At 35.3% G+C, this 72,089-nt stretch overlaps 4 protein-coding genes across 4 annotated transcripts; 2 read left to right on the plus strand and 2 right to left on the minus strand.

Moving 5' to 3' along the window:
* The first annotated feature begins 12,895 nt into the window (after positions 1-12,895).
* LOC145615568 (phragmoplastin DRP1C-like) lies at positions 12,896-23,440 on the plus strand. The gene is made up of 16 exons (XM_081670642.1): positions 12,896-13,244; positions 13,357-13,420; positions 13,516-13,620; positions 14,245-14,346; positions 15,036-15,086; positions 15,217-15,278; positions 16,151-16,241; positions 16,361-16,425; positions 16,521-16,715; positions 16,828-16,947; positions 17,032-17,102; positions 18,977-19,202; positions 19,809-19,859; positions 21,500-21,731; positions 21,866-22,005; positions 22,883-23,440. The coding sequence occupies exons 1-16, from the start codon at positions 13,113-13,115 to the stop codon at positions 23,009-23,011; spliced, it is 1,836 nt and encodes a 611-aa protein (XP_081526768.1). The 5' UTR covers positions 12,896-13,112; the 3' UTR covers positions 23,012-23,440.
* Positions 23,441-23,707: 267 nt separating this feature from the next.
* LOC145615296 (uncharacterized) lies at positions 23,708-25,014 on the minus strand. Its single transcript, XM_081670360.1, has 2 exons — positions 24,561-25,014; positions 23,708-24,095 (listed from the first exon to the last, which is right to left on the minus strand). The coding sequence occupies exons 1-2, from the start codon at positions 24,924-24,926 to the stop codon at positions 23,904-23,906; spliced, it is 558 nt and encodes a 185-aa protein (XP_081526486.1). The 5' UTR covers positions 24,927-25,014; the 3' UTR covers positions 23,708-23,903.
* A 3,000-nt stretch (positions 25,015-28,014) lies between these two features.
* Positions 28,015-28,991, plus strand: LOC145613932 (protein FAR-RED IMPAIRED RESPONSE 1-like). Its single transcript, XM_081668966.1, has 2 exons — positions 28,015-28,174; positions 28,264-28,991. The coding sequence occupies exons 1-2, from the start codon at positions 28,015-28,017 to the stop codon at positions 28,989-28,991; spliced, it is 888 nt and encodes a 295-aa protein (XP_081525092.1).
* A 5,813-nt stretch (positions 28,992-34,804) lies between these two features.
* On the minus strand, positions 34,805-35,975 carry LOC145615492 (auxin-binding protein ABP19b-like). The gene has a single exon (XM_081670564.1). It carries the CDS (start codon positions 35,973-35,975, stop codon positions 35,340-35,342), a length of 636 nt encoding a protein of 211 aa, XP_081526690.1. The 3' UTR covers positions 34,805-35,339.
* Between the last annotated feature and the right edge of the window lie 36,114 nt (positions 35,976-72,089).

The raw sequence follows: 72,089 nt of genomic DNA on the forward strand, positions 1-72,089 counted from the left end.
AACAACAGTATTTGATAAACTAATTACAGTACCTTAATATAAAACAACAGTTTAGACAGATTATTACTATAATTCGATTTGATAATTTATATGATTTTTTTTTGTACTAGTTATCACTACTTTACTACTTATATCTTAAACAAATTAGCTTTTATATTTAATAGTCCACCATGCTTTGCAATATAAAATGTTTTACTTAGAGAGTTTTGACCAATACCTGAACTTAGTCGACAATGGAACTTCCGGCGTTCGGAGCTTCCGGCTTTACCAAGGTAGATAACCCCAACCTCGTCTTCCTTAGATCAGGCACAGCATAGATCTAGTTTGTTTCCTACCTTAGATCGTAGTCTCTACTAAAACAATCTTTATTGTATTTGTGATGGTACTTTTAAACATAAAATTAACTTAATTGTGACATAAGTTTTGAGAGGATAAACGCCACCTTTTTTAAAGAAAAATTTTATTTAGTTTGAAAAGATTACAACACTCATTTTCTTACAGAATTAAAAACGGAAAGTCTAAACAAACATGACAAAAAATAGAGTTTTTCTCTACTTTAAGAGAGATGGAAAACCAATCTGTCTCTTAAGGTGAGGATTTTCTCTAGAGAATTCTTTTGTTTTCAGAAATGCTCTACAAACTCACTTCAAGCCTGTCCTCACTTCTTTGCCTAATGCCCTTTATATAGGGGAAGGCTTACAAAGGTCACCGACACTTTTTATGGTTTACAAAAAACCATGACTTAGCAAGTGAATATAGTTCATTGCTTTCCTAAAGATTCTTTAAAACAAATAAAACGTGCTACAACAGTAAAAGTAGAATACATAATTTCTGGTGTGGGCTCAGGACTCCATCATATTTTGTAGACCACCTTCGTTGTCCTTACTCTCTTCATAATGGACATACATTTGGTTGTCTTCTTCTATTCTTGATAAGTGGTGAAATGGTAGGTCGTTGGGCTACCTCCCCCAATCAATCAAACAAAATTTATACACTCAACTAACCCCTATACGAGTATAGTAGCAATTTAAGAGTCGAACCCAAAGGAACGGTGATTGAAAGTCTATTATCTTGTGCTAAGCTATTTCGAAGTCGATAGTTGGGTTGTAAGCTAGAACTAAAGCTAAGGACACAAATAAACTCGTAGAAAATCAAGGATGATAAACACTAGGGCTAGGATCCACATGTATTCGTAATAGAGAAGGATAATTGGGAGGTCAAATCAACTAAGTCAATCGATGTGAGGGAAAATCAATCATGCAACCAAAAGAGCATATCAAGCTGTTCTCCTAGAGGTCTAACTAGCGTCAACTACGATAAACTCTAGCTAGGAAACATCACAAGACACCTCAATCGTGTAAATGCAAGTCACAAATCAAAGGTCCTTATCAATGTGAACTTACAATGCAATCTAGTGCAACAATCAAAGTTGGCCAATCTTCAATTAATCACACACATGCACATGATTCATCAACCAAGTTTAATCACATCATCAACTCCATTAATTATCCCCAATTAACACTAATCCATTACTCATACATGCTTCACCATTACCCTAGCAAGTAAACTACTCACTAATCATAGTAATTAAGATCAAAACACAACTAATCAACAATTTTATCATCAACATATTAGAAATCTAAAAATCAATACAAAAATCAATGAAACTTCAATCAAACTTCAATTAAACATCAAACAATCAACAATCATATAAAAAACAAATGAAATCAACTAAAATCAAACTTATATTGAAATCAAAGATAAGTAAACCTTACAAAACTTGATCAAAGATCAATTGCAATGAAGAAATCTTGAATCATCAACAATACACCATGAATTTCTCTCGCTTCAAACTTGATTTTCTCTCTCTACAAAATATGATCAAGCTCTAATTCTCTCTCTAAAAATCTAATCAAAATGAATTCTAATCAAACTTATCCAAAAATAGAAGGAAACAACTATATATACAAGGGAGAAAACGATTATGACGTCCAAAAATAGACCCACGCCGGTGCGGCCGCACATAGGGGAGAAGAGGAGGCGCACGAGCACAAACCCACAGGGGTGCGCCCGCACGCGCCTCCTATGCAGCCGCACAGGCCCCTTGTGCACCCGCACCTAGGAGGGTCTTCCTTCCCCTTCTTCAACCTTGATCATCTAGTGCACACGACTTTGGTGATGGTGATGAACATTGAAGTAGGCAGCAAGTTCATGGAGATTTTGGTGGGTTTGAGGCATAGATGATGCCCCCACCGCTTGCGTGCACCGATCTTGAAACTTGCCCTTCGAGTTCCTCTTGACTTGAAGCTCAAAATACTAGCACAAGGCATCAAAAGCAATGATAATTGTTGAAGGAAAACTCGGAAATCTTTGGATGATCGATCATAACCTACAATCAAAAGAAAACAAACAAGTAATAGAGAAAAACAACGAATAAACAAGAAAATGCACAAAATAAAGAAACTAACTACGAAAAGCACAAAGTGAAGAAATAAAGAGCAAAACTAAGGAAAACTAAAGAAAAGAGCTATAAAATGAAATGAAATTCATCCAAAAAAAGATCAAATGAGTGCCATAAATGTCACTCATCAATTCTGAGATCCATCAGACATTTGGCAGCATAGGATTCATCCCATATGACAAAGATCTCAAATAAGTGCTCTTTTCCCTCTAAGGATAAATATCTTCCAGCTTCAACTTGTTCAAGATAATCATACACTGATTCACCATGTAATATTCCTTCTTCAATTCTAAATAATTTTTTAACCATTCTGGTGCTACTATTGTAGTATTTCCCACATGTATTATGACCGGTGGCTTTTCCTTTATTACTATAAATTGGTTAAGATACTGAGCAATATAGAAAAATCCATACGCTCTAGCTTCTGTAGGATCCCTTATTCTCCTTTGCTGGATACAGATTGGATATTTGACTTTGCGATGAACATCTTCAAACATGATTAGGAAATGTGGAGAGCTAACTTTTCCTTCCACCATTTCTATGTTTGCACTTTGTACAAGGACTTGTTCAACTCTTCCTTTGTATCTTGTTGCATCATAAATTCTCCTAAATACATACTTCTTGAATTTCATGAGTTTCTCAAAGAACGTAGAATTATTATCAGGAAATGGCACAATACTATGAACCATCCCATAATCCCAAGCTCTGTAGTGCTCCGCTACATAAGGTGTCCTCCATTCAGGTGAATGTGGATGAATCAACACAGTACCCACTCTAGAATTAGTGTTAAACACTATTCTACTTTCCCATAGATCATAAACATCATACAATTTGTATGACCTTGATACAACTAAATTGTACCAGAATTTGAAATCGTTATCCTTTATTTTATTTAGTATTATATCTTGAACATCTAGAATGAGTCGTAGGATAATGACCATTACTTCGTACATTAGGAACCTTCGAACCGCTACATGACAACTCTTAATCAAACCATCTCAAGATATCTTTTTTGATGAAACAATCATGGCCTCCATCAAATCCCAAGTAGAGGGTGACACCCGCTCCATTGCTTTATTTGTTTCTTCATTAAGAGTTTTTCTCTCTGCCTCCATCTTTTCTAGTTGATGGGCAGGAGGTTTTTCTGAGGTCTTGTGCTTCTTTGCCATTGGCTAATTCTCTGGTCAAGCTATCTGCCAAAGAATTCTTTGATCCCTGTATATGTTCAACAGTAAAATAAAATTGGTTAAGCCATAATTGCCAACGCATGAGTCTCCCTTGCGCTTGCATATTTGACAAATTCTTTTTAACAAAACCAAGTATGCCTTTGCAATCTGTTCTTATTAAGAACTGTTTAGGGGCTAAGAAGATTAAGAACTTCTCGATCCCTCTAATAACTACAAGGATTTCCATTTGCATGGTAGGATAATTTAACTCAACTTTATTAAAACTTCCACTGCTATATCTACACAGTCTTTCTCCTTCTTTGACTTTTAATACAGCACTCAAATGCTCATTACTAGCATTTGTTTCAAGAATCAAATCATCTTCACTAGTAGGTAGTGTTAGTATAGGAAGATGTTTACACATAGCTTTTAAATTTTGAACAATTTTGGAATCATATTCCTTCCAGCTCAGTTCCAAGTGATTTCTTTCTTGAGTTTGTGTTGTAATGGTTTTCTTAATAGAGCAAGATTTTCTATAAAATCAGAAGCATAAGTTAAACATCCTAGAAATATTTCTAGTTGTCTTCTATCTCCAATCTTATCTGGGAATTTTTCAATCTTTTCTAGGATATGTTTTTGCAATATTATTTGTCCTGCTTTAATCTCTAATCCTAGAAACTCAATTTCTTGTTTAGCATATACACATTTATCTTTTCCAAGAACCATGCTCAGCACATTTTTGAGTTACCGCTTTTAGATCTTCTTATGCTGCGCTAACTCTTTTGAGAAGATTAAAATATCATCTATGTAAACCAAACAACAATGATTAAGTTTTCTAAAAATATTATCCATTCTTCTCTGAAATATTTGTGGAGCATTTTTTTAATCCAAAAGGCATTACTAACCATTCATAATGCCCTTGAGGGGCACTAAATGCAGTTAATGGAATACTTTCTTCTTCCATTTTAATTTGCCAATAGCCACTCTTACAATCCATCTTAGAAAACCATGTGGCTCCTTGAATTCTATTAAATAACACAGTTTTATTAGGAATGTAATAGCCATGAAAAACAGTATTGTCATTTAGTTATTTATAATTAATGACCATTCTAGCTTTACCTCTTTTTTCATCTGCATGGTTTCTAACCATGAATGTTGGACTATTATGAGGACTTTTGCTATTCCTAATTAACTTCTTATTCAACAATTCTTTTATTTGTTCATCAAATTCTAATATATCTTGGTGGGTATAAACTATTTGTCTTACTCTAATAATCTTATTAGGATTTGTTAAAGTTATCTTAGCAAATGCCTTATCCTTTTCCCAATGTTCTAATGGATTTGTTGAATATAGTTTTTCACATAATTTTTCTTGTTGCTTATTTATCTGATCTATTAATGATGAATCTCACTGAGAAATTCTAAGTGCAACCTCTCGTTGTGTAGGTGTAACCCTATCACCACGCTGGCTGCGCGCAAATTCCATAATTTGATGAGTATAGGCCTTTGTTATTTTTTGTATAGGAATAGAATGACCATTAATAGTAAATATTATTTGATCAATGGTTTGAGTGCATGGAGAGTATAACCTTTGAAAGTTATTTCCTATTATCATATCATGACTAGGTTGATCAGTAGCCCATAAAATAGGAATAACACATTGAACTCTTCTAATTTCTATTAGTAATTCTTCAATTATTTCTGTATTCATCATGACACTATTATTAGCAATTCTAACTTGCATAGGATTTTTAGCCTTTTTCCATAAGAATTATGGGAATAATTACCTTTTTCCAAAACATGTAGAACAACCACTATCAATACATGCACATAATTTGTATTTATTATAATCTTTAATGCATATATCAATTGGAATATAAATGCTGTTAGGATTAGTACTAGATATTTCATTACAGGCTTCCATTTGCATATTGACTTCATCTTCATAGGTTCACTCACAGTTTTGGTTTTATATCCAATAACCTTTCTTTTATTAATAATAGAATTATTTGGATCTTCACGCACTTCTAGATTAGAACATGAACCAATATCTATACTATGTCTTGCTGGTTGTTTTTAGGCCTTTTTAGCTTCATATTTTTCATTTAACTTTTTTATTAAAGCTAATATTTCTTCTTCATCTTCTTCGGGTTTCTCATTGACTTGTTTTTTCATTCTTATTATAGTTGAATTTTGTCTACTTAGACGTGGTGTTCTAAGACTCATACTTCTCTACATTTTAGGATTCGTAGTTATTCCGATATAGAGTAATCCTGATTCATCTATTAACATCTTACTTGACCTATTTTTTATTGTAGGATTCATGAAGAATTCTTCCCATGTTTTTTCAATTTCTATTTCATTAGGATTTACCTTTATAGGGCTAATTTTCTTTTTAGGAACTCCTCCTTGCTCATATTTCTGAGCGTCTACTATTTGTGTTCTTGAAAGATGAATCTATAGTGTTTACTAACTTATAGACTACCTTCCATCTTAGTTGTATAGGTCGAGTCCTTTTATGCATGTTTACTCCAAGAGTTAATAACTTGACCGCTAGAAACTTTGGAGCATATGAATCTTCCAAGCTCACATAATATCTTGGTTCACATATATAGCTTACCGTTCCTTGACTTAAGCTACAAGTGATGCCACTAATAATCTGATCATAAAACTCTTTATGTCTATCACACACAAAGCTTAAACATTTAACATTTTTACCAAAATCTTGTAAAGGAGTTATGTATACTTGCACTGCACCAATACAAATATAACTATAATTTCCTTTTTCTTTATGGTTTTTAATGCTTTTCCATTTTATGATATTGATTTCTGCTGCTTTCTTTTCACAATCTTCGATTACTATACTTCCTTCCTGTAGACACCCATTTGTGTCTCCTCAAAACCAAACCCAGTGATGAATGCCTTTCACGTCGAACCATAATCGAATGAGGTGAAAGTGTGGAAAAGTCAAGTGTTGCGGTTTAGTTTTATTTAAAATTCTCTTCTCTCTGTTTTCGAAAATAACTCTATTTATTTAAATAGCCAAACCAGTTTAGTTTGGTCCATAATTAAGATCCAATAATAGTGTAGTCGGATAGGGCTCGAAGAGACCTTTCCAACGATATATTATAAGCCCAATTCCGATGAATATTGAGGAAGTTATGAAAATTTTACACTACACCCCGGTGTAGCTTCTGCTACCTACACCCCCCCTCCCAAGTGACGTCATTTTGCACATATAATATTTTAAAACTGAACATATTTTATTAATAGTTGTAAATGAACATACAATTATTTATAATTGAACATTTAATTAAGGAGCATTATTATAGATGAAAAATGTATAAAATTTATAATTTTGTACTTGTTATTGAAAATTTTTGAAGGTAGCACACACTCCTTATTGTAATTGTAAGAATCATTTCCATGAAAACTACAACATAGCACACACTCTTATTGAAATTCCTTATTAAATTTGTTAAAATAACTAATTCATGATATAATTGGGTGCTTTAATTAGTAGTATAAAAATGAACTTTTAAGTATATGCACATATTCATTTTAAAATTAATGCATTTACTTGTTGATCATGAATAAGAACGAAAATGAACATTTATCAATACATAAATTAACATTTATATATAATGAAAATGAACATTTATCAATACGTAAATTAACATTTATCATCTATTAAAATGTGAATGACATTATACTAACATATAAATGAGCATTTAACAAAATGAAAATGAACATTCATAAAAATAAAAAAAAATTAAAGAAATAATAATAATAATAATAAAAATAACTACGAACTACAATCTTTGTTTCTCTTCTCTAAAACGGTTTCCTTCGCTCTGCAAACAAAACTGAAAAATGTACAAATATAATTTATTAGTTCTTCAATAAAAATTGCTAAGATTATAGTATAATACTTACATTGATTTACATTACTATATATGTAAATGAACATTATGAATTTCATATATGATCAAAAGATTTCATAGTATGCATAAGTCAGTTTCTCAACTCACATGAATGAATATTTATGCATTTCATAAATGTGCATAACGTATCATAAAAATGAGCATTTTTTATTTTGGCATATAAAGTCAAATATAAACTCAAATAGATTCAAATATACAAATGAACATTTATAATTCAGTATATGTTCATATATTACCTCAAAATTGTAGAAATGTTAACATCTATACCATAAGTTTTAATATCTTTTAAAAGTTCTTGATCTACAATAGGAGATTTTTAATGAATTGTTACTGTTTTAATTGATTTGTTAATTTTCAGTAAAATCTTACTACAATCGCAATAATATGAACAAAAATTAGGGTTCATACATAAAATTGAACAAAATTGATCAAAAATGAACAAAAATTAGGGTACATACATTTCTTCAGAATTTGTCACTGATTTACTCGTCTCTGAAGTGTTCTTCTCCAAAGTCATACTATAATTGCAAAAAATTGAACAAAAATTTGGTTTCACATATAAATTCGCTCTATAATTTTCATCGCAAGAAAATGAACAAAATTACTTACTCTTTGGACACATTTTGCTCCGTTTTTCCAGATTCATCTTGCATGTTCTTCTCTAAAGTGTTTTTTTCCAAAATCACTCTACAATCACAAGAAAATGAACCAAAATTAGGCTTCATACAAAAAATTGTACTAAAATCACAAGTAAATGAACAAAATTACTAACTCTTTATCAAAATGTTGCTGCAATTGTTTAATTTCATCTCGAATATCAGACATTTGAAGCAATTATGTAGTGTTTTGAAGCAATTTTGCAATAATTTGAAGCGAATTTCGTCTGATTCGACGGTGTGATGAGAGAGAAACTCTAGAGAAATGAAGAAGATGGTTTTTAGAGAGAGAAAATGATTTGAAATGGATTTTTTTTTAATATATATATATATATATATATGTGGGGTAGGGGAAGTTATTCCTAATTTACCGTAGTTACTGCGGTTTGTGGGGGTGAGTGGGGGCAGTTACTGTAGTTTGTGGGGGTAGGGGAAACACGCAAAACGGTGCCGTTTAGATGGGGGTGTAGGTTGTGGTACCTACACTAGGGTCTAGTGTATACCAATTAAGGAAGTTATGGCCAAAATACTAAACTGGACCCGGTTAATTATTTACATACGGCCCAATGATCTAGAGGAGGGCCCAATGTTAATTATTATTCCTAAAATTATTAGGATTAATTATAACTTTCTAGAAGTTTCTAGAAGGTTCCTTTTAATTCTAATGTTATTAGATTTAATAATTATTTATTTTAAGGTGGATTTTTATTTGGAATAAAATAATATTATTATTGTTTTAATATAATTATTATTATTATCTTTGAAAAACACGTTTTTATCCTCTGTACGGATTCCGTAGATCAAGTTGATTAAAGATCGGATTCCGCGTGGAAAAGTGCGTCTAAGTCAGACTGTCGCCAAACGACAAGGCTGTCGCCTCGCGATAGACCTTGTCGCCTCGCGACAGACCCTGTCGCATCGCGACAAAGTGAATTCCTGGCACAGCGTGTAGTTTTATTCCTTATCAAATTCCATACTTTTCGGGATTATTTCCTTATAAATAGGGTCTCAAACCTCCGTTTTTATTTATCAACTCTCATCAAGAATTACTTAATTCTTATTCTCTCTCTCTCTTTCTAAACCAACCTTTTTACAAACAATATACCGCATTCACAAAACTTAGAATCACCTAGCCAAGTTCGAAGTTGCCTTCGCCCTAGACGTGCAAAGTTTGATATTTTCTGAGGGTTTGGACCAAATCTAGTTTAAAATTTATTTAATTTGATTTCAATTTACTTCCTTTAATTCTTTATTATTTTCATTGAAGTTTACTAACTTGTGTATTTTGTTATTAGAAAGAGGTACGAGGCTTCAAAGTAAGTAGATTAGCTTACTCTCTATTTCTTTCACAATGTAGAAAGCATGTTTATTAATGTTTAATTCCTAGTATCATGTTAGGATGTTTTTATTGCTTTCTAGAATCATGTTTAGGGTGCCTTTCATTATTTCTAATATCATGTTAGCATGTTAGTACCATGTTAGGTTTAAAGCTTTGATCTTTAATGCTTAGTGACATGCTAGGGTTTGTTATTAATCTTGTTAGTATCATGCCTAGGATCTTGCTATTATTATTAAGCTTTATTATGCCTTAACATGATTATGATTATTATTATTATGTTGCTTGATATTATATTTTATTGTTATTGCTTGATCACGCTTTTCATGCTTGTTTAAAGGGAATTTGTACTTGAATCACGCTTAATAAGATAATTAATAATTTGGTTTAGGCTAATGTGATTTTAATTCAAGTGATCGCCAATAATAGATTTATTTGTGCATTAATATTCAACCAACATAGATTAAACAGGTTAGGTTTAATATAATGTTTGTATGTTATTCGAAAAGCGCACATGAATACGAGTAGAACAAAGTAGAGGCCTATTTTATAGGGCGGGTCCTTTCTTTTGTAGATTGGATTCGTACCCTCATCCCCGAACCCTATTTGGTTCAAGAACTTATATAGTTGATGGTCCTTTTGGATTGTCTTTTGGGTTTACAAGTTCCTAAAACTTGTTGGTGACTCTTTTGCTCTCTTTTTCTTCCCTTTGGAATGCCACCATACTTAAGTGTATGATCACAGTGGGGTTCAAGCTTGGGATCATAGTGCTTGAAATATTCCCTACACTTCCATTTCTTCACATACATATTTGGTTTTAGTTTTAAAGAAAGAAGTTTTAAATATTTTATCTTTAGTAATCTGGGGAAAATTCCAACTTTCTTTGTTCATTTGGTCTAAGTCTTTATCATCAATAGAATACTCAGCTCTTTTTAGTTGACCTATAGTCATTTTACTTTTATCCTTATCGTTATCTGATTCCGAGTTTTCTAATACCTCTCCTTCCATCATATTATTTATTTCTTCATAATTTTCAACTTCACACTCATCACTATCTTCATGTTCTTCATTATACTCATTTTCCTCTTCTATTATTTCTATTATTCCTTTATTATTAATTAAAGCTAATTCTAAAACCTCATCTTCTGGTATTTCTATGTAATCCCAACTTCCTAAGGCTTCCATTAATTTATGATTAGCTTTCTTAATTACATTCATTAGCATAATGTCTTAATTCTCCGCAAGACCAACATTTGCATGTTTTCTTTTTCTCCAGACAATATGTTGCTTTTCTGAAAAACCTACTTAGTTTTCTATATTTATGTTTATAATACTTCTTCTTATAGGTTTCTCCTCTTGATCGATCAAATTTATTTCTTTTATAATATCTTCTCTTATTATAGTTTTTCCTTTCACATCCATAGTTATTTGGGAAATCCCAACAAGTGAGGAATTGTCTCTTCATTTGTTGAGTTCCAGCAACCTCTCTACATTTCTTTTCAATCCATTTTCTAAGAAAAGCAATTCTATTACCTAGGGCATCCCTAGCTAAGAATTTATCTCTCCATTCTTGATATTTTTCACTAATTTCTTCATTAAGTGGACTTGGTAATTTATCGTAGAACATTCCAAGATTTGTTTCATTTTCACCAATTTTATAATAATATGTTTCAAATTCCATAATGTAATTATCAACATATTTCATTTACAGATGGTCAAATTACTTAACTTTCTTTGATATTCCATTCGTTTTTCATTAGGATCAGCTCTAGGACCAATGAATTCTAACTCAATGTATTGACATAACTGTCTAAACATTCTAGTAGGAGATTCACTAGCTCTTAATGTAGTTTTGACTTCTTCATCTATTCCATCGTACCAATCTTTACACAGCAATAGAAATATGTTCGATGTAATTCAGAAATCCATTCAGTGTTTAACTTGAGTACACTACTCATGCTCTTTTTCCATTGATCTAAAACATCTTGTCTATCTCTTACACAATCTAACTTAAGTTTATAGCCAGTTTGACTTATAGGTTCAAGGGTCACCTCTTTCTTGTTTAGGAATTTGGTTTGGCATAACCTTGACACTTAATCGGGTGGTCTTCCCTGTTATGTATCTTGGTCGTGTGCAACTTCCTTCTCCTTGATACCTAGGTCTTTGGATAACATTGTTTACATTAATATTTTCATTAATAATTTCTTCTCCAACATCATTACTATCCATTACCCTTTTACATAATTTATTTTCAATCTTTTGCTTAACCTCTTCTATAGGTAGAAAGTCCAGATCATCTAGTTTCATTAATCCCATTTGTTGATACAAGTCTTCTTCTAAAGTAACATAGTTATTCTCATTAACTATATCAGCAACAATCATTTTTTCAGAAATTATTTTCATGATATCATTTAGTTTATTAGGGTTTTCTTCTTTATCAAACAAGATTTGCAATTCTTCAATTGTTTTCTCCTGAAGATGATTGCTCATCTTTAGTTTCTTTGTTCTTTTCTTGATTACTAGTAGGTCTTTTAGGGAGTGATACAGTAAATTTCTTATTTTTATCTAAATTTTGAAAAGGATACTTATATTTATAAGGAATAACCTTGTCCTTATTAGATGATACTTCTTTATTAAACTGATGTCTTACTTCGTTTGTTAAAGCAAGTTGTACTTGTTTAACTTGTTCTTTTAGCTCACTTATGTTTTTATTAATCTCTGATATCGTTGTTGATAGTTTATGTTCACTGCTCATGCAACGACAATGTATGCTACCAATTTCTACTTTAAGCTCACCAATTTGATCTACAATATAATTAAGGATTGGGCCAAAATTATTGGTATTTTCAGGAATATGATAGTAGTGTTTAAAATCAGGCTTCTTACACTCAGTAGAAGGTCTAGTATTCTCCAGCTTTACTTAATTATTTAATTTAATTAACTATTTTACTTAGATTTAACCGTATGGCTCTGATACCAAATTATCCCAGTTGCACTACTAAAACAGTTTCTAACCCTATAATAATACTATTGTCTTTATTAATAAAAGATTTTTCTTGAGCAATAACTGTATGCAAATAAAAGTACTACTGAAAAGAGCAAAACGACACTTTGATAACAAGATTGAAGGACCATATAACAGTATTTAACTTTTTATAACAAGCATAGACTTAAAATAATAGTATAAAAATAGCAAATTTTGATTTTCCTATACTTAGCGAATTTTTTTTTTCAACCGTAGGTATGGACATGTGTTGTCCCTACCTGGTAGCGGGCTGTACTTATTCCTCTACCAAATAACCCCCTACTTGGTTTTTCAAATATTTTGTCGTTCCTCCCCTGAGCTACAAACACATAGCAGTCGAGAAAGCAACTATATTCCTCCCATAATCGTGCTCGCGCTTTCTCTCTCTCTCCACCCTCATTGCGGATCTGCCCAAATCTCAGCACCAACTTTCATCACTATCTAAAACCCAGAAACACAACAACCCTATTTGATCCAATTCAAACACCATTTTCTAGATTTAGATCTTCATTACAAATTCAAAAATGGCGACAATGGAGAGCTTGATTGGATTGGTTAACAAAATCCAAAGAGCTTGTACTGTTCTTGGTGATCATGGCGGTGAAGGTCTTTCTCTTTGGGAAGCTCTTCCTTCTGTTGCTGTTGTCGGTGGTCAGGTCATTCATTCATTTAAACCTTTTTTTGAATTTCTGATTTATTTCATTTGAAATTGCATATGCGTTTGTTACAATGTTGAATTGAATTTGAAATATTTAAATGAAATTTCAGAGTTCTGGAAAATCATCGGTGTTGGAAAGTGTTGTAGGAAGAGATTTTCTTCCTCGTGGATCTGGTATTGTTTCGATTTTATTTCGTTTTGATGATGCCTAAAATTTGAGATCCGATTCATTGATTTGATTGGAATATGGTATTTTTTGATGTTGAAAGGGATCGTTACGCGGCGGCCGCTGGTGCTGCAATTGCACAAGACCGAGGGTGGATCTGATTATGCAGAATTTCTTCACGCACCGAAGAGGAAATATACCGATTTTGGTTCGTAATTTCTGCTTTTAATGCTGCATTGACTGTTGTAGTTTATGAAATGTTCTGCTGGTCATTATGTGATTAATTGAGCTATTGCCAACTCTACGTTGATCTCTGATTAATGATACATGAGCTTTAATCAGTTGAAAATTTTGTTGTATTTGATACTTAGTCTTGTTAATTCGTAAAGCTAATTGCTTTTGAACGAAACGTTTCTAAGGAAAATGCAAGTGTAGAGTCATTTAGGTTTATGTAAGGGTTTGAAGGTGATTTTTCTGGTGATATTAGTCATGTATAAGTAGATTACCGATTAAGCTGGTAATTGACTGACTCAATTATTATTTGGTTGAAAATGGTGAACTCTTCTGTTGGGAGCTGGTTTGAAACTGTTAAAACTCATTTCAGCATGATTAAGTATTTGTCCCTGTTTGAACTTTTACTTTACAGTCTATTCCTGTATTTTTTTTCATGATTCGTTGGCTTGGTAGATGTTGGAGGCTCTATGTTTTTGGCCATTTTCTTTTAGAGGAAGATTTCCTGCTGGTGGCTTTCTTATTGCTTACTTTTCATGACTATGCAATTTGTGAATATATACATATATTATATATTTATATTTTTCTTAATCTTATGCAGCTGCTGTCCGCAAAGAAATAGCTGACGAAACTGATCGTATAACTGGAAAAACAAAAGCAATTTCTAATATCCCAATTCACCTGAGCATCTACTCACCAAATGGTATGCATCTATACTGATGTTTATGCTTTATGGTTTCATTAAGACATGTATATTTTTGCGTTCCTTGCTTTGTAGTTTGGGGGTATATGTGACTGTCATAGCCACCTCCAGTAGTAGCCACCTGGGTAACAGACTTGTAGTCAATACTGCTGTACAATATCACCTGGTCTTTTTTCGATGATGCCTGTATTTTTATAGTTGTCCCTTTTCTTCATTCTCCTTGGACAACCAACTTTAATAACTTTTGCTGTTATTGTTTACTTTTTCCATTTTTCTTCTCTTTGGTTAGATTATTTAGCACCAAAGTTGTAACTTAGTAAACCTTCATTGTGTGCAAACATCAAATATTAGTTATATGTTGCCACTTTCATCAAATTATACAAATAATAGTTGATATTGGATATCAAACAGTTTTTCCTGAGTCGCTATCTTCTTGCTAGCCACAACATGTCTACCTGAAATTACATTTGGCTTATCACTTGAGCTCCAGCAGACACTATATTGTTTATAAACACTATTTGCGCAATGCTCTTATATTTGCACATTGGATATTGACATTTTCATTTTGAACGATAATAATAACGATAATAATTGGACAAGTTACAAAATTGTCTGCTTGATGCTTCTTGTATATTACAATTCATACTTAAAAGCTTCATTGCTTATACTTTTTCTTTTTCTTTTTACAGTTGTGAACTTGACACTTATAGATCTTCCTGGGCTGACAAAGGTTGCAGTAGGTAATTTTCTGACTAATTTTGTATAGCAATAATGAATGCAATTACATAATGGACATTGCACAAGTATAATCTGACACATTGACATTTTAGTAACCTTTTATACTCTTCTGTCTTATTTGGCCTACTGCAGAGGGACAACAAGAAAGTATTGTCCAAGACATTGAGAACATGGTTCGCAGTTATGTCGAGAAGGTACATGAACTACTCTTCTGTTTAAGTCTACTGTAATGTAGGAGCGAGAGGCAGTTTTATGGTCATTAATTTTTGGTTTCTTTTTAGGCTGTAGATCTCGTGTCAGGTCATGTTTGATTGATTCAGATGTTTCTTGAATCTTGATAGATAAAATAGGAATGCATGGTGTTGTTATTTTTGTTGGCTGTGTCAAAGAAGAGTGCCACCATGATAGTGGTTCAAATCCACTTCTAAGCTGGATCAAGTTACAAAAAAGATGTGAGAGTTAATTTCTAGTCTTTATCAGTTGGCAAATAACTTGATGAGCTCTATATGTACCATGATCACAGTTAACTAGGATCATTGAAGACTTTGATCTCCCTTTGGTGCTCATTTCCATGATTATGGTCTAAATGTGGGTCTTCTGCTTGTAGTTTTGTTGTTGACTGTTTGCTTTTTTGTTTAGGTCATTTCATTTGTGGGGGATTACGATTGGTGTTGTTTTTCATTTGTTGCTTGCTTGGTCTTTTCTGCCATAATTTTACAGCCAAAACTGCTCTATGTGGTTGGAAACAATGTTTTTTGTTTATTTTTTTTTTCTGACTCTCTTTTCATTGGTGAGGAGGGAAGGGTAGGGTTGAAGTGCTGGCTACCAAGTTGTAGCTGGGTGCCAAGTTTTAATTAAGCCCCCTGTGTGTCTAGTAGTTGTTGCATCACTTGCATGCAACAACATACCTTGCTGTTTACAGTTTAGGTTGCAGGGTGTAAACTATGGTTCTATGGAAATAGAAATGCAGGCTATCTCTTCAAGGATATGTTACATGTAGTTAGTCAAGTTTACATATAGAACAACCAATAGACATTTAACATGCCTATTTTTGATTTTCTTGTAGCCTAATTGCATTATCTTGGCTATTTCTCCTGCTAATCAAGATATAGCCACATCAGATGCTATAAAGTTGGCGAGAGAAGTTGATCCTTCAGGTAAGTTAGATGTCTTTTATGAGCTATTAGAGGACATTATATTAGTAATAATACTTTCCCAGAACCCTTTTTTTTGTTGGCCGATGTTTTATGTTATCAGCTATCTTTTGCATTTGCAGGTGAAAGGACATTTGGTGTCTTAACAAAACTTGATCTGATGGACCAAGGAACAAATGCTCTAGATGTATGTATCTTTCTGTGAACGATTAGGTGGTATTTTCAATTTATTTGTAAGAAAATAAAAAAAGTAACTCATGAACTCTTGCTCCATATACAAAGGTTCTTGAAGGAAGAGCATATAGGTTACAACATCCCTGGGTTGGTATAGTGAATCGTTCACAAGCTGATATCAACAAAAATGTCGACATAAATTTTGCTCGTAGGAAGGAGAGGGAGTACTTTGAGCATAGCCCAGAATATTCTCACTTGGCTCATAAAATGGGTTCTGAATATTTGGCAAAACTTTTATCTCAGGTTAGAATATAAAGCTTGTTTTATGCTCCATAATGTTTTCATAATCATGCTAATACCATTCCCAATTTTTATCAAACACTCATGAGGCTTAAATGTTGTTCTTTTCAATCAGCATTTGGAGGTTGTAATTAGACAGAAAATACCAAGTATTATTGCCCTTATCAATAAAACAATTGATGAAATCAATGCTGAATTGGACCGTATAGGCAGACCTATTGGATCAGATGGAGGGGTAAGTATTGAGTCCCACTATAGTTTTAAGCCCTTCTTTACGGTGGCACGATATAGAGTTAACCTTTTCACCAAAAATGTGCAGGCCCAGTTGTATACGATATTGGAAATGTGCCGTGCATTTGATAAAGTGTTCAAGGAGCATCTTGAGGGCGGGTAATTTTTGTTAATTCATTTCAAGTATTGGCTCACATAATGTTTTTTCTTTTGTTTATGTTTTTATTAATATATATTTTCTTTTATTCTTCCTCCCCCCTAGTTTCCTTACTACTTGTGTTTGTATAATTTGTGCCAGAGAGATATTCGTATTTTCAGAACATATCTTTTTAAATTTTGTGCCCAAATAGAAACTAACATATGGCAAGCCTCTTTGTAATATCCCAAATCTAGTGCTGAACCTCACCTTCCCTACTGATGAAGGTTCATCCTTTGCGAAATTGCAGAATGTTAGGAGAGGAGTTGAAGACATGTGTTTAACACTTTAACCAAATGCAAAATCACACTCATTTTACATGAATCATAGTTCAAACTACATCTATTGACATAAATTTGTCACTATTTAATAAATTGACACGAACTTGGTCACTAAAAACGATGGCATTGCACTTGCACCCACCAGAGTTGGCTCCACATGCTAGTAAAGCTAAATAACATTTTAAAATCAAACTATTATTAGACTTGCTAACTACCTGCAATACTTTACTTAAAAGTGCAAAATCAAATGGTTGCTCTTTTGGATTTCAGTGAGCAATTTTTACTTAATTTTGTAGATTGTAATTATTTTAATAATATTTTAATTAATTAAACATACTTTCGAAAATGTAAGACTGTATGACCCACTGTCTATAGCAACCAAGTTCACACCTATTTATTATGAGTGACAAATTAATGTCAATAGTTGTTGTTAGCCTCTATCTATGGCAATGAGTGTAATCTTGCCTTACATAATACCAGTTCCCTTTAATATGGTACAATCTTTGCCCCAATTTAACGTTTACCTTTACCATGAACATTGTGGCTCAGACTATTGGAGTCACATTGTTTTTGCTAGACTAGTGGATGGATGAAGCAATTTCAATTAATTAATTCAAAATTAGTTCTCACTTATAAAAGTTGAATGGTATGGAAGTATAAACTTCAGACTGTAGCTGAAATGTAATTTCGGTAGGCAATTCAACAAAATCCTACGTCAGAATAAAAGCTTCATTTTGATCTTATGCTCTGATAATTGAAGCTTTTCTATCATATCATTGGCACTTAGTATTAGGAATCTAGGAACAAGATCCTATCATATAATTATCTATTTTTTTAATTTTAACCCTTCTTCAGCTCTACATCCCTTTAACTATGAGCAATTCCTTGAGCTGTAACACTCCAATTTTCTTCAATTCTGATAGCGCATCGTAAATTCCACAGTTAAAATCAAGACTTGGGGTGCTTTAATTGATTTGACTTTATGTCATTGAGCCTTTTGACCTCATCAGCTATGATGTTTTGGCTAGTAAGTGGGTTTATGTATGATCTAGCTCCAATTTGAAAACATGCACGCTAGATATGTATAATGGAAATGATTGCATGTCATTATCCATAAGTACAAAAATATGTTGCTTGGACCAATATAAACAATAAACTGATAATATTATCATTCGAAATAGACTACATGTAATAGCTAAATGATAATAGCTTGCTTAATTTTCAACACAGCTATAAAGTTGTCTAGTGTCGTACAATTCACTTCATGCCATGCATGCAGGTCTGAGTAAAAAATACATGATACCAATAATAGGGTGCCAAGTTGCTGGATTGTATTATGCAAATGGGACATGTTTTACATGATGTTGGGAGACTATGTATATTTCTTTTATTAATTGTTCTTCTGACTCAATACTTGGACATTGCTGTTGGTATATTGATGGCTTTCTTATATGAAGTAATAGATAATTTAGACTATTTGTAGCTCGGAAATAAGAATAATTTGCACCTGAATATCTATCTTGGTTGCAAAAATCTAATGCACAATGTTATTTCAGGCGGCCTGGTGGTGATCGAATTTATTTGGTTTTTGACCACCAACTCCCAGCTGCTATGAAAAAACTCCCTCTTGATCGCCATCTCTCAACGTCAAATGTCCGGAAAGTTGTATCAGAAGCTGATGGGTACCAGCCCCATTTAATTGCCCCTGAACAAGGAATCAGAAGACTCATTGATGGATCACTTGGATACTTTAAAGGCCCTGCTGAGGCAACAGTTGATGCGGTAAAGTTCATTTTCCACATTTATATAGTATCTTGTTTATTACATGACATCATTATCCTACACTGGAAGTCAACATGCTAAAGTGAAGAGATGGCTTACCAAAGCATCAATCTGCAAAACTTCCAATTTCAGAAATTCAGAGTGTTTAATTGATTGTTTACTTTTAGAAGTGACTTATCTGACTCTCAGAAATCATCTTTTAAGTGACCAATGATTTGTAGTTGTAGCTTATTATCTTATCATACCCAGAGTAGCTGAATGAACTGATAAATAATTGGACAATAATGCAACTTTGGATCACAATGTACTGAATCAATTTTCCTAATAATCTGTCTTTTAGAACATTTTTTTCACGCTTTTGTGTTTTTAAATGCAATTTTAGTTGACCAATATAAATAGGAGGCAGCAGTTTTGGGTCAAGGTTATATGTTGGACCAATTTATACCATGGGTGGGAGCCATTGCATTGTTTCAAAAGTTCAATTTTCAAGTGTTGTACTTTTCGTAATTGTTAGAGATTACTAGCAAAGGGATACTTTCCTTCCTTGATTGTTTAATTCATTCTCTATACTATATTATTTAATTCATTAAGCTTTGTTTTTCACAGGTGCACCTGATTTTGAAAGAACTCGTCAGGAAGTCAATAGCTGCAACATTGGTGAGAAAATGAACATAAGCTAATACATCCACTCCCCCCACCCCTCCTCCACGACAAGTCTTTCTGCACCTGATTATGTACAGTATTTCTGCAAATAAGTCACACACGTATTCCACATCAGTTGTTGGTTTCCGAGTTATTACATCTCGCGATTCTTGCTTAGGGACGGGCAACCTTTCTCATGAAACTTTGACCATAGTTGCAACCCTTAGGATTGCTAAATTTAGAATATTCGTAAGCTTGAGTGTTCATCTACTCTTGCATTATTTTCGCTTAATGCCTGCAAATGGCAGCATCCTATTTCTTTCCTCCTTTCTTAACATTCTCTAGAATCAGAGTCCCTTAGAAGTTGCTACCTTCAGCTCAGACCCTTTTTTTGGATAATATTAAACCAATGACAAGTTTTGAAGTCAACAAGAGTCACATGCCTTATGTGTGTAGTAGAAGTGGAGAGTGAGACATCTATATTATGAAATCTCAATGGTAAGACATGCTACGACACCACATTTCAGTTCCTATCATGCAATGATTCTATCTTCAATAATCCCTTCACATTGAAAAAAATTATCTGGCAAGATTTGAATATTCTAAGCAGTGATCAATGTATATGCACTAATAATACATAATTGGTTTTTTTATTACATTTACAGCATGTTAAAGTCAGTGTGATGGAACAGATAGAAAGCAGTCATATATAAGAAGCTAACTTTGATTAATAAGCAAAATTAAGTGGTAGTGATCAGTGTATATGCACTAATAATACATCATTTTTTTTTTATTACGTTTGCGGCATGTTAATGTCTAGTATGAGGGAACAGATAGAAAGCAGTCACAAATTACAAGCTAACTTTGGTTATTAAGCACCAAGAAATGAAACTAAAGAAGCCAAAAACCCTATGTGCAAAATGAAGTGGTAGTGATAGTTGTATATGCACTAATAATGTCATTGGTTTTTATTACATTTATAGCATGTTAATGTCTAGTGTGAGGGAACAGATAGAAATCAGTCACAAATTAGAAGCTAACTTCGATTATGAAGCTCCAAGAAATGAAACTAAATAAGCCAAAACCCTTATGAGATAAATAAAGTGGTTGAGTAGCTTAGCCTCTAAGGTTTTACCACCTTGATGTAAGCTTACAACACAGCAGAATGGCTCACTGATTCATTAAACAATAGCTAATGAAATTTAGGAAACAAAGAATCGATTCTGATCTTATAGGACCTATTTTTTTGAAGATTATCCGTATCGAGCCACCAAGCTTTCAAGTATAGTATTAGGGAGAGAAATTAGTACAATAAAGGCATTGAGATTTTAGCTTGGGGCTGATCAGCACAAAACATCGCCATTAATTCGCTCAAGTAATATGGCAATTTTACTGCATATTATTCTCTTATGTTTGTTTTATAGAATTTATCAAGTAATGTCAAACCTTGGTGCTAAACATATTCAAGTATTTTAGCTTTGTAAATTGTAATTTTATTTTTCATTTTAATAAGTGAGAGAATTAGAAATGCCCCTTGCATCTCCAATCTCCATGCTTTTTAAATAGTAAAGGGATAAGGTTCCCATGAGTTACACATATATATTATACCAATACAAAAGGTTTCTCTGCTAATTTTGATGTTTTCCATCTCATAGGAGCTCAAGAGATTCCCATCACTTCAAAGTGATATAGCTGCAGCTGCTAATAACTCACTGGAAAGATTCCGTGATGAAAGTCGGAAAACTGTCGTGCGTCTAGTAGAGATGGAGTCCACATACCTAACAGTTGAATTTTTTAGGAAGCTTCAACTTGAACCAGAGAAGAATACTGGAAACCAACCAGCTTCAAATTCTGATCGTTACACTGATAATCACCTTAGAAGAATTGGTAAGTTCATTTATGCTTCAATTGTTGATCTCTGTAGTCAAATTTTCTGCTCATATCACTTCATGTTGCCATAAGCTTTCATTTCTTATCACAATTATGCTAAAGCTGGAAAATTTATCTGCTTTCCTTTCCAGGATCAAATGTCACAGCATATGTCGGTATGGTTTGTGACACATTGAAAAATTCTATTCCAAAGGCAGTTGTACATTGCCAAGTCCGAGAGGCTAAAAGAGCACTTCTAAACAACTTCTATGTTCAAATTGGGAAAAGAGAGGTAAATTCTGTATTGGTTTGACATTGCCTTATCTATTTGCTCCTGTAGAGCTCCTCTGCACTGTTAGTGGTTCCAATTATGAACTTTTTGTATAGTAGTTATAGTAATTTCTCATAAAGAGCTAGGATAAATTGCATCAGTTACTTAATGAACTAACCCACCTCCTTTTCCCTAAGTAATATCTTTTCAATTGTCCTCTATCTTCTCAACTGTCTTAATTTTATCCAGTGAATTACTGAAGTTATTCCATAAAAAAATATGCTTATTCTCTACCAAGTACCACTCTTGGAGAAGTCCAAATGTCAGCAGCCGTATCTTTAAGAGACCTTATCATTAAGACTTCTTCAAGTTAACTGGTAGATTATTTCCTGAGGAAAGTAAAGTAGCACAAGAGAATATTTCTGGAACTAATGTAGTACTAACATCTTTATTAGCAGCATAAAAAGAAAGAAGACTTGACATTCTTAAAATCAATGAAGCAACACAAAGAGCATTTTCTGGTGTACAGATGAGCACTCTATGTAGTTAGCATCTTATTAGTCAGAAAACAAACTGAAATCGGCTAAATTTTGGATAATTTAAGTGTTCTCTTAGCATTTTCTGACTATTTTACTATGCATGGTTGTACAGAAGACATAAATTATGATTCTTTTTTACTCTCTTTTTTAAATAATTTCCCAGCTCTTTGTTTGCAAGAATGCATTTGCTTACTTTAACTTAATCCTTCTGTACGGATGCTTGTAATGGAAAATTGGTAATGAGATATGTATTAGAAATAGGAGTTGTGTGTGTGTGTTTGTGCATGGTTTCCTTTCAGAAAGTTGTTGAATAGAATATTTTTCTTGGTTTGTAATACTTGCGGTTCATCAATATGCAGAAAGATCAGCTTAGTGCCATGTTGGATGAAGATCCTGCATTAATGTCCAGAAGAGAATCGCTATCAAAGAGGCTTCAACTCTACAAGTCAGCAAGGGATGATATTGATTCTGTGGCATGGAACAGATGAAGACTCACGCATGATTGAGTCTTTCAAGTTTTCACTGTCCGTTGTAAACGAATGATGCAGTAGTGAAAGGTAAAAGGCCCCTCTTACAAGCTACGTATGATTGATTATTTAATTCACACCTACACATACATCCCTGACGCAATTCATGAGATTCTTGAGAACATTACTTCTCTATTGTGCACCAATTTTGAGATATAGGATGTAGGTGATTTAAAATGTTCTCCTAGGAGATATCAATGTGTTTCTTACACACTACCAATATGGCTTTGGTCCTTTGTTATTGTAATTCTTTTGTGAAAAACACAATGGCTCTGTCAGATATCTGATATATTATCTAAAAATCAGGGAGTATACTTGTAAATTTTGTGTTTTGCTGCATTTTTTACACGATAAGAGCATATTGAGTAATGAATTTGTGTAGTAATATAATTCGGCTGGTAACATACTTTTGGTGATTGATAACTTGAGGTTCGATCCGACTCACCCAACTCAAGACCAGTCATTTCTGTTACTCGTACTACTAATTGTTGACAGAAATCAGTCTTGTAACAACAAATGCAATATTTGTTGATAAAATTACTACCTGCAACATTGTTAATAAAATTACTGCATGATACTTGAAATTGATCCACTTTTTATTTGCGTTTAAGAAAGTCATGGATAAAAACTATCCTGCTAGGTTGAAACATCTTGTCATATCACTAATTCAAATAATATTGTTAATATGACAATAAATTCCGAACAAAGAGAGCATTCATACGTATCTCTTTGAAATTTTATTCATGTAATAGCTAGATTTACAGGGCATTACTAAAGAGAACTAGAAATCTCAAAAAGAAAAGATCTAGATGTGAATCAAATCATGGGATACACTAATTGAAGAATAATGAGTTTATTCATTGGTATTAGTAGAAGCAAAACGACTTTTAAATGTCTCCCATGCCAAACCTTTCTCTATGTATTCAATATTGTTGGGGTTGAAAGGACCCTTAATCCTGTCTATTAACATTATTCTCGCTCTTTCTGGAAGAACACTTTTTGATAGATCTGGGGATGTCCCATAGCTCAAGCATGAAGAAAATCCCTGCAATCAATAGTCAAGCTCAGTTGAAACGTGCATTTTGATCAATAAACAATTCTTTCCATCTAAAATTAATAATCATGTTTTCCATATTATAATGTTTGAAATTGAAATAGCAACATTTTCTTAGGAATAATAAAAAAATAAACTAATTGGTTGATTTACAAGCATTTTAGGCGGTGAATTAAATTATTTTATATTATACTAATATTGGCAATATTGCTGATGTGGTGTTATTTGCCGAATCAACTTATCATCTTATTTGTTATTACGTAGTAAAGATTCCTATTTATTCTTTTAAACACTCTTTTTTGAGTGATATGCGAGTTGAATAGATGATGTTGCTGTGACAAAATTAACTTCCATGGGAATGTATGAAATTTGAAAAGTCTATAACGAATTGATGGAATAATGTGACAACTAATTTTAAAGAAGTTGAGATGTGAGAACTATGAATAATGTTGTCACCTTAAAGATGAGAACTTCTACTTGTTGATCATCAACCATAGCTGTCACAAGCAGAGCTTCTCCTCTGGCTGACTGACTATACATTTCCAGCATTGCTATTTCTTCATTGTAACCATAACTTTCATCATCTTCTTCGTCGTATCTTACTCTTCTCCTTGCATTGCAACATAATGTATTACTAGTTGGGGTGCTTGTGTTATGGTCGGATTTGAATTTGTAGAATGATAAATTGCAGATCAAGTTTCGATAAGAAGAATCGATGTTCTTGTATCCATGTAAATGGTTTGAATTGGATAGTGATGAATAAACTGCAGGCCTTAAATTGTTAATGCTATTCAGCAACATTGGACAATTTAGTTTTTGCATTAGCAAATTAGATATGTGGCTATCAACTAATGTATTTTTGTCTCAAGCTTAAAGATAAGGTTTTTATAAGACTGTCTTTTGCATATTATCTCTACTTGTCTTGTTATCTTTGATGGAATGTCGTACTTCGGATTCATATACTTTCTTTCGAGCCGGTCCCATTGATATCTTATATCAACAAGTTTCGTTTATATAATGGCATTTTTGAAAATATAAGTCTTGCCTTTATTAAATATTGTTTGTTAAATAAGAAGGCTGACTAGGACATCGTATTATTTCAATTTGTAACCTGTTATGCTAAAGCACTCAATAAACGTTGGATGTAATGACGTTAGTGTATAGTGTTACTTCCCAAAGAAAGCTGAAGAGAGAAAAATCAAATGGTAGAGAGAGAAGTCAGTGAAGAACCAAGGTAATGGCAAAAGTTCCAGGTAGATCTGGTTCCAAATTGGATTCTTCATAGCATTTCGTAAGTTAATTGTATAGTGTCTGCTAAATGAAAGCTAAAGAGAGAAACCAAAGGATAGAGAGAAGATAGTGAAGAACGAAATTAATGGCGACATTCCTTATTGTCTAATTTTTGAAATCGAGTACTCCCAGCTCAATTTAATTTCTTTCCAGCCCGAATCTTAGGTATGCCGTTCGATTCTTACTTTTAATTGTCGTGAATTCGATGTTGATTGATTGTTGTGAAATTGTCAATTGTTTTGCTGATTGATCGTTGAAAAAATCTCGATTGTTTTGTTGATTGATTGTTGTGAATTCTCAATTGTTTTCGTGATTGATTGTTGTGAATTTCTCAATTGTATTGTTGATTGATTGTTGTGAAAATCTCAATTGTTTTGTTGATTGATTGTTTAAAAACAAGTATATGCTATTGTTGTTCTGTTAGGTTTTTATTGAAATTGTTTAACTCGTATTTTTTAAGTTGGTTTTGATGGTCTAACTGATCCTTACCAGTAAACTCACTAGTGGATCCCATTTTGATTTTGTACACAATTATCCCGAGATTATTGTTTTGTATTATTAACCATTAAAGTTCATTGTAATGGGTGTTATTTTCTTAGAAAATCGACTAAATTGAGTTAACATATAGTTCTGCTGGAATGCACTGTGTTTCTAAGAATATTGATGAAATACAAGATAATGTTGAAGGACTTGGTTAGTATTTGATACATTTACACTTCTTTGTTATGTTGTTGTTATCAATGTTTGCTATCTGACCAGTTATTACTTAAAGGGAGGTATATTCTACATGTTATTGATCGATGGTGAAATGGTAGGTCGTTGGGCTACCTTCCCCAAATGGTCAAACAAAATTTATACACTCAACTAACCCCTATACAAGTATAGTAGCAAGTTAAGGGTCGAACCCAAAGGAATAGTGATTGAAAGTCTATTGTCTTATGCTAAGCTATTCCGAAGTCGAAAGTGGGGTTATAAGCTAAAACTAGAGCTAATGACAACAAATAAACTTCTAGAAAATCAAGATGATAAACACTAGGGCTAGGATCCACATGCATTCGTAATGGAGATGGTTAATTGGGAGGTCAAATCAACTAAGTCAATCAATGTGAGGGAAAATCAATCATGCAACCAAAAGAGCATATCAAACTATTCTCCTAGAGGTCTAACTAGCGTCAACTACGATAAACTCTAGCTAGGAAACATCACAAGACACCTCAATCGTGTAAATGCAAGTCACAAATCAATGGTCCGTATCAATGTGAACTTACAATGCAATCTAGTGCAACAATCAAAGTTGGCCAATCTTCAATTAATCACACACATGCACATGATTCATCAACCAAGTTTAATCACATCATCAACTCCATCAATTATCCCCAATTAACACTAATCCATTACTCATACATGCTTCACCATTACCCTAGCAAGTAAACTACTCACTAATCATAGTAATTAAGATTAAAACACAACTAATCAACAATTTCATCATGATTATAATAGAAATCTAAAATCAATACAAAAATCAATGAAACTTCATTCAAACTTCAATCAAACATCAAACAATCAACAATCAACAATCATATGAAAAACAAATGAAATCAACTAAAATCAAACTTATATTTAAATCAAAGATGAGTAATACTTACAAAACTTGATCAAAGATCAATTGCAATGAAGAAATCTTGAATCATCAACAATACACCATGAATTTCTCTCTCTTCAAACTAGAGTTTCTCTCTCTACAAAATATGATCAAGCTCTAATTCTCTCTCTAAAGTTCTAATAAAAAATCTATCAAATGAAAATCTAATCAAATCTATCTAAAAATAGAAGGAAACTACTATATATACAAGGGAGAAGTCGGTTATGACGTCCAAAAATAGACCCACGCCGGTGCGGCCGCACATAGAAGAGAAGAGGAGGCGCACGAGCACAAACCCAGGGGGGTGCGCCCGCACGCACCTCCTGTGCGGCCGCACGCGCCACCTGTGCGGCCGCACAGACCCCCTGTGCGCCCGCACCTAAATGGGTCTCTTCCTTCCCCTTCTTCAACCTTGATCATCCTTGTGCACACAACTTGGTGATGGTGATGAACATCAAAGTAGGCAGCAAGTATAAGGGCATTTTGGTGGGTTTGAGGCATGGATGATGCCCCCACCGCATGCGTGCACCGGTCTTGAAACTTGCCCTTCGAGTTCCTCTTGACTTGAAGCTCAAAATGCTAGCACAAGGCATCAAATGCAATGATAAATGTTGGAGGGAAGCTCGGAAATCTTTGGATGATCAATCATAACCTAAAAACAAATGAAAACAAACAAGTAATAGAGAAAAACAACGAATAAACAAGTAAATGTACAAAATAAAGAAACTAACTACGAAAAGCACAAAGTAAAGAAATAAAGAGCAAAACTAAGAAAAACTAAGGAAAAGAGCTATAAAATGAAATAGAATTCATCCAAAAAGAGATCAAATGAAATGTCACTCATCAGTTATGATTGAATTTCATTTGAAGTTGATTTACATGTTTAGTAATGTTGCTTAACTGTGCTTGATGTTGTGTTATATTTCATATCTTCATAATATACAAGTAATATTGACTCCAAATCTGGGAGTCAGAACAATGGAAGAACATATACTGTGTCCAGATGATACCATGCATGAGCTTCGTATTTCTGTACAAACTTTGGATCAAAGTCTTGTTAATGAAACTCCTCAGTATACTGATACAGAAGGGCTATCCTTAAATTTCCTGACACCTTCTGTCCAGCCATCTGTTGCTAGTAAGGATGCCATTACATTAACATCTCCTGTTAAGACTAGATAGTGGAGACTATTGTGTCCACTAATAAGGTCAGTGTGTATACCACAGTTGAACCACCTAGAGAAGGTGTGGTGTTTAAGCGGTGGGAGGATTTTGAAATGTACTACAAAGAGTATGCTGAACAGCATGGGTTTGGAGTATGTCGACAAGCAGGATCTTTCTCTAAGGGAAAGGAGAGAAGGGCCATAACTTGGAGATGTGAGTGTTGGGGCCACCTTGATATGAGGGCAAGGTGGGAAGCCAAGAAAAGGGCTAAAGCCATGGATGTTTCTAATACTACCATAGTAAATGGTGAAATTGAGCAGAATGAGTTAACTCGACGGAGAAGGACATCCAAGAAGTGTGAATGTTTTGCTAGAATATATGCCAGTGTCAATTATGATGGTGAGTGGGTGTTGAGGACTGTGGAACTTAATCATGTCCACAAGTTAGACCCTAGTGGGTCAAAATTGGTTAAGGAATATCGAATGAAGAATTACACCTCCACTGTGAAGAAGAAGCTAATGGACTATTATGAAGAAGGTGTGCCTGTTACCCAAATCCATAGTTGTATGGGTGCTAAGAAGGGTGGAGATGACAATCTGCTTACGGTAAAAGACCTTCAACATGAAGTCTATAAGGAAAGGCGATTGAAAATGCAAGGCAGTGATGCTGCAGCAATGATGGCTTACTTTGATCGAATGCAAGCTGACAACCAGAACTTCTTTCATGCATATCGCCTTGACGAAGAGGGCCGCCTAACGGATGTGCTATGGATTGATTCTAAAATCACATAAACCATATGGCTGGGAAGATTAACATTGATACAGAGTGGTAAAGTGAAACCTGATCATCATGTCCTTCTGTGTCCCTTGCTAGTAGTGGATGTGGTTCTCCATATGCCACATCCAAACTCTGCATACAAGAGCAGAAAATTACATTATTTTAATCAAATACTATAAACAATGTAAACTGGCCAAACTCAATTAATATGGAGATATTGACACTTACACCTAATACCCTAAAGTCGCCACCATCGTGCATGCGGTCCTCCTTAATAGCACTTCTAATCTCGTTCATATTCCAAACTTCTATCCTTCTGAAGACGCCCCATTGGACCGGTTGCCTATCAAGATACAAAACCTACACAGTGGTACATTAAAGGTATAAGGAACTGTCGAACTAAACCCCAAGAACAACACCCAAAATAAGAAATAAACGTGACAAAGTTTGTATACAACAGTAAATATAAGACATCCTTCGCGCCCACTAGCATAACCACTACCGTAAAACCTATGTGCAAAAGTAGCTACACTATCTATAAGCTTCTTCAGCACAAGACTGCACCAGTCGTACTCAACATCTTATAGGGCACATTAACGCTGGAACAAGTTTTGAGGCCAATCTAGATGACTGTGGTGGACACAACTAACAACACCTCCAATGACAGTAACAAGAAAAGCATCTTAAACTCATCCTCCTCGTGTTCTTCCCAATGGCTCTCTACCCTCTCCATCAATTTCCTATATAGTAGGATGTCCTTAGATTTATACTGTCGGCCGGTTTTGTTTGATTTACTATACCATGTTTTTCCGTACCTACCCATAATTATAATTTCATTAATCTTCACTATACTATCCTCCGTTATAGATTTGTAACATGGAACAATCTTCCCTCTATTGGGAATACCTAAAACCAAGTGTACTTGATTTTTTGAAAGAGCAAACAACCTCCCATTTGCATTTCTTAATGTATAGTTCAAAGGATCACTACGAGTCATTAGCTAATAAGACAACTACCTTGGGAGGTGCATATCTCCTGCGAAATGTAACAGCCCTCCAAACCCCATCTCCATGACCCAACGATTTCTATGCTCATCAAAAGTTTGACAAATTCTTCCAAAAGTTTCAATACGACAAGTAGTATTGGGAGGCTGCAGAAAGATAAACAAACAAAATCAAATACAACAAAAACATTAGGTTATATAAGATAACCTAGTAAAAAGAAACTTTTATCACATAATATCTCACTCGACATCTAGCTTCATATCTGTAGATACCCATTTGTGTCTCCCCAAAACCAAACCCGGTGATGAATACCTTTTGCGTCGAACCATAATCGAATGAAGTGAAAGTGTGAAAAGTCAAGTGTTGCGGTTAGTTTTTATTAAAAATCTTTCTTTCTGTTTTCGAAAACCACTCTATTTTATGAAAACGTCCAATCCAGTTTAGTTTGGTCCATGATAAGGGTCCAATAATAGTGTAGGTTTGAAAAGACCTTTCCAACGATATATTATAAGCCCAATTCCGATGAATAATGAGGAAGTTATGGCCAAAATACTAAACTGGGCCCAAACCGGATTTTACCTACGACCCAATGATCATGAGGAGGGTCCAAAGGTTTAATCCTATTCATAAACTAATTAGGATTGATTAGAATCTTCTATAAGTTTCTAAATATCTTAATTATCCTTTTTTGAAAAGATAAGATCATAGAGTTTGAATTTGAATAAAACTTTCCTTTTTTAAAGTCCTAATTCTATTCGAATTTAAACATGTTCAAAGACAGTCAGATATTAGTTTCGTACCTCATATTTTTTTTCCAAATTTTATATGGTTGGATAGATCTTGAAATTATCTTTCCAATGATATATTATAATATTAATTCCGAGTTATAACGAAAAAGATATGAAAGGAATACGAAACTCTATCCAAAACTAACACCCTTCCACTATTTCGGCCATATCATTTTATCTACAAAAGATTTTAATCTGATTCCAATTTCATTGGAAATTAGACTTCAAGAGCTTTCTAAAGACATATTATATGACTTATTTGGACTTCTGGATCAAAAGATATGATAAAAAACAAAATCCGCAAAAACTGTCTTTGTCGCCAAACGACAAGTCTGTCGCCTGGCGACAGACCCTATCGCCTAGCGACAAGATGAATTTATGGCGACAAGGTCGGTTTGTTGGCGACAGCGTGAGTTTTATTCCTTATCAAATTCTATGCTTTTTCGGACTATTTTCTTATACATAGGGTCCCGAACCTCTGTTTTTATTCATCAACAATCAATTCATAATCACCTAATTCTCTCTATTCTCTCTTGAGCAATATAGCTTATTCTTTCCCTCTTGTTTTTCTAAAACCAACCGTTTAAACACAATACCGCATTCACAAGATTTTGAAACACCTAGCCAAGTTCGAAGTTGCCTTCGCCCTAGACGTGAAAGGTTTAATATTTTCTGAGGGTTTGGTCCCAAATCCAGTCTAAACTTTTTAACTCTTTCTTTTAATTATTTAATTTAATTCTTTATTCTTTATTATTTCCATTGAAGTTTACTAACTCGTGTATTTTGTTATTAGAAAGAGGTACGAGGCATCAAAGTATGTAATCCTATTGGTTTATTCTTGTAGAAAGCATGTTTATTATTGTTTAATATTCCTAGTATCATGTTAGGATGTATTTATTGCTTTCTAGTATCATGTTTAGGGTGCCTTTACTATTTCTAATATTATAATATCATGTTAACATGTTAGTACCATGTTAGGTTTAAAGCTTTGATCTTTATTGCTTAGTGACATGCTAGGATTTGTTATTAATCTTGTTAGTATCATGCCTAGGATCTTGCTATTATATTTAAGCTTTATTATCATGATTTTAATTATATTATTTTTATGATTATTATTATTATTTATTATTATGATTATGTTGCTTGATATTATTTATATTATTGTTATTGCTTGATCACATCTTTTATGCTTGTTTAAAGGGAATTTGTACTTGAAATCACGCTTAATAAGATAATTAATAATTTGGTTTAAGCTAATATGATTTTAATTCAATTGATCGCCAATAATAGCTTTATTTGTGCATTAATATTCAACCAACATAGATTAAACAGGTTTAGGGCTAAACCTATTGTTTGCATGTTAGTCAGAAAGCGCACATGAATACGAGCAGAACAAAGTAGATGCCTATTTTATAGGGCAGGTTCTTTCTTTTGTAGATTGGATTCGTACCCTCATCCCCGAATCCTATTTGGTTCAAGACCTTATGGAGTAGACGATCTCCTGGATCGTTTTGGGTTTACAAGTTCCTAAAACTTGTTGGCGACTCTTTTTCTCTCTTTTCTTTCCCTTTGGACGCCACCATACTTAAATGTATGATCACAGTGGGGTTCAAGCTTGGGGTTATAATGCTTGAAATATTCCCTACAATCTCGTCTCTTTAAGACCTCGCCTTTTGCTTTAACTTGGCCACCAATCGTCAACAAGTCATCCTACAAAAACACCTTTCAATGAATAGGATGCCTTAGTACATACAACAATATATGTACCTTAAAAATGTTGGCATATAGAGTCTTCATAAGTGGGTTCTTGTGTTGCCCAATTGCCTAATACAGAAGAATTATCATGTATCATCAATTGGCAATCATTACCAAGTACATTTACAATACCAAAATCAAAGTTAATACCTTCTCAATACAACCTACTAGGCTTGCAGTCGATTTTCGCTTTAAACAATTTCTTGCTTCAACACCTCTTTTCTACAAATACCATTCTCAAGGTTAATTAAAAGGCATTGAAATGAACATATATACACCTTTTGACCAATTTCAATACCGCACTTTGAAAAATTTCCATCAACACTATGTACTAAGAACTTCATACAATGTTCAACAGCTTTATAAGTGGCACAATGCAGCCAAATTCAATTACATATTCCAGCTTAAATCATCACACCTTTATACAATGATCAACAACTTAATTAGTCACACAATGTAGCCGAAGTTAAATACATATTCCGACTTAAATCATGACACCTTTTTCCTACCAATTAGAAGGCACTGAACAACATCGAATACACACCTTTGCACATGAACAATTGCAATGGACACTACCAAAATTGATACAAATTTCCAAACATGTAATAAGTCAAGCCTGTGTGCCGAATTCAGCTTTCAACTTAAAATCAAATAGCTACAGCTTAAATAGTAACAAATTAGCAAAAAATCACCGCACTAATACACCAAATCACAGAAATATTTAACAATAAAGATAAAACTATACCTCAAATCGACACAACTAAGGGGTTTCACCGCAATTATACATCCAAATGAAAAATTCGATTAAGAAAATCAATGCGAAATACAACAACGCAATAATGAACAACATATTTTCAGCACAGTGCTTCAAAACGGTTCTGTCGTCAACTACGCCCTCCACATTTTGACTCTTGCTGTCCTCGAATTCTCCAATCTTCATCGGAGAATGGGTTACTGGACCACTTTCAATACAATATATGACCGCCTTCTCAAACAATTACACACAGCGAGTTCGTAACTGAACCATTAATGTTCAAAGTGCAGAAGATCGAGTGAGAAACCCATTAAAGTCCAAACGCACATTCAAGGGTTTGGAAGAAGATAAAGGCGTTAACGTTGTTAGAAATTGTCGTTAACGTCCGCATTTCCCAGAACGGAGTCCATCAAACGAGGATCTGTTGTATCAGCATCCTATTCCACATTTGCCCTTCATATAATATATGAAATGACAACGCCGCCCCTATATCAACAAGTTTGGTTGATATAGGATATCAACTTAGATTGTGCCCGATCTAACACTCATCATGGTTTAATTAGGTTTGACAAAAAAAAAAAAATTAGGTTTGACAAAAAATGTTTACTAGGTTTCCCTTAAAATGTTTAAAAATGCTATGCGAATGGTTTAATGGTTTTCCTTTAAAAACAATATGATGGTAATTTTATATATTTAGTGGTCGAATTAGAGGCAGATCTTAGTTGGGATGGTCAGCTCCCTAAGGTTTTTCCTTTTGGTAATAAGTAATACAAATAAGCATATAAAGAAAATATTGGCATAATGGTCTAGTGTTGTTATTTTTGAATAGTAAAAATACATTCAAAAGTAGCATGAGTTTGAATTAAATCAGGGTAGTATGAGTTAGAACTTGTCATCGCTTGAGAGTAGAGGGGGAACGTAGACCTACTCCCAAACATTTTATAGCTAGTGGGGCTTGAAGTTGTGACCTCAAAGTCACAAGGCGAGTTCTCCGCCAACTCCACCAAACTTTGCTTGGTAAAGAAAAATCGCCCTATAGTATATGCATACAAGTAATGACTTATGTACGAGGACTTTGCAATATGATTAGTGGCACTAGAGTAGACATGGCTATCTTGACCCGAACCGAATGACCAGAACCGCGATCTGAAATGACCCGAAAATGACCTGAACCTGAACTTACCTGACCCGACCTAAATTCGACCCAAAATAGAGTTGACCCGAATGTGACCCGATGCTCGAAATGACGCAACCCGAATGACCCGAAATTGACCCAAAACCCGAACTTGACCCGACCCGAAGTGAACTGAAACCCGAAGTGGTCCAACCCGATTTTTACACGAATTAATTGACCCGAATCGACCCAACCCGAAATGACCCGATTCCTAAGTAAATAGGGTGAAATGGTGAATTACATAGTTTAGGGCTTCTTTCATTCCTAATTAATAAGTACTCAATACTCATGCCTTTTTTTTTTTTTTAAAAAAAAAAAAAAAAAGAGATTTTACTTAATTTTTCCAACTTTTTTTTAAAGTGAATTTATTTGGTGACTCGACACAAACTTGACCCGACCCGAATTGACTCGACCTAAAATTAACCTGACTAAAAAGTTGGTCCTAAAAATTGACTCGGCAGAAACTGACACGACCCGAACTTGACCCAAAGTGCTCACCTGAATTTGACTCGAAACTCGAATAGACCCGACCCGACCCGGATGTTTGTTGACTCGAAATTGACCAGATCCGAACCCGACTCGAATGACCTGTTTGCCATATCACAACCATTAGTAAGTCGAGATGTTAATTCGGATGTTCGGATCGAGTCTGATGAGACCGGGTCGGGTTGGTTTATGAAGTTGAGTCATATATAAAAAGATGTGGTATAATGGTTAAATGCCGCACATACTTTGAAACAATAATAATAATAAAAAAAAATAAGAATAAGTGATGTAAAAAAAAAAAAAGAAAAAGAAAAAAGAGGCTATATGTTTTTATAAATTACAACCATTGAAGCATCCATCACATAAAACAGTTTATTACATATATAAAACGTGAAAACAGATCAATTATTAGTGCCACCAAAGATTTTCTTGAGTTTCTTCACTTGTGCCTGATCTATCAAAGTAATCTTCTGAACCAATTCTGAGGGAAGACTACTTTGGAACAATGCACCATAAACAAATTGGACACCAGGATTTTCACTAGGGAAAGTTGCATATGCAAGCACCCGCGTTGATCCTACATTAACTTGGAAATGAAGTAATATCGGAGGAATAATCATCATTTCCCCTTTATTCAATGTTTTATAAAACACTGTGTTATTTGTGTCAATGAACCCAGCAATGATCGTTCCTTCGATAACAATGAGTAGCTCAGACACGCGATGTGTGTGGATTGGTACGGCTCCACCAACATCTAAGTCCGCTCGTACCATTGAAATGCCCATACCATTCAACCCTGGAAATTGAGAGGCAAGTGCTGTACTTGCACCCGATTTGAAAGGGTTTGATGTGTTACCTGCAACATTCAGATCGGAATAAACAAAATCATCTACCGTGACTTTTGTAGGATCCTTACAAGAATACCCCGTTGTTCCATAAGGTAAGCTTAAATCTCCAACACAATAGTCGAAAGCAATAATGTTAGCAGAACATAGAGATGTTAGAAGAGAAATTACGAAAAGAATACGAATGATCATCTTCTAATAACCAATTAAACCTTGTTGGTTGTATATTAGTAATGCTAACAAATTAGGGTGTTCTATATCTTTTGTAGTATTTCTTTTTTATGTATAAGATGTGTAGATGGTCAGTAAGTTGTTAAATACTAAGAGATTATTTTTGAAACAAAATACTAAGAGATTGGTTGACTTTATTTTGTCTTATTAATGTAATTATTGATGTCATTCATGATAACACGAAAGAATCAAGTCATTAAGAAGTGATAATTGTTGATCGATGATGTGGTAATTTAACCTAATTTCTTTGTTTTCTCGACAGTAGCTAGTTATTGCATATTTATATAGCTCTAAACATGATTTACGTTATTGCCTGCATAAGTCTGATAGAGAGATAGGTTCAATATATTTTTAGTAATGAATCTACATGCATGATTAACACCTACTCGTGAATTATTTAAGAGCAGTTATGACCCTTGATAATACACTTCAATGTAATTGTTAAACACGGGTCTAGGCTGCACCCAGTGCCGGGGCTACAATGACGGTATTGCGTAAGGGGCCCTATGCAACTTCTCAAAAATGAGGCCATCGCAAATTCGCAATACTCGTAAACAAATTGAATATTTGTATTTTGAGAGATAAACATCAATTTAATCAATTTAGACTTAAAACTGAATATTTTTCTATTAGAAATAAAAACTGATAAGAGTGAAATTAAGTTGGAAGATCAATGATTTGTCTAGATATTTTTATAGTAGATAGGGAAATTAATTTTGGTAATAGAAAGATTTTGTAAAAATTAGAAAGGAAAATTGAATAATTGAAGGAGGGAAATTAAATTGGAATTGAATGTGAAAGGTTTAAGAATGGAAAAGGTGATTATGATGTAACTGATTACCGAAATTGTGGGCAGATAGTTTGAGGTGAAAGAATCTGGACGAAAAAAAAAAGTGTTGAAAAGGAGAATCGAACCTGTGATGTCAAGTAATTTTTAAGCAATGCTAACCATTGTTCCAACCATACATATCAATAATTATACATCTAGATTTTGGGGCCCCGGCCTAAAATTTGGGGGCCCTGTTCCGTCGACCACCTTGCACCGGCCCAAAACCGTCCCTGGCTGCACCCGCAAACTAAGAAAGAGCGTCCACTTTACAAGTCAAAACCATATGTAGAAGCATATGGCAACAAGAGGAGTAGCTCCTTAGCCTTATAAAGTGATTAACTCTCTCTTCTTCAACCAGTGTAGAACACTTACATGTGGTGATACTTGGGAGGTTTATTCTTCAACACCCCCCTCACATGTAAGATCCCTTTTTTAACTTTATCTCTTGTGATTTTTCGAGCTAGAGTGTTTCGAGCCAGAGTGTTTCTTCACTTCCGCTCACATGGATCTACTCTTAGCCATTTGGGGTCTCATATCAAATCTGGCTCTAAAACCATGTTATTAATAGACCATCTTAACCAAAACTAAGAGAGAGATTTCAGTTTACAAGTCCGAAGAAAGTTCCATCCAAAAACTTATATGGCAATATGAGGAGTAGCCCCGGCCCTTAACCTTATAAAGTGATTAACTTTCTCTTCTTCAACCAATGTGGTACGGTTACATGTGGTGATACTTGAGAGCTCTATTTATCAACAATAACGAATCTACATGCATGATAACCGATCTTAGGATCTCCTGGTATTGGGAGGTAAACTCTAACCGCTTAAACTATCCCTCACTCTTGTGATATACTAGTAAATAACCTATGACACTTCAATTGTTTTTCTTTTTAATTGAACAAATTTTTTTATTTCATGCATAGCTAGCTAATTTAATAATCATCAACTATAAGTAAAAAAAAAGTAATTTTCAAATCTTGTAAAACATATATGATATTATTTCTTTCTTTTAATCATAAAGATGATTAAATGAAAGTTTGTGAAATAAATTAAAGCACGCATGGTGATTTTTTACAAAATCGGAAGAAGCATAAAAGTAGAATTGCATGATAGAATTTACGACACCCAACTCCCAGCCCCTAAAGTTCAAGATGTTCATTGCACCATTTAGGGCCTGTTCTCTTACGTTGAAATTCAGTTCAGTTCAGTTCAATTCAGCTCAGTTCAGTTCGGTTCAGTTCAGCTCCTAATTTCCTTCTCTTATAAAATATTCAGTTCAATTCAGTTCAGCTGAGTTCAGTTCAGTTCAGTTCAGTTCAGTTCAGTTCAGCTGAGTTCAGTTCAGTTTAGTTCAGTCAATGAGAACATGCCCTTAATATTCATGTTGGTAAGTGCACCCAAACAATAATATTTTAATGAAAACAATCAAAGTCATACAAATTAATACGAACAATCAAATTAATGATAACAATCAAATAATCAATTAATCAATCATAATGGATTGAAATTGATCGGATTAGCTTCAACAAATTCACTTGATGATAAACAATGATTTCATCCACAAATTTATCTCAAAATCAAAAAATAAATCAATATTGATCACAATGAATTCATAATAACTAACTTGGATTGATCTCTTCGGGAATATCGACAATTTCCATCACGCTAAATGTAGCAAATCATGAAAAATATTAATGGAAAAAAATAAAGAACAGAGGAGAGAGAGAGAAAATAAGAGTTTGGAAAAAAAAAAGAATGAATTAAAATCGAGAAAGAAATAAAAAGAGATCAGATAAAAAAACGAAAGAGAGATTATGTAAAGGAAACAAAAAAAAAAAAAAAAAAAAAAAAATAGTTTAAGGAGAAGAACTTAAGATGGCGGGAAGAGCAGTACTAAAGTGAGATGCGTTTCATTCATATACACATGCGTTTAGCCTATGGTCCAGCTATTCTAATCAGACCAGGGTCCATAGAAGAATTTGCCGTATAATAACACATTCTTAGCTACACACTAGTGTAGCTAAACTAGCAGCAACAGCTATTTATATAAACATAAATCACCTAAAAAATGAACATACATTTTTTTCTTTCCTTATATATTATCTCCATCTCTTCTTCATTCTTACTTCTATTAATTTTCTCTCTCCTCTGTTTTCCTCTCCTTTCAATGTTTTATCTCTCCTCTTTTTTTTCCTTTCTTTATAATTTAATTTTATTTCATACATTACTTTCCTTTGGTTTTTACACTTCTTTGTCCTACTAATTCGGATACTTTTCAATTCGTCACCATTGTAGCTTTCTCCATTGTCATCATCTTCGTCACGATTGTGAATCTTGAGTTTTAAGGAAAGGTGGAAGAAAAGGCTCGGGATGGATGTTATTAAATTGTTGATTTCTATCAATTTTGCATTTGTGATTCCTAATCTACCATGTTATAGATCGATAATTATCATCTCTATGATGAATCAAAATTAGATTTAAGGTGTATATTCAAATTTTTAGAGTAAAAGTAATTACTATCGAACTTGTGTATAATTTCTGTAAAAATTATGAATATGCATCACTTTAAATTTGAACATTTTGTTCAAAATGAACATCTTGTACACTAAAAATGAACATTTAGTACATAAAACATAAACATAGTTTAACGATTTATTTTATCTTTATTTTTCAATAATAATTATAATATAATTTATTTGAACCTATATGAATATATGCAAATCATATTCATTTTGAATATACTAAATGTTCATAATTTTTTTAGCGTGTTCATTTCTTTTCGTGTTTATTTTTGTATACTAAATGTTCATTTATTTAGTGTACATATAATTTTCTTTTATGAAATGTTCATTTTATTAGGTATTGTCCAGCTATTCTATTATTGTATAATAAATATTCATATTTAATATACTACATGTAATTATTTTTTTATTTTTTTGTTGTTGTTGTTGTCGTGCTCGCTTTTTTTTTTTTTATTATTAACTGTTTTTTTTACATGTTCATTTTTTATTACTAATTGTTCATTTTTGTTTTTTTTACATGTTAATAATTTATTTTTTATTTTTATTTTTTTAAGCTTGTGGTCCATCAATTTTGATTATATGATAATCATGTAATTCATTTTTAATGTACTAAATGATCATTTTTTTAACATGTTCAAAATTTAGTACTAAATGTTCATATTTTTATTAATGAATTTTTTTTTTTTTTTACGTGTTCATAATTTTTTTTACTAAATGTTCATTTTTTATACATATATATATATATATATATATATATATATATATATATATATATATATATATATATATATATATATATATATATATATATATATATATATATATATATATATATATATATATATATATATATATATATATATATATATATATATATATATATTGTAGACACCCATTTGTGTCTCCCCAAAACCAAACCCAGTGATGAATACCTTTCGCGTCAAACCATAATCGAATAAGGTGAAAGTGTGGAAAAGTCAAGTGTTGCGGTTAGTTTTTATTAAAATCCTTCTTTCTGTTTTCGAAAACCCACTCTATTTTATAAAAACGTCCAATCCAGTTTAGTTTGGTCCATCATAAGGGTCCAATAATGGTGTAGTTGGATGGGGCTTGAAAAGACATTTCCAATGATATATTATAAGCCTAATTCCGATGAATAATGAGGAAGTTATGGCCAAAATACTAAACTGGGCCCAATCTGGATTTTACCTACGACCCAATGATCATGAGGAGGGTCCAAAGGTTTAATCCTATTTCTAAACTAATTAGGATTGATTAGAATCTTTTATAAGTTTCTAAAATATCTTAATTATCCTTTTTTGAAAAGATAAGATCATGGAATTTGATTTGAATATAAACTTTCCTTTTTAAAACTTTCCTAATTCTATTCGGATTTAAAGATGTTCAAATATAGTCACATATTATTTTCGTGCCTCATATATTTTATCCAAATTTTATATGGTTGGATAGATCTTGAAATTATCTTTCCAATGATATATTATAATAATAAATCCGAGCTATAACGAAAAAGATATGAAAGGAATACGAAACTCTATCCAAAACTGACACCCTTTCACTATTTCGGCCATATCTTTTTATCTAAAAAAAATTTTAATCTGATTCCAATTGCATTAGAAAGTAGACTTCAAGAGCTTTCCAACGACATATTATATGAATTATTTGGACTTCTAGATCAAAATATATGATTAAAAACAAAATCCACAAAAAATGTCTTGTCGCGAAACGACAAGCCTGTCGCCTCGCGACAAGATAAATTTCTGGCGACAGGTTTAGTTTTCTGGCGACAGAGTGGAATTTTATTCCTTATCAAATTCTATGATTTTCCGGACTATTTTCTTATAAATAGGGTCCCGAACCTCTGTTTTTAATCATCAATTCTCTCCATCAACTCTCATCAACTATCATCAATTCTCTCTATTCTCTCTTGAGCAATATATGCTTTCTTTCTCTCTCTCTTTCTAAACCAACCTTTTAAACACAATACCGCATACACAAGACTTAGAATCACCTAGCCAAGTTTGAAGTTGCCTTCGCCCTAGACGTGAAAGGTTTATACTTTTCTGAGGGTTTGGTCCCAAATCCAGTCTAAACTTTTTAACTCTTTCTTTCAATAATTTAATTTAATTATTTAATATTTTTCATTGAAGTTTACTAACTTGTGTATTTTGTTATTAGAAAGAGGTACGAGGCTTCAAAGTATGTAATCTTATTACTCTCTTTCAATGTAGAAAGCATGTTTATTATTGTTTTATGCTTCCTAGTATCATGTTAGGATGTTATTTATTGCTTTCTAGTATCATGTTTAGGGTGCTTCACTCTTTCTAATATCGTGTTAGTACCATGTTAGGTTTAAAGCTTTGATCTTTATTGCTTAGTGACATGCTAGGATTTGTTATTAATCTTGTTAGTATCATACCTAGGATCTTGCTATTATTATTTAAGCTTTATTATTAACATGATTTTGATTATTATTTATGTTGCTTGATTTATTTTATTGTTATTGCTTGATCACACCTTTTATGCATGTTAAAGGGAATTTGTACTTGAAATCACGCTTAATAAGATAATTATTAATTTGGTTTAGGCTAATGTGATTTTAATTCAAGTGATCGCCAATAATAGATTTATTTGTGCATTAATATTCAACCAACATAGATAAACAGGTTAGGTTTAATATAATGTTTGTATGTTATTCGAAAAGCGCACATGAATACGAGCAGAACAAAGTAGAGGCCTATTTTATAGGGCGGGTCCCTTCTTTTGTAGATCGGATTCATACCCTCATCCTCGAACCCTATTTGGTTCAAGACCTTATGGAGTTGATGGTCCTTTTGGATTGTCTTTTGGTTTACAAGTTCCTAAAACTTGTTGGCGACTCTTTTGCTCTCTTTTCTTTCCCTTTGGAACGCCACCATACTTAAGTGTATGATCACAGTGGGGTTCAAGTTTGGGATCATAATGCTTGAAATATTCCCTACGCATATATATATACATGTATACATATATATATATATGTATACATGTATACATATATAAATACATGTATACATATATATATATATATATATATATACATGTATACATATATAAATACATGTATATATATATATACATGTATATATACATAATATATATATATACATGTATATATACATATATATATACATGTATATACATATATATATATATATATATATATATATATATATATATATATATATATATATATATATATATATATATATATATATATACACGCATATATATATATATTAATAATTGTTCATTTTATAAGGAGTGGTGGAGCTATCTTAGCTGCATAAGGGTGTAGCTAGGACTTATTGGTCTAACACGACAAGCTTGATACCTTTATGCGGGCTTGAGCTTAAAATTGTATACTAAAGCCCATTATATCCCAAATTCCGATCACCTCTAAGTTAAAAACCAACTTAGGGCCTATTTTTTTTGAGCTTCTAGGAAGAGTGGATTTCAGCAGAGCAGAGCATAGCAGGGCTAGGTATCCACACGCTGCGTAGCAGAGCAAGACAGAGTAGAGCAGTACATAGCAGAATAGAGCAGCTCTAAAGAACAAGGCTTAAATGTGATTAGCTCAAATAATTAAAAATTGCATAAATAAAATGCACCTTAATTGTTAACACCCAATTTTTACGTGACAACCATCAATTATACTACCTCCGGTCCACTTTACTTGCAACTATTTCCTTTTTCGGATGGTCCACATTACTTGCAACTTTTCAATTTATTTCCTTATATAGTAAATTTTTAAAGGCAAATTTACCAATTTACCCTTACTATTTTATTAATTCATCATTATTAGTTTACTAACAATATAAGATTAAAAACTAAAACTGATTAGTTAGATTAATCATTCCCACCAAAATTATACCCCAGCCCTTTAAATTCATCAACTCCCCAACTACCTCCATTGAATGCTCCTCATTCAATTCATCTGATGGATGAATTGGAGTTCATTTATTCTGGAGAAATCTCCAGAATAAATCCCTCCAACATAAACCCTAGATCTAAAACTCTCTCTCCTCACTCGCCGTTTTCGAACCACTCTCTCTCTTAGTTTCTCTCTTGCTTTTTCCTCTATTTCCCTCTCTGTTTCATCATTGCAACTGATTTCATGGCTTCCTCCTCTGAAAAGAAGGTAGATCTAACCTGCCATGAAACCCTTGAGTCTAGTGAGTCAAGCCGTCGGCCTGGAAGTGTGCTTTACAAGCCGCGGCGGGGTACTGGTGTCATGAAACCAGTGCGACGCGCGTCTTTGATTGCTAGGAGAAGGATCCGGGGAGCGAAGCTCGTGGAGCACTTGAGTGATGAGGAGGAGACACCACAGGTGGTAGTCTCTGAGGGGGTTACCCACCAAGAACCACCAGCTGAGGTGGTTGCTGAAGTTGAGGGTGCAGCTGCTGGTGATTCTGCCTCCCCAGTGGTTTCTGCGACTGGATCTGCCACAGGGGAGACGAACCCCCCAGATCTGGAGGCTGCTGAGGTGGTTCAGCCACCAGAGTCCCTGGAGCGTGATGAGGGCCCTTCCTCTGGAGCAAAACGCATCAAATCTGGTCCCCCAGACGGCATGACGAGGGAGGAAGTGATTGAGGCATACTTGTAGATCTACTACCCTCAGTTTGGTCCTCCTCGTAATTGAAAGCGCAGCGTATACTTTATAAAGCCTAATTTAATTTTGCTTTGTTATTTATTTACAGATCTACAATTATATCATGTGATGGGCTTTGCTTTGTTGATTATGTACTTTTTGTATGGTTGTGGGAGTGGGTTTATCTACTAACACATGTGGTATGCTGATAGTGTTAGGATGCTTGTGTTAGCTTTGGTATAAACTCTGTGTTGGTGTTGAAAATATGGTCTTTTTTCCATGTAGGTTGTGTTTGCTGTTGATTGTTGTGTGGCACCATTTTGAGTCCCTTTTTGGGGTGTTGATCTCCTCCCTGACCTATTGCACACTCTTAATGTATACCATGTATGCTGTGAGTCCCTTTGATGTAGACCCTAGATCTGGAGACCTTGTGTTGTATGCACTGAGTCCCTACTGTTTGTTATGCATACTCCTTTATTTGTTTTCCATGTGATGATGGGACTCATCTGATAGCTACTTGGGTGGTCTGGATGCTCCAAAAACCTTGTTACCAAGGTTGTTGTTGAGGTACCAACACTCACTAAAGCTTTGACTGAATACATACCCATTCTGATGGAATTCACTGAGTGAACACTTAAAAAACACATACACCTTTGATCATTGTTAACTGCTTTAGTAATTGATATGAACCTCATGCATTACATGACTGCCAAAAAATAGATCTAATATTGTCTAACAAAAGTACACATAACCTATACATAATCTAACTCAAAAAGTTGTTTAAAAAGGATAAGGTTATATGTGGCAGTCAAAATAAAACAGAATAGTAAATTACCTATACTATGTTGCACATCTTTAATCTGTATCAACTTCCATGTAACCTTGATCATCTCCTTGTAGGGAATATTTCAAGCATTATGATCCCAAACTTGAACCCCACTGTGATCATAAACTTAAGTATGGTGGCGTTCCAAAGGGAAAGAAAAGAGAGCAAAAGAGTCGCCAACAAGTTTTAGGAACTTGTAAACCAAAAGACAATCCAAAAGGACCATCAACTCCATAAGGTCTTGAACCAAATAGGGTTCGAGGATGAGGGTATGAATCCGATCTACAAAAGAAGGGACCCGCCCTATAAAATAGGCCTCTACTTTGTTCTGCTCGTATTCATGTGCGCTTTTCGAATAACATACAAACATTATATTAAACCTACCCTGTTTACTTATGTTGGTTGAATATTAATGCACAAATAATACTATTATTGGCGATCACTTGAATTAAAATTATATTAGCCTAAACCAAATTATTAATTATCTTATTAAGCGTGATTTCAAGTACAAATTCCCTTTAACATGCATAAAAGGCGTGATCAAGCAATAACAATAAATATCAAGCAACATAATAACAAGCAATAATAATCATCATGTTAATAATAAAGCTTAATAATAATACCAAGATCCTAGGCATGATACTAACAAGATTAATAACAAATCATAGCATCTCACTAAGCAATAAAGATCAAAGCTTTAAACCTCACATGGTACTAACATGATATTAGAAAGAGTAAAGGCATCCTAAACATGATACTAGAAAGCAATAAAATAACATCCTAACATGATACTAGGAATCATAAACATCCTAACATGATACTAGGAATCATAAAACAATAATAAACATGCTTTCTACATTGTGAAAGAAATAGAGAGTAAGCTAATCTACTTACTTTGAAGCCTCGTACCTCTTTCTAATAACAAAATACACAAGTTAGTAAACTTCAATGAAAATAATAAAGAATAAAAGGGATTAAATTGAAATCAAATTAAATAAAGTTTTGACTAGATTTGGACCAAACCCTCAGAAAATATCAAACCTTGCACGTCTAGGGCGAAGGCAACTTCGAACTTGGCTAAGTGATTCTAAGTCTTGTGAATGCGGAATATTGTGTTTAATAAAAAGGTTGGTTTAGAAAGAGAGAGAAAAAGAAAGAATTGAGTAATTCTTAATGAGAGAATAGAGAGAATTGATGGTTAGTTGATGAGAGTTGATAGACTGTTGATGAATAAAAACGGAGGTTTGAGACCCTATTTATAGGAAAAAGTCCGGAAAATCATAGAATTTGATAAGGAATAAAACTCCACTCTGTCGCTAACAAACCGACCTTGTCGCCAGAAGTTTATCTTGTCGCCAGGCAACAGAGTCTGTCGCGAGGCGACAAACCTGTCGTTTGGCGACAGAAACAGTTTTTGCGGATTTTTCTTTTATCATATCTTTTGATCTAGAAGTCCAAATAAGTCATATAATATGTCGTTGGAAAGATCTTGAAGTCTACTTTCTAATGCAATTAGAATCAGATTAAAATCTTTTGTAGATAAAAAGATATGGCCGAAATAGTGAAAGGGTATCAGTTTTGGATAGAGTTTCGTATTCCTTTTATATCTTTTTCGTTATAGCTCGGAATTAATATTATAATATATCATTGGAAAGATAATTTCAAGATCTATCTAAACATTTGAAATTTGGATAAAAAATATGAGGCACGAAATAATATCTGATTGTCTTTGAACATCTTTAAATTCAAATAGAATTAGGACTTTAAAAAAGGAAAGTTTTATTAAAAATCAAATTCTATGATCTTATCTTTTCAAAAAAAGGATAATTAAGATATTTTAGAAACTTATAGAAGATTCTAATCAATCCTAATTAGTTTAGGAATAGGATTAAACCTTTGGACCCTCCTCATGATCATTGGGTCGTAGGTAAAATCCGGTTTGGGCCCAGTTTAGTATTTTGGCCATAACTTCCTCATTATTCATCGGAATTGGGCTTATAATATATCGTTGGAAAGGTCTTTTCAAGCACCATCCAACTACACCATTATTGGACCCTTATCATGGACCATACTAAACTATATTGGATATTTTCATAAAATAGAGTGGGTTTTCGAAAACAGAAAGAAGGATTTTAAATAAAACTAAACCGCAACACTTGACTTTTCCACACTTTCACATCATTCTATTATGGTTCGATGTGAAAGGCATTCATCACAGGGTTTGGTTTTGGGGAGACACAAATGGGTGTCTACAGAAGCCCCCACTTTGACTGAGTTTGGAGAAACTTAGGTTTCGAAAACAAAAGTCAAAGTAGCGATAGGGACGGAGAATGATTCAGAACGTTCAGCGATCCCAAATCATTCTTATAACACTGATACCTGCAAACTAACCATTAGTTAAAACAGATAAAAGAGTTAAGAAACGCGTATCTTGCACCGTCGAGCACACGTCTCTGAAAGTAACCATTTTGTTGCATTTTGTTTTGATGACCTTCTACAAGCTAGAGAACGCCATCTTCATCTTCAATATTTTTGGTGACAATCCTCCACAGTATCTCGAGAACATCGCCGAAAATAACTGTACGTTGTTATCTTCAGGGTTGTGGCCGTATGTCGCCACGGCAGTGCATCGCCGCTATAGACAATCTCTTCTTTATCTTAAGGGACCGTCAAAGGTGACCATATCTCGCCATGTTCAGAATTTGTGACAACTCTCCACATCCTAGGGAACGCTGTCTATCATTGCTGCTACATCTCGAGCTTTTCCTTGAATCATGGTGACAACCTTCCCAATCATAGCGAATGTCGTCAAAGATCGCCTCATCACGAACTGCTCTTCTCAAATATAGGTGACAACTTCCACAATCTTAGCGGGCATTGTCGAAGACCGCCTCATCACGAACCGCTCTTCTCAAATCTAGGTGACAACCTCCACAATCTTAGCGAATGTTGTCGAAGACCGCCTCATCACGAACCGCTCTTCTCAAATATAGGTGACAACTTCCACAATCTTAGCAGACATTATCGAAGATCGCCCATCTCGTGCTATCTTCTCAAATCTTGGTGACAACTTCCACAATCTTAGCGGGCGTTGTCGAAGATTGCTCATCTCGTGCTATCTTCTCAAATCAAGTGATAACCTTCACAATCTTAGCGAAAGCTATCAAAGACCGCTTCATCTTGAATCGTTCTTCTCAAATAATAACCTCCCCAATCATAGTGAAAGCTATTGAAGGTCGCTTCATCTCAAACCGTCCTTCTTAAATCCAAGTAATAGACTCTTTTTAATCTTAAAGCCCCCTGTTGAAGGCTTCGTCTTCTTGAACCTTCAAATCATCTTCCATCCTAGGAAATCGTTGTGAACCGTTACTTCGGTGCTTGCGATGAGCCAATGCTTAGGCGCTTTAAGCTAAGTGAGACGATCTTTTGTCAGGTCGATCACTCATTGTGATTGTAATCGAGCCGATTACTAAATCATGTCAAATTGCTTAGAGGGGCTAACTGGCGTACCAAGGAACCCGAAATTTCTGTAAAAGGTCCGCATAATCCAATATGGGGCCACACATTCTGTCGCTGCACTGGCGCATGCCAGAACCTTCTGTCGCCGCAATATCGTTCTGTCGCCAGGCGACAAACTTGTCGTTTGGCGACAGATTCCTTTTCCATTTCTACTGCTGCTGCTGCTGTTCATTGCCTGGTTTCGCTCCGAACTTTCAATTTGGTCGTTTCCTTACAATCAAATCTGCTCAAATCTTTTGGAAATTAAAGCTCTTCATAATTTTGCTCAAACTTCTCTTATCTTGGAAGAATCTCATATATCTATATTCGCGGTTTTTTTTTTCGAAAAAATCCGGGAATATTGTTACTCGCTGGAATGTACCTGCATCTATATTTTGGACTATAGGACTTTGCTGATCTTTTATTATCTTAGGGTTGACCTAAGGCTTAGTGTTGTTTGATTCATTAATTTGACATGACTCAACTCAAAGCGTTTAACACATGTGTTAGCTAGACTCCACTTGATGTGATATGACACGACATGACTCAATGTACATGACTCGTGTGTGATGTGCAAAAAAAGCAAAAATTTTCCGTCATTTTTGTGGAGGGTACCGACTTTCTCCCGAAAAAGAAAGACGTGATAAAGAATCAAAGTGTTTGATGGTGCATGTTGAATGAGCTTAGGCAAATATATGCGTTCGATACTGTCCCTCAAGGTGCAAGGATTAATTCATCCTAAACGATTTTAGTTGACTCGATTATGAAAGCATTTAGGTAACTTAGGCACAGAGGCTTAGCACTTCATACTTTGATACAATGATGATTATAAGTGATGAGTGATATGACAAGGCATGCTTCAACGTTGTGTTAAGATTTCATGACAAAGGGTTCCTAATGGCAAGGACTATTTGGTCAGGTATCTGTGATGTGTGTGAAAGTGACACTAAGGTTAGGCTGCAAAGGCTAACGGTGTAGAAAAGTATTATTTGATAAGAGTCAAATAATGATGACTCTTAGGCTAGGTAGGCTAATGATGTAAGGATCAAGCCCCCAAGTCTAGCTCTAAATGAATAGGGATGAGTATTGGAGATCCCTTGACATGATCATGGTGTAAGTGTGTGAATGTGAAAATGAATGCATTTTTATTATGGCCGCACCTCATTGTGAGGTTGCCAACGTATCCGTTAGGAATCAGGCCAAACGTAGCTCTAGCCGAACCTCGCACAAGTGTGTGTATACCTCAAAAAGGTCTTTTTTAAGGGTTGTAACGTGGTTAGGCTAAATGTAATACCCCTCATGATTGCTTTAAAAGAGTTTGATATACTACTTATATCAACAAGATGCATCTTCCTTTTAGGGAGCTCATATGCTAAGAATACTCCTTAGTTAAGCGTGCTTGGCTGGGAGTAGTCTTAGGATGGGTGACCTCCTGGGAAATTTTCCCGGGGTGCGCATGAGTGAGGACAAAATGCGCCGGAAGGACTTGTGTTGGTTTGTGGGGACAGTTGTTGGCCCTCGATGCGCATTTCGTGACAATAGGCCCCTCCCTAATTTGTTTGGGGTCGGGGTGTTACAAATGGTATCAGAGCAACCTTGTGACCGCGTGCTGACCGTGGATAATTGATCCTATGTCATTCGTCTAGCGGGGGAGAATTTTGGGGCCATATGGCCATAGCCAGACTGGATGTAACACTTTGGCTACCCAGTTGCCATTAGGCGTAATACTGGAGTCCCTAGCTTTCCAGGCGCAACGAGGGCGTTGCCGTTCTCAAGTGGGGGTGTATGTAATACCCCTCATGATTGCTTTAAAAGAGTTTGATATACTACTCATATCAACAAGATGCATCTTCCTTTTAGGGAGCTCATATGCTAAGAATACTCCTTAGTTAAGCGTGCTTGGCTGGGAGTAGTCTTAGGATGGGTGACCTCCTGGGAAATTTTCCCGGGGTGCGCATGAGTGAGGACAAAATGCGCCGGAAGGACTTGTGTTGGTTTGTGGGGACAGTTGTTGGCCCTCGATGCGCATTTCGTGACAATAGGCCCCTCCCTAATTTGTTTGGGGTCGGGGTGTTACACTAAAGGTTAGAGAAGAAGGGGATAAAGGCTCAAGACCCTAGATAAGCCCCCAAGGTGTGCAACCTTGCTTTTGAATCTTTGTATTTTTTATGCTTGAGTTTTCTCATTTTTGAGCTCTTTTTTTTTGTTTGCTCTTCTTTTTCGCTTTTGCATTTTTCATATTCGCATTTTTTTTTATAAGTGTGGGCAATCTCGATCATGCGGTCTATCACTCACTTGGCATTCATGTTTCTCAGGCACGGTACCGAGCACTCGATAAGAGACGCAATCTGAGACATGTTCTTATCAAAGATATTTTCATATCAAAGACATTGGAACACTTACCCTTTTGTACACTTTTATTTATTTTTTTGTATTATTATTTTTTTTTATTTTGAGATCATTCAAGCTTTCATATTTAGAACTTGCATAAGTTACATACCATCACATCCCAAAGTTAAGTAGATGTGGGTTGAAAAATGAAAGGTCTATCGTTAGAAGAGGCTCAAAGTGGTTTATCAAGAAAGGGATTATATATTTGAAGGGTAAGAGATATGATATGGCTACAAGAGGTACCTCTAATCATGGGTATACCTTGTGCTTAATTCAACATAGATTTTTTTTTTTTTTTTTTTTTGAATGCAATGCAATGCAATGATCATATGTGAGGGAAGAAACGCTCATTTTATTAAAGAGGAACAAAATAAAAAACTTATGTAATAAATCTAAGGTAGACAAAGGGTGCCTATGCTAGACTTATTGGGAAAAGGTTTGAAAAAATAAGAAGAAAGCATGAAATCTTAGTGAGAAGCTTGCCTTGTGTTTTGTCTCATCATTACTCCTTTTTTATTATTATTATTGTCAATCACATGACTCGAACTCGATTCAACATGCATAGATGGGAAGAGATCATAAAAGAATGAAGGGAGTGATATATGTGGAGAAAGTATGTGGAGTGTGGAAAGATGATGTAGATGGAGAAATATGGAAGAAAGTATGTGGAGAGTAGGAAGAAGATGTAGATGAAGAAATATTGAAGAAATAGGAATAGAATGGACCCTAACTTAAATGACGGAAAAATCGACTCATGCATGAACCTAAGACATGGTCATGGTGAAATATGCAAAGTGTGTGCTAAGACTAGTGAGTGTAGGTGACATGCTAAGACTTGTGTCATGACCATGTGGCTAGACTATGTGACTAGACTCAAACAAAGACTAAGTTAAGACTTCACGTATGTGCACTAAACTGGACAGACTGTGGTATTTTAGTCATAACTTTTAATCTGTGACTCTGATTGGGACGAAACCAACGCCAAATTAAAGACAAAACTCGGGGCTACAGATCCATAGGTTATACGACTCGTAGGTCTTCCTAGAAATACAGCTATGACCAAAACAAGTTGACGCATGTGCAGTATACGGGAATAAAAATCCGGGTTGACTAAAAGGAACTATGACTCGATTTAAGGCTTATTTATTAGTTTAAATTAATTAATTAATTAAACAAAGTCCTTTAGTCATTGGTTAGTTTATTTAAGCATACTTAAAAACACAAGTCAAACCAAACGGTTAGTTTAGTCACATAAGCTATGCACAAGCAAATAATGCACAAGTAGTTTATATAGTCACAATATAATGCAATGAGTTTGCAACCTAACCATGGCTCTAGTTCTCTAAAGTTCAAAGATATGGGTTAATTCAAAGAGTGTCCATGGTTATGAGTCCGGATGCATCGCGCACAAGCCTAACCGTGAAGGGTTGGCGCGGATGGATGGGACCCCGCGAGTTCGTGATGAAATCGAACTCGACTCCATGGTTTGGTGGATTCACAAACTTGCATGTACCCGTTGTTGCACATATAGTGGATTCAATTGGGCAGATGAAGCGTGAACCCCCAGAGGGTTATGTCCATATGTAGAACACATATGGGTTCAAAAAAGTGAGAAAAGAATTCAATCAATAAGTAGAATCGAGCCAACAGTACTAGAAATGGTCAAAACAAGAAGGCAGATCCCTGGCTCGGTATTGGAAGAACTTGGCGTCAGACTACAGGGACTGTCGCCGCAAAAGAACCCATGTCTCCAAGCGACAGAACTGTCGCCAGGCGACAGAAGCTCTTTACAGGCGACAAGCCCTGTTTTCTAGACGCTAGTTCCTACATTCCTTGGCAAGTATCTGTGTTCTTAGAATTTTTCAGATTTCGCAGCGTTATTTCGATTCTAGTCGTGAAAGAAATTTCTCAAATTTCCTACGTGTAAAAATCCTATGTTTTGACTCATTGGTCTCCCCCAATGAGAACCTTTTAATGCATATGACAATAATGTTAATCAAATTACGCACATGAAATACTTAGAATTTTTCGAGTCTCATCCGCTCATTCTAAATAATTGCCAAAATAAATTTCAGGAATATAAATAGAAATCCTCCCCAGCGGAGTTGCCAAAAACTGTAGGGAATATTTCAAGCATTATGATCCCAAACTTGAACCCCACTGTGATCATACACTTAAGTATGGTGGCGTTCCAAAGGGAAAGAAAAGAGAGCAAAAGAGTTGCCAACAAGTTTTAGGAACTTGTAAACCAAAAGACAATCCAAAAGGACCATCAACTCCATAAGGTCTTGAACCAAATAGGGTTCGAGGATGAGGGTATGAATCCGATCTACAAAAGAAGGGACCCGCCCTATAAAATAGGCCTCTACTTTGTTCTGCTCGTATTCATGTGCGCTTTTCGAATAACATACAAACATTATATTAAACCTACCCTGTTTACTTATAATCTATGTTGGTTAAATATTAATGCACCAATAAATCTATTATTGGCGATCACTTGAATTAAAATCATATTAGCCTAAACCAAATTATTAATTATCTTATTATTAAGTGTGATTTCAAATACAAATTCCCTTTAAACCTGCATAAAAGGCTTGATCAAGCAATAACAATAAAATATATCAAGCAACATAATAATAATCATAACAATCATCATAATTGTAAAAATCATAATTATATCAACGCTAAAGCATAATAATAATAGCAAGATCTTAGGCATGATACTAACAACATTAATAAAAAATCCTAGCATGTCACTAAACAATAAAAGATCAAAGCTTTAAACCTAACATGATACTAACATGATATCAGAAAGAATAAAAAGCATCCTAAACATGATTCTCGAAAGCAATAATAACATCCTGACATGATACTAGGAATTAATAAAATCTAAGCATGCTTTCTACAAGAATAGAGTAATGAAATAACTCTTTTGATGCTTCGTACCTCTTTCTAATAACAAAATACACTTGTTAATAAACTTCAAGAAAATAATAAATCAAAGAATTAAATTAAATAATTAAAAAAAAAAGAGTTAAAAAGGTTAGACTGGATTTGGGTCCAAACCCTCAGAAGGTATCAACCTTTCACGTCTAGGGCGAAGGTAACTTTGAACTGGGTTAGGTGTGTCTAGAACTAATGCGTGCGGTATGGTGTTATTTGAGATAAGCTAGTTTAGAGAGATTAAAGAGAGAAAGAAAGCTATATTGCTTAAGAGAGAGAAGAGAAGAATTAGAGAATTCTGGGTGATTTAAAAACGGAGGTCTAGGACCCTATTTATAAGAATATAGTCCAAAAACTGATAGATTAGAGATCGAGTTTTAAAAGGAGTAAAATACATCTCAGGCGACAAAACTGGCGTCAAGCGCTGCTTCTAGAAAAACACACGTTTCCCACGCGTAATCCACTTCTTAATACAATTAAGTCATAAAATCCGTATTTAACGGAAAAATCGTATTTTCATAAAAACAACTATTTTATTCCAAGTAAAACTCTTATCAATCCTAATTCCATTAGGATTTAAGAGAACCTTCTAGATGATTTTAGAAGACTATAATCAATCCTAATAGCTTTAGGAATGATAATTAATAATAGGCCCTCCTCTAGATCATTGGGCCACATAAAAGAACCAAATCAGGCCCTGTTTCGTATTTTGGCCATAACTTTTTCATTATTCATCAGAATTGGGCTTATAATATATCGTTTGAAACCTCTTTTCGAACCCTATCCAACTACACTATTATTGGACCCTTATCTTGGACCAAACTAAATTGGACTGGCTATTTTCATAAATAGAGCAGGTTTTTTCGAAAACAGAAAGAATGGTTTTTAATAAAAACAAACTGCAACACTAGACCTTTTACACTTTCACTTCATTCGATTATTATTTGACGTGAAAGGTATTCATCACTAGGTTTGGTTTTGGGGAGACACAATTGGGTTTCTACAGAAGCCCCCACTATGACTGAGTTTGGAGAAATTTATGTTTCGAAAACAAAAGTCAAAGTAGCGATAGGGACGGAGAATCATTCTTGTAACGCCGATACCTGCAAACTAGCGTTAGTTAATAAGATAAGAGAGTTCAGAAACGCGTGTCTTGCACCGTCGAGCATACGTCTCTAAAGGTAATCGATTTTTGTTGCATTTTGTTGTGACGATCTTCCTCAAGCTAGGGGATACTTCCTGAAGACTACTACGCTTGTAACTGCCTCTAATTTTTGTTGTGATAATCTTCCACAAGCTAGGGAATACTATCGAAGATTGCTCCGCTTGAAGCGATCTTCTACCGTTCCATGAGCATCTTTAGCAAGCTAGGGAACATGATTGAAGATAATTCCGCTTGAAGCCATCCTCAGTTGTTTGTGACAACTCTCCACAAGCTAGGGAACGCTGTCGAAGACCATTCTGCTTGTAACGATCTTCAGTTTTATTGTGATGATATTCCGAAGAAAATTACTGAAGACCGACGCTTGTTGATCCTCCATGCTTGCTTGAATCTTGCTGTTGCGATATTTTCTGTTATTCCAGTACGTCAGTGCATTTTGCTGCTTGTGAACCATTACGTCGGTGCATTTGACGAGCCAATGCTTAGGCGCTTTAAGCGAAGTGAGATGATCATTTATTAGGTCGATCACTTTTTGTGATTGTAATTGAGTCGATTACTGAATCATGTCAAATTGCTTATAAGGGCTAACTGGCTTACCAAGGAACCCAAACTGCTGCACGAGGTCCGCATAATCATTTATGGGGGCCATATACTTTGTCGCCGCACCAACGCTTGCTGGATGTATTTTTCGCTGCACATTAACCTTATTGCCAGACGACAAGCCTGTCGCCAAGGACGATTTTGTTGTCTAGCGCTGAAATCGGGTTTTAAATAAAATCCCGTTTTCTTCCTCATTCTCGTCGTTTGCTGCTGCTGCTATTCAAGTTTGCTCGGAACTTCAAATTGCTCGTTCTCGCTTATTTCTCATCCAAATTCGCTCAAACTTGTTTGGCTTAATTTGCTCCGTTTATTGAATTTTATGCCATGAAATTGCTTGATTATGCTTGTATATTGCCTTGGGAGTATTTTGAGACTTGTTTGACTCAATTTGGTGAAGAAACGAGCGATTTGCCATTGTTAAACCTTTAGAGTTCGTGAGAACAATGCAGATTGTTCTTTATGTTTTTGCTAGCTAACCTTTTACAATTTGTCACAATATTTGCAGTAGTATTGCAAGAAATTGTTTGATTTCTTGAAAATGCTATTTATGCTTGAATTGAATTTGTGCTATGTTTTATTACTATTACTATGTTTTTGATGAACATAGTATCATGCGGCTAGGCGAACTTTAGATACTAGAGAACCTTAATTTACTGTTATTCTGCATAATATAGCATGGCTAGACAATGTGGCTCAGGCTCACGTTCTAGGAAGACTCACCGGGAGGAAGAGCCAGTTGATGCAGGTGAGGAGCCCTCTACTACTCTAGGAGACTTCCCGGAGTGGGATGGCTGTACATTGTACTTTGCTCCCGAGTTCCATATCTCGGAGCGTGTCTGACGCGAGATTCGCATTGGGAGGACTCGTAGCCATGGTTCTGGAAACGACACCATTGACTCTTTGTACGATACTTACTTCCGCGACCATGATGGGTTGCGCCTATTATGGGAGTCTTGTGGACTGACTCCCCTGTTCCAAGCCACTCAGGCCATGTATTCTTTTGAGTCGAGCCACCACGTGGTTCGAGCTTTGGTGGAGTTCTTTTGGGACACCACTAACATTTTCCACTTCCCTTGGGGTGAGATGACTATCACCCCTGCTGACTTCAGTCTTATATCGGGGTTGGAGTTTCGTTCAACTACACTACAGTTCGATAGTGAGATCACCGTCTTCTCTCGGTGGTTTAGGAGTTGTTGGGTCCCATTGCTATTCGGGCCCATAGCGAGGCTCAGCCAACGCGACTTAGCTTTTAGTGCATCTGCCAGTCTACTCTCGTGGTGGCCTTTCAGGATGATGCGACCACCCTTGAGCAGCGGGTGCGCATCTTTGTTCTTATTTTAATGTCAGGGACCTTTTCTCCTGATAGGGGTAGTCGAGTACTCCTCTACTACCTACTTGCTCTCCGTGACCTTCACATGGTCGGGACTTATGATTGGGCCAGCTTCGCCTATGCCAATTTCCTACTCGGATTGCGACACTTCTTCCGTCATAAGGCATTCGAAGGGGATATTGCACTCTCCAGCTTTAGGAGAATCGTAGAGGTATACTTTATCCCTTTTAAAGTTAGCTCTAGATTCATATTAGCGTTTGCTAATCTTTCCTTTGTCTTTGTAGATTTGTAACTACGGGTATTTTCCATCTCTCGCACCGGCGAGACCTTCGCCTCGCGAGCTCCCCATTGGCGCCTATTGGGGAGGTCGCATCAGCGCCCATGCTACTACTGCTCGCGTTCGAGATTCGATCTTCTTGGTATGTTCTTTAAATGCTCGTCTCTTTATGTTACCTTTTAGTAGGGTTTTATCTCATAGACATGTTTTGTAGGAGCCTCCTATGGTGTTTCGGCCATGGGCGGATCTGGCTATTCCTGCGCAGTACACTACTGAGCGTCGTTACTTCCAGGGGACGTACGAGGCTATAGTGTACTTAGGTGAGAGAATGGCCTATCCATCACTCCGCCGATGTCTTCATTATCCCTGCTCGCTCACCTCGACAAATGTTCGATCGGGCAAGACTAATAGATTTGGCGAGTAGGTCACCCGTTGGTACTCCTTGGCGATCTCATGCCCGTCCAAAGCAGAGTTATGGGGAGAACCTGCTGCCACTTTTGGCTCCGGCACCTGGTTTGTCGGAAGAGGCGGAGGTATACCTTTTGTATTTGCTTTTCTTGATAGCCCCCAAGTACATTTTGACCACCTGGATTTATTTTGCCAGGCTGCACTTGCAGAATTTGTTCCTCCTCGGAAATCTATCAGCTACCAGGGGATGTACGGCCCGTTTGAAGAGATGATTCCTCCGGCTCCCGAGGATGAGCGCTTTGTCGAGCGGTCAATTCCTCGTCACCAGACTTGGGTGAGTTATTTGTTTACTGTTTACTTGTGTTTATCTCGAATTATTACTGACTTTATCTCTTGACAGTTTTCTCGTGAGGTGGTGACAGCGATGGAGAGGGGTATAGACGACTTTCGTAGTCAGCTGGTGAGACTAATAAACCCGAGGTACCTCGCTACAGAGGTATCTCTTATTCTTTCTTTTGCTTTTTTTATTTTCTTATTTTCTTTGCATCTAACTTGATTAAATTTTGCAGGAACAACCTATTCCTCCACCACGAACTCGGATGAGGCCCGAGGCTAGGAGAGAGCCATCTAGGTCTGGCTAGAGGCGTCATCGCACTGCTTCCGGTGGCCGGGGTGGCCGAGCTGATGCAGCTCCTACCGAGCCATTGGAGGGTTCAGACTCTTCTTCTAAGGGTGCACATACAGGGCCGACAGGCCATGGAGGCAAGACGTCAGCCCCTTCAGTGGGTGGTGGGACGTACAAGGTCGGCTCGTTGTCGCAGTAGCTGCATCAGCCTTAGCCTTTGGAGGTTCAATATTAGGGTGAGCCTGGATGGGCTGACCCTGATTTGACGATCCAGACTACTGGAGAGTCTAGAGCTGGTGAGGGGCATACTCCCTAGTCTGCGATGTTTTTCGATGCGATGAACATCCCTCCTCATTTACGTCCTCCGACACCATAGTACTTTTTATTTATTTTGACTTTGTAGGACTTTGCCGGTAATATTATATGACTTGTACGTTAGACATATTGTATATACAAACTATTATGTATTACGCCTGTGTTATCTTTGCATTTTTTTTCATTTTATGTGCATGTGAGTGTGTGAGGAAAATTGTGACTGATTTTGCGCAAAAAATTCCGTCATTTATAATATCAATGAAGGGTATCCGACTTTCTCTCTCAAAAGAAAAAATGAAAAATTAAATAATTTGGACTAAAATAAGCCTAAAATTAATTAAGCTCGATTTAGTCAAAGCAGAAATATGTTAAATTTTGTGGATGAGGTTATTGAACAAAGGGTGTAATTGTAAAGTCATTGTACAAAAATCGAGTCATAGTCAGAAAGACGCGGTTTGTATAGCGCGTTGAGCTGGCGTTGCACCGCCTTCTGTCGCCAGGCGACAGGCTTCGTCGCCATGAGTTGCATTTGTCGCCCGGCGCTGCTATTTTTTTTTCTCCAAATCCTTTTGGGATTCGAACTGTACCAGTTTTGTGCATAAATAGCCCCCTAATCTGTCGATTTTTGTATAATTCGAAGAGATTAAAAATAATCATGACCTTAGTTTCTCAACAAGTAATCATGTCTAAGAGGTTTAGCGATTTTACTCGTGAGTGGTGTCGGTCTTTGACCGCTAAGGAGAGAAAAGAACTTGACTTTTTTCACTTGGGAGGTATAAATTGTATTAAGGGGGTAGATATTGAATAAGATTTTATTCATGCCGCCTTAGAATATTGGGATCCTAATACTCATTGTTTTAGACTAGGCTATGATGAAATTAGTCCGTTACCGGAAGAATTTGGTGCCATCCTAGGCTTCCCTTCTTTAGATCTTGCGGGAATTCCTAGAGTGAGTGAGTATTATTATAAAGATTTTGAGCGTTTCTTTAACCTTAGGGATAAGGACTTAAAGAATATTGTGCATGGAAATAATGTTAATTTAAAAGAATTTGCATGTCATTATTTTGATAGACCACGCTCTGAATCTTTTCATGTTTATAGGAGAAGAACTTTCCTCTTTTGCATGCTTAGCCAATATCTTCTCACTAGTGGTACGAGTAATGAGGGTCAAGCAATTTTAATATCTGTTATGGAACAAATTGAATCTGGGAGGAATCCAATGCCATTAATTGTTGGAGAGAATATGCTTAGTCTAGATGAATTAAAGAAAAATCTAAAAGCACCTCTTCAAGGCTCTCCAATTTTATTACAAGTAGAAAAATAATATTCTTAATTACATAAATCAAAAATATATTTTTGTATAGTAATACTAATTATTTGCATTGAATTTTTGCAGATGTGGCTGATGGAGAGGCTAGAATTAATTAGTCCTCCTGACAATGTTGACAAATAGACTCCAAATTGCTTTATGAGGCGAAAGAAGCTCTTTTCCGTAAAGATGGGTCGCCGTGGTTGAGGCAAAATATTTGAATATTGTGATTTTGTCATCAAGTGGGTTGTTCCTTGGTGGAAGCTAAGATTGAAAAGATGATCGGTGTCAACAACCAACCCTTCTGCTGTCTTCCTAGCTTATCCAAGTTGACCTTATATTATCCCTCTAGGGTGAAAAGACAATATGGCCTTGCTCAAACCATTCTTTCTGGTGATCTTCGTCGTCCTTATGAATTTCTGGTTTCGCAAGAAGTTGAAAGGTTTGACAATTATTGGTGTGCTAGGCCTTTATGGGAAGTTATTACCCAAAAGGTTCCACCTTCTTTGTCTAAGGATGTGAAGCATTGGATACTTGGTAGATCTCAAAAGGACAAGAATAAAGTTGAAAATAAGACCAATGTTTAGACTCGTTTGGGAGACAAGAAAATTCATGCTAAGGAATGCCTGAAGGAATTGTGTCTTCGATAAGTGCAATTACTAAATATATCAAGGATCACTATTATGGAGATAATAAGTTTATTCTATTGGGGCGTCATCCTCTGTTGCTAGACTATGAGAGATGATCTTTGGGCTAGTCAAATAGTCCAAAGCCCTTTAAAATGGATCCTATAAGGTCACACACAAGGGTAATGAGTTAAGCAAGTTAGAGGCCCATTAATGGACCTCATGAGCATCTAATTAGTCATAAGTATGATTGGGCTAAGTGTAGTTTGAGTGGGATTAGGAATTGGGCTTTGACTTGGACTATTATTTAGAGATATGATCTATAAATAATAGTCATGCCTAGGGTTGATTAATTAAGTCACAATTAACATACAGTGAATTGTGAATCTAAGCAACCAACATCCAAAGCCCTCTCACCCCTCTCAAACTCACGGCCCTCTCTCTCCCCTCTCACCCACGGCCGGCCACCCTAGTGGTCCTCGTGGTGTTATGAGGTGGTTCTTGGCTAGTTCGTTGTTCGTTCATCTCCGTAGAAGGTCGATTGAAGAGTTCTTTCGCGACTAACTAGCATTAGTGGAGGTCTTAATCTGTGCCCGTGGACTAAGTAGAGGAATCACACTTGAGGTTCTTTATCTCCCTTGTTCTTGCTCGATCACCGGTGGAATCACGCTTCAAAGGTATAATTCTTACTTCTTTATGTGTTATGCATGAGATCCTTGGTTTGGTGCTATGTGAATATGATTCATGTTATTTCCGCAATTAGTACCTATAATCTCTTACAGTGGTATCAGTTAGCCTCTTGCATTTACATATATTGAGTAATAATTCTTTGATAATCCACAATTTTAATTCAATTAGGAGGGAGAATAATTTAATTATGGGTCAACTGTTAATTTAAATGCGATTTAACAATATAGAATCATTAAAGGTGTTTAATTTGCTCCGTATTAGCCTTGATTTGATCCGAATATTGCCCTAATAATCTCGAAAATTTCGAACCCCAACAACCCTAATTTTCAAAAATTTCGAAAATTTAAACCCTAATTTGTGAAATTTTGTGTTTAATTTTGATTTATTTCGATGGTAATATGTTTAAAGAATTTAATCTATTTGATTACATGTTAAAATTATGAATTTTCATGATCAAATTATTTAATTTAAGTGTTAAATTAAATTGGGGATTAATTTCATCAAGAACCCTAATTTCAAAATTGAATAAGATTTAGTTTTGGAATTAATTGGACCACATAAAGTTTAATTTAATTTTACAAAATCTGTTTTGTTTTATTTAATTAAAATAAAAAAAAAAAATTTCAGCAGCAGCAACCGTGGCTGGGTGGCGCTGCCACGGTGGCTGCCGCTGCTGGTGGTCCGGAGGGAGGGGCGGGGAGGGGCAGCAGCACGGGTCGGAACAGCGGCAACAACAGCAACGTGCACCTGCAGCGCGGCACTGTTGCTGCTGCCCTGCGCCGCTGCACAGCAGCGTACACCTTGCGGTGTACGGCCACCGTGGCCGGCTTCGGCTGGCCATACCACGGTGGCTGGCGACAATTTTTCAAAAAAAAAAATTTATTTTATTTTATTTTGGGTAAAATCAGATTTTCAAATTTTAAAAGGATAAGTTTTAATTTTGAAAAGATAATTAACAAGATTAAAGTTGTTAATTTTGTTAAGTTTGGATAATTACGGAGCAAAAGATTTGGATAATGATTGATTAAATAATGTGATTATCCCATAATTATTTATGGATAATATTTGATTTAAAATATGTGATTGGTTAGTAATTAGGATAGAATTTCCTAAATTAGTTAGGATAATAATGGAAAATAAATATGATTTATCTTCCATAATTCAAATAAGATTTGATTCTATCTCATACCTAAATTAAAATATCTGATATTTTATGATTGGTCATGAATAATATATGATATTATCTAATTACGGTAATTAATAAAAATATGAGATATTTAGAGCCATGTTTCCTTTATTATGATCATTCGATGTTATAGTTTAGGAAAGCATGATGAGTGATTTATTATATGGCACTTTATAATATATGATATTATTTATTGTTATATGTAGACTAGTATGACCCATAGATTCTAAATACGATCTGCGCATCGTGATGTATTTTTGTAATCTAAATACGGTCTGTGTACCGTTAAGTATTTTTGTAATTTATTTTATTTTATTTAAGTAGTAGATAGAATAGAATAATATTACAGGTTGCAGTTGATCCAAAAGCCAATGAAGTGAAGGCCCAAAGGAGCAAGATGGATGAGATCCATGAAGGTTCAAGTGGGAGAATTTTTTCTTTATTAGTTTTCTTAGGATTAAGGGGCCATACTATGTCATGTTTTATTTATGCATTAGTAGATTATGCATGTTTAGATTTATTTATGTTGCTTGATGATGCGCTAGAGCTCACTAAATAATCACAACATAATAAATCTAGATCCTAGTAATATTGATGCAGCTTTTCCAATTAAAAACCCGACGAAACCTTCGATCGTTTATGATGGATCGGCCTCAGCAGAGTGTCATAATATATCTTGGGGAAGTGGGGGTAGATCACGTTCTACACTTTTAATTGGTTATATTCAACAAGGTTACCTAAAGATCAGTTTAGAACCTTTAAGCTAAGGGTAATAATTAAACATGTGATGGTTAATTATTCAACCAAGAATTACAAGAGTTGTAATCAGTAAAGAGTTTACTCACCTTGAAAATGTAATGGTTGATGGTAGGGCCTCAGTCCGGTCAATTATTGCACAAATAAAGGATCTTGAAATCATTTTATTCAATAGGGATCATTTAATATTGAACAAATGCTTTAAAGTTACCAAATTTCAATTTGTTAATGGTACTTTAAATTTATTAAACATAATTATTGAATTTTGTCTCGTTTTTGTTTTTGTTTGTAGATGAATAACTTATATGACAACACAGATTTACCAATGAAACTCAATTTAAGGCTAAATCTCAGAAACTACAGGGAGTGGGAGGACAAATTGAGAAATGTTCTCACAAGCCACAAGCTTGAAGCTCGTCTGTATGTACCCATTCGGAACAAGTGTCCTCTAGGTCAAGATCCTGAAAGGCATGCGAAATTAGTTTCGAATGCACTGATGACAAGGGAATAAACGCGTCGTCAATTGTCTATCCCTAGATCAAATACAATTTATACAACCTAAACAAACCTAATACGAGTATAAGGCAAGCATAGGGGTCGAACCACAGAGAACGGGTAAACACCACCAAATGTTATCGACAATTAAGCTAGTCCGGAATAGGAGATAAATAAACTAAAGTCTAAAAATGCTAAAACAAGAAATAAAACATTAAGGGAAATGGTTTAGGTATAGCATTCACTTGAACATAAACAAAGGCATAGAAATTGAATTAATTATGAACTAAACATGCTCAAATATCGAAATAAAGGATCCAATCTAGCCGCCTTCCGGGGTCAATTGGCTTCTCCTAACATAGCCTCTATGTTTCCACACTAGAACCATGTACTAGGAGGTACTACTAAATAACAATCGATAATAATGAACCTTAACTATGTCAACTTCCGTTCCTTGTTAGCAAAGATTCACCTTTAATCACCCAACAATGTGCACTTGCAAGAAGATTAAAGAATATCAAGCATATAAAGACTTTAATCACAAATTAAATCAATTCTAAACCTAGAACATGCTCAAGATCCAACTACACCACAACCATCCCCTTAATGGGAAAATTACTCACTAATCATGATAATAACAAGATTAATTAACAAATAACCAAGAATCAACATGATTAACAAGTAATACCAACAACTAAAACAATAATAAAAAGAAAGCAATAAAAATAGAGGAGAGAGAGTTAGAGATTCTCATTGATTGAAGATGTAAATCTATAGAAAAGATGATCAATTTCTTCTTCAAAATCCAAGTTTTACAATGGTGAAACCCTCACTTTCTCTCTCTAAACTATCCTAATCCTAATCTAAACCTAGAGAGAGAAGCTCTCCTAAAACTAATTAGAGAGTAGAATAATAGTTAAAAAGTGCCCTCCTAAATTACCCCAAAAATGGGTATTTATACTAACTTAATAAAACTAGGAAAAATAGAAAAATAAAAGAAGGAAATAAAAAAAAGAAAGAAAAGGAAATAAAATGAAAATAAAAGAGAAAAGAAATAATAAAAGGAAAAGGAAAAGAAATAAAAATAAAAGAAAAAGAAAAATAAACTCATAAATCCCCCAAAAACCATCAGACCCCGATTTCCCCTTCCATTCGATCTTGGCTGCTCTCAATTCATCAACCATCAGCAAGCAATCATCTTAATCACCACCGTTCATCTTCATTAAAACCCATGTGTGAAGCTCTTGGAGTGGTTCGATCGAACCGAAAGTAGGTGCGGCCGAACCATGGGTTGGTTCGATCGAACCATGTGTGTGTTCGACCACTCCTCTAAAAATCAGAAAACATCGAATGATTCTGCTTGTTTTCGCCCTTTTAATTCGACCGAACTTCTCAATGGGTTTGCTCGAACCCAAATGAACTTGCATTTCTCTCTGATTTGGGGCTGTTGCTGTGTGAATTGGCGGCTTGATGTGGCGCAAATTGCTGCTGCTGGTGATTGATGTTGGGTGCTTGCGGTTGGTGGTGTTTGCTGCAAGTTGAGGCAGTGAGGGAAGGTGCGGCAGCGATTGTTGTGTTGGGGTGGCGAACAGGTGGTGCGCGGCTGTCGGAGCTGCTGGGCTGGAATTACGAAAGTGGCTGCTTGATTGATTTTCGGGGTGTGAGATGCGGTGGCTAGTGGTTGGAGGTGTGGGAATGCGTGAGGTGGTTTGATGATTGATGGTGGTTTCGGTGGTTGTTGTTGGTGGTAAGGCTGGAATGCGTGGTGAGCTGTTGGTGTTGGTGTTGTTGAGGAAAGCAGGGGAGCAGGGGAAGTGAGGTGAAGAGTGTGTGGTGAAGGTTAGTGAAGGGTGTGGTGATGGTTAAGCTGGCAGCAGGGGTTGGCTAAGCAAAGGAGGGTTAGGGGCAGCAGCTTTGGGGCTTAGAAGCTTGTAAATCGTGCTTGGACCTCGAACACGAATATGACTTTGAAACTCGGAACACACTTGAGCTTTGAACCTTAATACGATCGCAAACCTACACACAAAGAAAACCGAGGAGAGGATCGGGACATGAAATAAAATAAATAAAATAGAAATAAATAAAATGAAATAGAAAATAAGAGGCATAAAACTAAACTAATAAAAATAAAACAAAAACTAAACAAGCAAATAAAGTAAAATAAAATACGAAAAATAAACTAAAGCTAATAAAATAAAGAAAATACACTAAAACACTCCAAAATTACCAAAATAAACTAGAAACTTTATTAAAGAGAAAACAAGAGAATAAAAGGAAAAATAAGGGAAAATAAACACGAAAATAACCTAAACACTACCCTTAGGAGTGACATAAATGTCACTTATCAAATTCCCCCAAGCTAAACCTTTGCTTGTCCTCGAGCAAAGCTAAGGCAAAAGAGAACAAAATAGAAACAAGGAGAAAGAATGTACACTAACTCACTGTTGTAGGAACCACGGTTGTTTTTAGCTACAACAAGCCCTTAAAACCCCAAAGTCGCCTATGAGGACGAGTGAGGTCTCGTGAGGGTTTCCTAAGAGCTTACCCCACAACTCTTGACAAAAACCAAGGCAAGGCAACAAAAGGAAAAGGAAAAGAAACACGAAGAGAAAAAGCAAAACACAAGCTCATATACGGACAAGAGATAAGGACAAGTACTAATGAATGCAAACCTTTCTAAATGGACAAATGTATGCACGTTCCAAGATGTCGATGGTTGATTGAAACATAAAACATGCTAAGCATAGAGAACTACTTAGGACTCACTCCACCCTAGCCCCAACCAATCGGGCCACGTTCTCTCCACTAGCTTCAAATCAACCCTTAAGCTAGCTTCTCAGGATTCCACGAAGGAACCGGAAAAAGATAAAGAAATGAAAAACTTTGAGAAGATAAACCCGACGTCTCAACTATGCATACTCTTTCCATAGGTTTGAAGTCTATCTCCCTCCACCGTTCTTTGACCTAACCCACTAGAGTCTAAGGGTCTTTTTATTGGTTGTAACGTAAGGCTAAGGGTTAAGGCGGGGTAAAAATTTTAAATTTGGTGATAATTCCTAAGTGAAGCAAAAAGTGCGGCCGACACTCAAAAACAACTCAAGAAGTCTCTAAATATCAAGCAAACATACCACTAATGCCATTCCCCCAAGCTTATTCAACACAAACACACAATATTCCCCCCAAGCTTGAACAAAGCATTGTCCTCAATGCTTAAACTAAGGAAGAAAATGAATCCATCTAAAATATTTTTGTTGTTTTGCTTTTTTTTTTTTCAATTTTTTTTTAACTTTATTCATTGTCCTTGCCTTTTTTAATTTTGGACGGCTTTTTCTTGAAACTTCACTTGATTTTCATAAATTTGCATATTTCTTTACAAGCTCAACTCTAACCAAATCTCAAAATGCATCTTGTTTATGATCAACAACTCAAAACTCAAACCTCACATGCCAATGCTTCACTATCTAAAAGGGTTGGTAAACATAGGCCATTAGGTTTGTAACATGGTTTAAACAAGAGCAGGAAACATAAGCTCAAATTGGTTAGCAAGTAGGTTTATGCACAATAGAAAATCAAATTTGTAACAAAACAAAAAGAAGATAAAGAAAAAAAATGAGAAAGAAGTGCCCTTTTCCTCCCCTAGAGTGCTTCGATCTTGGGAGCTATAAGTCAAAACAAGGATCAAGACATGCATAGCTAAGGATCCAAATGTGCCACACAACAAACTGATGAAGGCTAGAACAATGTTACCTCACACGGGATTATAACTAAGCAAATACCAACTAAGGGTGCCAAATCCACTATAGAGAGCAACACCATCTTACCACATACCACGTGAAATAGGGCTTCATGGATTCCTAAAAGTTCTTAACCCGGCTACCTTAGCATGTAATATCCTAGAGTCAACCAATGACACTCTCAAACCGTGCACACATTAAACACTTAGGAAGAAAGGCATTCAAGAGTAAACAAATCCAAAAGATATAATGTCCAAAATAAGTACAAACAAAACCCATTTTGCTAAACTTGCCTTGAAGTAAATAAAAATATTTTTGGATTTTCCAAAAGCATGAAAAACATGGAAATGCATATACTCAAGTGCATGTCATATATGAATCAACATCCCACCAAACATGATAGAATACCCTCCCCCAAGCTTAAATGAAACCAAGCTCTCAAATCATAAACGATGAAACCAAGGAGGGGAAAACAAGGAAAAATTAATCCAACATTACCAACACATGATCTTCAAGTCACAATAAGTAAGAGAGAGAGAGGGAAAAGAAGGATATTACCGGATATGGGATAAATGCAAAATCACACAAAAAAACCCGAAATAACCTCATATGGGCCACAATCTCTACAAATAAGGCTTGAATTCCACATGATAGGTAAGTTGAGGCACATTTCCTTGATTCTTGATCATCACCAATGCGCAAGAGTATATCAAGTTGTGTACCTAGCAAGGAACACAAACACGTCCATGAGAGAAAATCTAATCTAAAAACAAAAGAAAATGAGAGCAATAAAACACGGGTTACTTCCCGCAAAGGCTTGTTTAACGTCCAAGCAAGACCGCTCTAGGAAATAATAATTTAACGCACGCAAGAGCTTGTCAAATGCACTACTACACATTTCATGGGGGTGTAAATAGGCAAATGACGGAATAAGAACGTGCAATAAAATCATTGCACGTAAGTGAAGAGGGAGATGCCAAAAGAAAGAAGAAGAAGGATCGAAAGGAACTCAAGAAAGTAAGAAGTAGAAGAAGGAAAAGAAGAATGGAAAGAAAAGGAAAAAGGCAAATCCTCATCACAAAAATTTTTGTTGGCAAAATTCCTCTTATCCTCAACAATGATGGAAGGAGGGACATGAAAATCATCCATAGAGGGCGGCTCCCCAATAGGCTCTTTGAGATAGGAAGGGAGAGAAATAGGGTAAGGAAGGATGTGGTCAAACTTTAGAGAAAAAGGGGTATGAGAAACGGGAAAAGGGGTAGCTACTCCCTCACCACAAGGCCTCACATCGCCAATGAGGGCATGAAAATCAATCATAGAGTCCTCAAACGAAGGGCACTCACGATCTACACCACCCTCAAGCTCAAAAACTCCAAGGGAATCAACCTTATCCTCCTTTTCACCACAATAGACAACCTTTCGTTCAACTATCTCAAAACCCAAGGTCCCAAAATCGTGCATGAATGGAGGCAGATTCATCTCAAACTCATCTAAGTCCCAAGAAGCGTTCTCGATGAAATCATCCAATAATCTATAAGTCCTCATATGACTCTCGAAAAATATGTGGGACATTCCCTCAAAAGAGTCTATATACTCGTAGATTGAAGGGTCACAAACATACACTTGAGACTCATCAAGATGGGAAAGAGGATTAGGATTTTCAAAATCAACACGCTCTTCATTCTCTACTCCTTCACCATCACTCGAATGCTCTCTAATGGGATCCTCACTCATATGGGGAAGAGAAGAAAAAGGAAGGGCATTTTCTTGAGAGTTGGCTAATTGGAGAATTTGGCTCTCAAGCATCTTCATTCTAGCTTCCACCTCCCTATTCTCAACTTCCCTCATCTCGTTATACCTCTCCATCATCTCCATTATCTTCATTATCTTCTCTTCCTTCAAATTTTCCATAGAATTACCCTCATAAAAGGATTCATTAGAAGCATAAGGGAAATCATTTGGAGCCATGTAAGAACAAGAAGATGAGGAGGGAGGATCATTCACATTATATACATGAGCATCATCATATTGGGGAAAGGGGGCATAATCAAGCAAATGAGATTCATTATCAACAATACGAGAAAAAGAGTTGAAATCACTTGTACTAGGTTCACATATAGGATCACAAGACAAATCATGGGGATTCATGCCACCAATAAAACTATTATCACATTGAGAATCAAAATTAGCAACATTACATGCCCTATTGCGTACATCCTTAGCGAACCGTACAAAAAAGCTCCAAGCACTATGAACCGTTAATGCTTGAAATTCACCATTAAAACTACTTTCAACTTCATATCTCGTTTGTTCATTCATGCCATAATAACAAATCTCACAAGCTTCACAAGGATTACAACCATTATAGTTCAAAAACTCTACAAGTCTATGGAAATAGACATAACAACGCTCACCATCATATTGAGGAAAAGAAAAACGTGCCATTTTTCAACAACAAAAACAAAACAAAGAGAACAAAAATAAATCAAAGGAAAAATATATACAATGGACTAGTCTCAATAAGATAACACAACGGTAATGGAAGCCGTTCCCCGGCAATGGCGCCAATTGACAAGGGAATAAACGCATCATCAATTGTCTATCCCTAGATCAAATACAATTTATACAACCTAAACAAACCTAATACGAGTATAAGGCAAGCATAGGGGTCGAACCACAGAGAACGGGTAAACACCACCAAATGTTATCGACAATTAAGCTAGTCCGGAATAGGAGATAAATAAACTAAAGTCTAAAAATGCTAAAACAAGAAATAAAACATTAAGGGAAATGGTTTAAGTATAGCATTCACTTGAACATAAACAAAGGCATAGAAATTGAATTAATTATGAACGAAACATGCTCAAATATCGAAATAAAGGATCTAATCTAGCCGCCTTCCGGGGTCAATTGGCTTCTCCTAACATAGCCTCTATGTTTCCACACTAGAACCATATACTAGGAGGTACTACTAAATAACAATCGATAATAATGAACCTTAACTATGTCAACTTCCGTTCCTTGTTAGCAAAGATTCACCTTTAATCACCCAACAATGTGCACTTGCAAGAAAATTAAAGAATATCAAGCATATAAAGACTTTAATCACAAATTAAATCAATTCTAAACCTAGAACATGCTCAAGATCCAACTACACCACAACCATCCCCTTAATGGGGAAATTACTCACTAATCATGATAATAACAAGATTAATTAACAAATAACCAAGAATCAACATGATTAACAAGTAATACCAACAACTAAAACAATAATAAAAAGAAAGCAATAAAAATAGAGGGGAGAGAGTTAGAGATTCTCATTGATTGAAGATGTAAATCTATAGAAAAGATGATCAATTTCTTCTTCAAAATCCAAGGTCAACAATGGTGAAACCCTAACTTTCTCTCTCTAAACTATCCTAATCCTAAGCTAAACCTAGAGAGAGAAGCTCTCCTAAAACTAATTAGAGAGTAGAATAATAGCTAAAAAGTGTCCTCCTAAATTACCCCAAAAATGGGTATTTATACTAACGTAAAAAAACTAGGAAAAATAGAAAAATAAAAGAAGGAAATAAAAAAAGAAAGAAAAGGAAATAAAATGAAAATAAAAGAGAAAAGAAATAAAAGAGAAAAGAAATAAAAATAAAAGAAAAAGAAAAATAAACTCATAAATCCCCCAAAAACCATCAGACCCCGATTTCCCCTTCCATTCGATCTTGGTTGCTCTCAATTCATCATCAACCATCAGCAAGCAATCATCTTAATCACCACCGTTCATCTTCATTAAAACCCATGTGTGAAGCTCGTGGAGTGGTTCGATCGAACCGAAAGTAGGTGCGGCCGAACCATGGGTTGGTTCGATCGAACCATGGGTGTGTTCGACCACTCCTCTAAAAATAAGAAAACATCGAATGATTCTGCTTGTATTCGTCCTTTTAATTCGACCGAACTTCTCAATGGGTTTGCTCGAACCCAAATGAACTTGCATTTCTCTCTGATTTGGGGCTGTTGCTGTGTGAATTGGCGGCTTGATGTGGCGCAAATTGCTGCTGCTGGTGATTGATGTTGGGTGCTTGCGGTTGGTGGTGTTTGCTGCAAGTTGAGGCAGTGAGGGAAGGTGCGGCAGCGATTGTTGTGTTGGGGTGGCGAACAGGTGGTGCGCGGCTGTCGGAGCTGCTGGGCTGGAATTACGAAAGTGGCTGCTTGATTGATTTTCGGGGTGTGAGATGCGGTGGCTAGTGGTTGGAGGTGTGGGAATGCGTGAGGTGGTTTGATGATTGATGGTGGTTTCGGTGGTTGTTGTTGGTGGTAAGGCTGGAATGCGTGGTGAGCTGTTGGTGTTGGTGTTGTTGAGGAAAGCAGGGGAGCAGGGGAAGTGAGGTGAAGAGTGTGTGGTGAAGGTTAGTGAAGGGTGTGGTGATGGTTAAGCTGGCAGCAGGGGTTGGCTAAGCAAAGGAGGGTTAGGGGCAGCAGCTTTGGGGCTTAGAAGCTTGTAAATCGTGCTTGGACCTCGAACACGAATATGACTTTGAAACTCGGAACACACTTGAGCTTTGAACCTTAATACGATCGCAAACCTACACACAAAGAAAACCGAGGAGAGGATCGGGACATGAAATAAAATAAATAAAATAGAAATAAATAAAATGAAATAGAAAATAAGAGGCATAAAACTAAACTAATAAAAATAAAACAAAAACTAAACAAGCAAATAAAGTAAAATAAAATACGAAAATAAACTAAAGCTAATAAAATAAAGAAAATAAACTAAAACACTCCAAAATTACCAAAATAAACTAGAAACTTTATTAAAGAGAAAACAAGAGAATAAAAGGAAAAATAAGGGAAAATAAACACGAAAATAACCTAAACACTACCCTTAGGAGTGACATAAATGTCACTTATCAAC

This window comes from Chenopodium album, chromosome 25 (assembly GCF_948465745.1).
Source record: "Chenopodium album chromosome 25, dcCheAlbu1.1, whole genome shotgun sequence".
NCBI classification, from domain to species: Eukaryota; Viridiplantae; Streptophyta; class Magnoliopsida; order Caryophyllales; family Amaranthaceae; genus Chenopodium; species Chenopodium album.

Coding starts and splice junctions, on each gene's coding strand:
- LOC145615568 (XM_081670642.1), top strand. CDS start 13,113: ATGGCGACAATGGAGAGCTTGATTGGATTGGTTAACAAAATCCAAAGA. Junction 14,347..15,035: donor GAGCATCTACTCACCAAATG/GTATGCATCTAT, acceptor TTCTTTTTACAG/TTGTGAACTTGACACTTATA. Junction 21,732..21,865: donor TAATCACCTTAGAAGAATTG/GTAAGTTCATTT, acceptor TTTCCTTTCCAG/GATCAAATGTCACAGCATAT.
- LOC145615296 (XM_081670360.1), bottom strand. CDS start 24,926: ATGCAAAAACTAAATTGTCCAATGTTGCTGAATAGCATTAACAATTTA. Junction 24,096..24,560: donor TAGAAGTTCTCATCTTTAAG/GTGACAACATTA, acceptor TATTGATTGCAG/GGATTTTCTTCATGCTTGAG.
- LOC145613932 (XM_081668966.1), top strand. CDS start 28,015: ATGGAAGAACATATACTGTGTCCAGATGATACCATGCATGAGCTTCGT. Junction 28,175..28,263: donor TGTCCAGCCATCTGTTGCTA/GTAAGGATGCCA, acceptor TGTATACCACAG/TTGAACCACCTAGAGAAGGT.
- LOC145615492 (XM_081670564.1), bottom strand. CDS start 35,975: ATGATCATTCGTATTCTTTTCGTAATTTCTCTTCTAACATCTCTATGT.